We start from the raw sequence: 72,089 nt of genomic DNA on the forward strand, positions 1-72,089 counted from the left end.
ATCACTTGCTCAGGAGAAAGCCAACTGCCTTGTCATGAAGACACCCAAGGAGCACCATGGAGAGGTTCACATGGGAGACACTAAGGCCTCCCACCAACAGCCACATGAATGAGCCATCATAGAAGACAATTCTTTAGCCCCAGTCAAGTTTTCAGTTTATGGCAATGCTTGCAAACATTGCCTTGGCTGCAGCATCATGAAAGACCCTGAATCAGTCCATCCAACTGGAACGTTTCTGAATTATTCATCCACAGAATCTGCAAGAGAATAAATGTTTGTTGCTTTATGTAACAAAATTTGGGGGTAATTTCTTATGGTACAATAGATAACTAATACAGTGTGTTCCACATTACGATCATGACTTTCATCTGGGGAAAAGGTAGACCCGTAAGATACTGAAATCAAAGTGCCTGAGCAATACTTGGCATAATCTTGTATAGTATTTCCCAAGTACTGGAGTAAAATTATGGTTTTGAGATAGATGTAAGTTTTATTACAATCCTGGTTTAATCCAGGAAGTAAATACCATCATTGAGTAATAGTTAATCCAGCTTTTCACTTAAAAATAATTGGCTGTATGCTACTACCAACAGGAGCTTGTGGTTCACAAGAGCTCACAAATGGTGCTATTATGAGTTGACAAAACTTTATCCCAAAACAGGGAGACATGCAAAAAATCAGACAGAAACCGCTCCAACAGCTCAAACTTCACATGGTAATTGGATACATTGAACTTACCTTAAATACCTCTATCAGTATATATCTGAGTCCACAGTCATAGTTTAGAAGTCACTTCTTTAAATCAACCTAAAGAGAATGATTTCACTCAGTGAGCCTTGGTTTTAAGTAGAACAATATTATGTTGCTTCCCTTCATTTTATCTTCCTAAATTATTTTAATTCCAAAGTACCATTTACCCTACAGGATAGTTAAGGAAACTTCATAAGTACTGATCTGAAGCTTTGAAAATTAATGTCTATCTAAGTCACTAACAGGTGTAAACATCTTGTTATACATTATCTGTGATCTGTCCTCTCTTCCCTTGACCTATGAGACTAAGTACTGAAATCTAACCACACATTAAGTTATTAGAATCTATTAACATTTTAGGTCAGATTAACTCATCACGAAAACAGTTATAAGAACATTGGACTAACTCTTGATAAAGAGAGAAAAGAGGCAAAAAACTGACCCTCCTACTGTCACTGGAGAATGCAGCCTGAGGAGTGACTTCTGATGCATGCAGGCAGGGTTGAAGCAGTCTTGGATGAAAGGAAAGTGCTTAGCTTAGGAGGTCAGGTGAGAACCACTCATTTTCTTTCTAATAAAGAGGATACCTAAAGAAAACATTCTAGAGTACTTAAATCCAACTTATAATTCTGTGTATTTCTATCTGAACAACTTTACACTTAATATTCTTATTCACCTAAAACCTATGTTATAATATTATCTTTGATTACTCTAAAAGATAATTAATATACCTGGCTTTTATTCCTATTATTTGGTTTTAGCTTACTTAAATTATTTTGGACTTGGGTTTTAATTTTATAAACAATATTACATTACCCTGATGACTGTTTTCTTTCTTTCCTTTTCAGAGATTTCTTCTAAAGATCCCATAATATTTTATATGATGAACAAGTCACTTTTTCAAAAAATCTAGGTATAGTTTACATACAGTGAAAACAAGGGGTTTTCTGTGTAGAGTTAGATGAAATTTGACAGATCTCATAGGTTAAATAAACTGCTATGACCAATACCCAAACACTATTCCTAACTAGTTGTGCTGTTTTCCACTCTCACCACCAACACGTGTTATAGCTGCTTTGCAAAACAGAAAGCTGTTATTTTTTAAATGTTTAAATTAGTATTTTAAAAAGTGTCATAGCAGTTTGGGAAAACTACTAGAAAGAGAAACTAATAGAAAGATTATAGTTTGGGAAAACTAATGGAAATAGAAACTAATAGAAAGCTGTTACAACTTTTGAGAGACTAGTCACTTTATCAGGAAAATCATTATTTTGTAATTTGAAGCAACTGGAGAGGGGAAATAATACAGGATACAATAATTGGCAAATTGTGTTCTGTACAAAAGATTGGAGAGAACACATTTTACTTAAATGGTTGAAAATCTCTAAATAAGTCAATGTATCTTATTTTCTCTTGAAGAATTATGGAGAATGGCCATAAGTACAATTTGCTTTTGACTCAATTAGTCACATATTTTTAGATATATTTCACAGTTACGAAAAATGTGAAAAGTTAAAGAAAAAGATGGTAAAGATTTGAAGAAAATAGGACTGTAACCCTTAATACTCACTCTGAAAATATGCAGAAAGTCAATTAATCATTCAAATACTCTAGCTATTTGTAGTGTGTATTCTATTTATATATTCAGGAAATTAAGTAAAATGTATTTATTGTTTTCCTACTCTGTACTTTATGAAATATGCAAGGTTTTCACAAGACAGGGAGATACCCTGGCTTTTGTTTCCATTGAGTCAATAGACATTTGATTACCTGTTACCGCTTCTGGGTTTTGAGTTACAAAAGTCTTGCCTACTTTCTTGTTCAGATAATTGTGATGATGTGACTTTAAACAATGTGATGCTTGGGAAATGCTTTATTATTGAAGAAAGATCACATTCTTAAAAATGGGATTTGTTGCAGTTCTTATTAATAGAATCCTCCAGGAATACTTGGCTGCTCTCTAGCTAAGAAAATGCAAGTTTCTGTATATAGATAGTTTTCTCTCTTTTTTTAATTAAAAAAAACATAGAATTGAAAAAAAGGTTTATAGGGAAACAGCCTTATGCGAACACTTTAATTATTGAACACTGAAAGGTAAAGGTTAAAGTATTACATCTATTTTTCATTTGCCCTTGCAATATTAGACACTGACTAATGTGTTAAAACAAGACAAAAGGGAAACTAAAGATAAATATAGAAAGTGACAGAGGCTTTGCAACTGCAGGAGTTTGCAAGATATGGGCATTCATGAGCTGTGTTGATCAAGCAGAAGAAATGAGTAAAACCAGGAAGAAATGAGAATGATGGATATTAAAGAAGATTAAACAAATTGGGCCACTCACTGGGTTTTAGCAAAAAGTGTCAAGAAAAAGGATTGAAGAGCAACTATATTCATCCTATAAGCAGGTAAATCAGAAATGTGTGGGATTAAAGTGGCCTGCTAATAAAGTGGGGGCAAGCATCAGGCAGACCTGGGAAGAGATCACTCAGTCACTGTGCTCCTTCAACACTAATTTCTAGAAGCCATGGGAGCACACCAAACGCAGGCATATCAGAACTCCCAAAGTAGTGGTTGCTTGAAACTGGAAAACTAAAAATAAATGGATGGTAAGGAGGGGAGAATGTAAGACTGATTACTAGTACATAAGCATTTTATCATAGGCACAAGGGAAGACAGACCAGATAGACCTTTGCAGTGACAGAGATAAAGAGGCAGAAGTTTGAAACATAGAAGTTTAACCACCGAGCTTATTTATGGCCTTGTATGTTCAAAGACACCACAATTTTGAGAAAGCAGCATTATATTTTATGGGTGTCATTTCTGAAGTGTCTACACACGGTGAAAGCAAAATAAACTGAAGTGCATATTGAGAGGAAAAAATTTAAATAGTAATAGCATGAGGCAGAGTTAATTTCAAGTGTGTTTCCTCAAAGGAAAGTTCATGGCCTGGGATCAGAAAAACGAGTAAAAGCTGTGGTGAGTGAGCCTGTATAGAAGCATGTATTATCCTTGGACCTTTATCCCATACCAAGAAAGTCTCCATTCTATGAAGCTAAATATTACTATATCTAATCAATAAAATTAATATGACCCCTACTGAGATAAAAATATTTATTTATGGCATGGGTTCTCTGAGTGTGCAATGAGGATAGATTGGGACACTGAGGAATCATGACATTTTCAAGTCCAGAACTCTTTGGGAGAGCCCAAGACTGACCATGAGTGGACAATAATGGGACAGGTAGGCTTTCTGCTTTGGAACATGCCCCTGTCTTGCCAAAAACCTCCATCTTGCTCATAAGTAAAATTATACTGGGCAATGTTCTCCATTAATCTACATTCAGAACACAATCTACAGAAATTGTTTATATTGGAGAAAAAACATTTAAATATTCATCAGTGTAGAGAACACCCAGAAACTCAAAATCCAAGTCTTTTAAATTCTTCTTTGCACATGGTTAGATGAGGAAGAGAAGCAAATTTTCAGTGGAAACAAGTCTAGCCAGGTAGCTGAGTCAGGCTGTGTAGTGAGGGTCCTAGATAGGGAGAGGATGACTTGAAGGCCGTGTGTGACTTGTGAGGGCAGCTGGAGATGTCACTAAGTCACAGGGAGCTCTGTCTGAGTCCCCCAGCTGAGAATCAGAACCTTTCATCGGCAGGTTGTTTGGCCCATTTAGACTTCTATTTGCATGGCAGTTACACATAATGAATTTTTCTTGTTGACTGACTGAGGAGAATGAAGTGCAATTGAGAGCATGGGATAATATCTTGCCATTGCCCAGCCTCTGGGCTTGGAGACAATGACCTGATATGGAGAGATATGGTGGTAGATGGTTCTGAAACTCTTTGAGAGTTTCTCAGCTTTCAAATACACTCAGAGAGTTCACAGCTGGGAGCAAAAGGAGTAACATGGCAGCACAGTGTCTAGTAACCAGGTCTAGCCTCGGGAACCTGCCACCCTGGAGACAGAGGGCCAATTTAGAAGCATACTTACAGTTCCCTTGAGTTTTTGAGAAATATTTGGGAAGAGGAAAAGAGAGACATATTTGTTTCTACAGTTATGTAGATTGGGATATACCAGAGCAGAGACATTTGTCAATCAATGGCCTATTTCCAAAATAAATTGTTGATGGTTTTGGTATGGTTTGTAATATCCATAGAATGGATGTGAGAGTCAGTGGTCTGGGTTTTAGACTAACTCTTGGTGCAACTCTGGGCAAGGCATTTTAGTTCTCTGGGCATCGTATTTCTTATCTACCTCTCATCCAGTTGGAATAGAGAAACTCTAAAGTCCACTTCATTTTTACATTCACTTAGCTTTCAATGTCTCCAAATTTAGCATATACTGTATATGCAAGCCAACTCAGCTAATGGAACATTTTCCTAGAGAATGGTCCCTTCTATAAATAACTCTTTATTCATGTCATATATCACTTTGACCCATATTCAGCCACACATGTATCTTTAAAAATATGTTGAAGTAAGCTACTAGTGCAGGCCACATTTGCTTTAAGGTCTCAAGATACAGAATCACTTTAGATCCCATTTGACACTGTTGCTAAGAGAAGAGACAGCAGGCATTACACTCCCACCCCTCCCCTACTACTTTGTTTTTCAAATTTTTATTATGTTATTATCTTTATTTCATAAAGAAAATACATACTATATAATACAATATAATATATATTATAAAATAATATAAAAATATAATGATTCATTTTTATTTTATTGTTTGGGGACTAGGCAGCATTCTCCCTCTCCTTGCTAGTATTTTAGTGTCACCTAGACCCCTGGAAAATCCAAAACCAGCTGACAGTCACTTCCAAAATTTCAAAACATTAACTGAATTATCATGGATGAGATATCCACACAATACAAAGTAAGATTTCATTTGACATAGATATTTACATTAAATATACTCAGAATAATTGTTTTCACTGGAGCATTGATAGATCAGCCAAAGGCAATTTAATGAGACTATTGTCTGTCCTTGTAAGGGATATTCCCTCTCGGCAGCGAAGGTGGGACTGGAGCACACTGTATCACTCAGTCTTGTCAGAGGAGATGTTCTATCAGTGATTAAAGAGCTGCATGTCCTCTTTAGTCACAAAAACATTTTATGGGGAAACCTTGTTTCTGTCTTAATGGATTCAGGCAGTGTAATGAGAGCTACCAAAGTGGACATGAAGAAACCCGTTGAGAGACAGAACATGTCACTTCTCACTAACTCACTAATGGCAGTCCCTCCCTGGCTGAGCAAGCCCTTCTGGGCAGAGCGGAAGAGTCATTTAAAATGCACCTGTGTTTCTTCCTTCCTTCAAATACAGCAAAAGGTGCTCCCCAAAAGATATTTTTCCTTTGTTAGAAACACTAAATATGGCATATGTATCTTGGTTTCATCAGCGGGGTCTGATGATATAAGACAAGACCGAAAAATAATACTCCCTTAAATGTGCAGTGCATACTCTACTTTTTCAAAGCCTATTTCTAGTTCTGAGTTGCTCAAACCTTACAACACACTTGGGAGTCCATGGGCCAAAAATAAGTCTCTTGCTTGTTTCTGTTACAGATTAGGCCTCCACGGCTTAAGGGACTTACCTGACACCTGTAAGACACCTGATGAAAGAATGAATAAAGTAGAGTCAGAGCTGGAAGTTCTCCAACTCTTCATTTACTTCTGTGTGTGTATGTGTGTATGAGTGTACACACAGACATACACATATATACATATATGCCAATAACAAGTTCGTACCTGCCATGACCAAGCTGCGACGCATGCAGGGAAAATAATTGTACTATTCATGGAGAGTTAGGAAAAGGAGGACTAAGTTACTGAGAGTGCAGTTTTATTCTATGTCTTTTGCCAATTTGAAGAAGCAACTAATTCATAAACTATATGGTAAGCACGTTTAACTGTTCTAGGATTTTTCTCATGCTTCATGAAAACAGATCATAACTGGGAAACCAACTGTAAAATTAAAAGAACTAGATGTTGCAATAAAGACCATCATTTCAGGAAAATAAATTTGTTTCTTGGAAGCTGTTCTTGAATGTGTGCTTGAGGTGCCCACAAGAAAACTAATTCAACCGAGAAACAAATTGATCTTGCTTCACTGGTTTATATGAACAGAGTAAAATACACACCAACAGGTTATATCACTTAATAACTCCTTGTTCCCTGCAATGAATCAATGGCAAGATCACCTTGAATTATTGTATTTGAAATCATATGTACAAAGTCGCCTAGGACCACAGTTCATGCACCAAGTTATGGGTTTCATTGAGGACATCTTCAGAGTTAACAGAATCAAAGTGATCAATGTTTGTGTAGTACTTTATCCATTATATTTGGGAATTTTGTTTCTGGAAGGTTTTTTGTTAAGATATTTGCAACCGTGTGGAGATGAAATAAAATTGTACAATTTGATATTGCAGTTGGTGTCTGGAAATGCATCATTTTACTCAGTAAAGGCATTTTATTGGATCTTACAGTGAAAAAGGGACATGCATATGCAAAATCAATTCTCTTAAGCTTTGAATATTTTCTGATATGCTTTCAAAAGTTACATGCAACTTTTGTAATTAAATAACAGGAGTAGAAATTTGCAGGTTAATTTTCCATTCTTCCAACTTCTAAAAGCTACCATTTAATGCAGTTTCATCATGTAATTTGGGGCCATGATAGGAGGCAGTGGCATAAAGCCTGAAAATCTTCCTGCCAATGGTTTCTCTAAAGTTCTTCCCCTTTTATGCTCCAGGGTCTGTAACAGATGTCCTTTGACCATGCCAAGTGGTCAAACAGATCCCTATCCAGAAAAGAGAATGATTTTTCAATTCTCAGTGGAGTGGAGGGAGGGTCACAGATTATCCCTATGCATTTTAAAAGCAAAAAGTTTAATGAGTACACTAACTAGAAAAATCCGGTCCAAGAGTGATGTTTAAACATCAAGGGGTGACAATTCATAAGCTCTTTAAAGCAACCATTTTATAATGCAAAAAAAGCTAAAAAAAAATAAAATAAAAATAATAAAAATAAAAAATAAACCTTAAATACTATGATGGTTAATACTGAGAGTCAACTTGATTGCATTGAAAGATGCAAAGTAGGCCGGGCGTGGTGGCTCAGGCCTGTAATCCCAGAACTTTGGGAGGCCGAGGCAGGCGGATCTCAAGGTCAGGAGATCGAAACCATCCTGGTTAACAAGGTGAAACCCCGTCTCTACTAAAAATACAAAAATTAGCCAAGTGTGGTGGCGGGCGCCTGTAGTCCCAGGTACTCCAGAGGCTGAGGCAGGAGAATGGCGTGAACCCAGGAGGCGGAGCTTGCAGTGAGCCGAGATTGCACCACTGTACTCCAGCCTGGGCAACGGAGAGAGACTCCGTCTCAAAAAAAAAAAAAGAGGCAAAGTACTGATCCTGGGTGTATCAGTGAGGGTGTTGCCAAAGGAGATTAACATTTGAGTCAGTGGGCTTGGAAAGGCAGACCCATCCTTAATCTGGTGGGCACCACCTAATCAGCTGCCAGTGAGGCTAGAATATAAAGCAGGCAGAAAAATGTGAAAAGACTAGACTGGCCTAGCCTCCTAGCCTACATCTTTCTCCTGTGCTGGATGCTTCCTGCCCTGGAACATCAGGCTCTAAGTTCTTCTCTTTTGGTACTCATACTGGCTCTCCTTGGTCCTCAGCTCACAGATGACCTATGATGGGACCTTGTGATTGTGTGAGTTAATACTTAATAAACTCCCCTTTATATAAAAAAAAATATAAATCCTATTACTTCTGTCCCTCTAGAGAACACTGAGTAATATGAATAGTCATTAAAATAAATCTCTGAATGAAAGTTAGCCAAAAAATTTTATGTGTTTATGTACCCAGTAATGGGATTCCTGGGTCAAATGGTATTTCTGGTTCTAGATCCTTGAGGAATCACCATACTGTCTTCCCCAATGGTGGAACTATTTACATTCCCACCAACAGTGCAAAAGCGTTCCTATTTCTCCACAGCCTCACTAGCATGGACACAGAGAGCGGAACAACACACACCAAGGCCAGTTGTGGGATGGGGGGTGAGGGCAGGGAACTTAGAGGATGGGTCAATAGGTACAGGAAACCACCATGGCACACATACACCTATATAACAAACATGCCTGTTCTGCACATGTATCCTGTTTCTTTTTTTTAGAAGAAATAAAGAAAAAATATCTATATCATGTTATTTTATAAAAAACATTTTATAATTTATTATAATATTTAGTAATTTATTTTATACTATCTTTTCCTTGGAAAAAATATTTTTAATTCATATTTGTTAGAAATTCAATTTTACAAATTCAAATTGAAATGTGTATGTTTGGTTTGACAATATTTCTTTAGTTATAACTGTTTTTTCTAGTTAAACAAATTCCACTAAAAATGATTCCCTTTATGTTATTTTTTAAAAACAAAATTTTAGCCAAAAGTTGGCTATAAGCATAAAATCATAGAATCAGAAGGGACCCAAAAAGTCATTTGTCAGGTTGTTTTTCACTATTTTACTATAAAATAATGAGTATATTCTTTACCCCCTGGAGACACACTACTTTGAAACAGTTTGCATGTTCCACATGTATTATGAAGAATTATATTTTTAATATTCAAAGACTCATATCATAATGTACAGTTAATATTATTGCATTAAGAAAAATTATGGTATGTAATATTTTTGTTAACCTGTGTAATCTTTTTTTTTTTTTTTTTTTTTTTTGAGACGGAGTCTCGCTCTGTCGCCCAGGCTGGAGTGCAGTGGCGCTATCTCGGCTCACTGCAAGCTCCGCCTCCTGGGTTCACGCCATTCTCCTGCCTCAGCCTCCCGAGTAGCTGGGACTACAGGCGCCCGCCACCGTGCCCGACTAATTTTTTTGGTATTTTTGGTAGAGATGGGGTTTCACTGTGTTAGCCAGGATGGTCCCGATCTCCTGACCTTGTGATCCGCCCACCTCGGCCTCCCAAAGTGCTGGGATTACAGGCGTGAGCCACCGCGCCCGGCCCCCAACCTGTGTAATCTTTTTGCAGTATTTTTGTCCATTAAGCCACATGGAATACTGAAAATAGCTAATGAGTTTCCAACAATTTTTATAGAGTACTAATGTAAAACTATTAATCTTTTCCAAATTTACTTATGAATTCCACGATGCTGGATTAACAGATTTGGGAAAGTTCCTAATTTAAGTAATATGTAACTGAATTTGTGAAGGATGTCTCTAACACAACATTGTCATTAATATGGGTCAAAAATCCTTATACTTCTCTAGGGCTTCTTGAGACCTTTCCCTAAACACCATGCCCTAAGCAGAGACGGGGGTGATTGTGGATGACTCCAACTCAAGTTTAATTTTGAAATATGTTTTAGCTGAATGGGACTTTAGTTACATAAAAGGGGTGAGTACAAGTTATTGATTCTATGGTGGTTAGTCTTCTTTTGAGATGTATTTCCTTCTTTTATTGCTTTCTCACATGAGTTCAGTGCAGAAAAGCATATCTGGGGCTGTGTCTTGGTTTGGAGGTGATTTTGAACAGATAAGCTCTAGACTACTGAGGCCCTACTCTCTTTGCCACTGAAAGACTTGAATATACAAAGAGACAATCACCAGATCACATAATAAAAGTAGAACTGTGACCCACAACTTGCGGCAATTAGCATAGGAAACCAACCCAGGAAGCCAATAATTAACTCTATAACAATTGGCCCAACGTGACCAGGACTTGATTAATAACTGACAACTTCCATAATTTGTGTCCCCACTTTCAATTTAGAACCAGCAAAGGAAAATCAAATATATACCCTTAACCAATCACATAGGATGTCCTGCTGCTAGTTTGCTCTCCAACAGCTTTCTCCATGCAAACAGCTTTCAGTCAGAGCATATCTGAACCCTTCCCTTTGTCCACTATAAGGTTTTCCCATTTTTCCGCCTACCCTTATGTTTCTGTCAAAATGCTAGTGATGTGGTGGGGTGGAGGATCCCTTTGCTATCGCAAGCTCTGAATAATAGCCTTTTCTTGTTCTCATTTGGTTGTTCATTTACTTCCACACCTTTGACTTAAAATACAGTAGTTTGATTCCAATTAGGATTAAGTTTCGAATCTGTTTTTATTTAGTTACTTGAATTAGAGACAAAAAAAAATGTTCTCAGGATTCATAATGGCTCAGTTAATTTCACCAGAATTATAACAATCTGTATTTTACACACACACACACGCATGCACACACACGCACACACACGCACACACACACACATTCTAAGCGGGGGTGGGGAAATAAATCCAACTAAAATTCAGGGAAGTTCTACCTCAGTAAAATTTCTAGGGGTCCAGTGATATGAGGCCGGTTGAGATATTCCTCCTAAGGTGAAGGATAAGTTGCTGCATTTGGCCCCTCCTACAACCAAGAAAGAGGCACAATGTCTAGTAGGACTATTCAGATTTTGGAGGTAACACATTCCTTACTTAGGTGTGTTACCTGACCTATTTATTGAGTGACCTGAAAGGCTTCCAGTTTTGAGAGGGTCCTGTAATAGGAGAAGGCTCTGCAACAGATCCAGGCTGCTGTGCAAGTTGCCCTGCCACTTGGGCCATACGATCCAGCAGATCCAATGGTGCTTGAGGCTTCAGTGGCAGATGGGGATGCTGTTTGGAGCCTTTGGCAGGCCCCCATAGGTGAATCACAGCAGAAGCCTCTAGGATTTTGGAGCAAGGCCCTGCCGTCTTCTGAATATAACTACTCTCCTTTTGAGAGAGATTTCTTGGCCTGTGATTGGGCTTTGGTGGAAACTGAATGTTTGACTATGAGTCATCATGTCACCATGCAACCTGAACTGCCTATCATTAACTGGGTGCTTTCGGACCCATCTAGCCATAAAGTGGGTTGTGCACAGCAGTATTCCATCATCAAATGGAAGCGGTATATATGTGATTGGGCTTGAGCAGGTCTTGAAGGCAAAAGTAAGTTACATGAGGAAGTGGCTCAAATGCTGATGGTCTCCACTCCTGCCACCCTGCCTTCTCTCCTTCAGCATACACCAGTGGCCTCACAGGGAGTTCCCTATGTTCAACTGGCAGAGGAAGAGAAGACTAGGGCCTGGCTCACAGAGGGTTCTGCATGATATGCAAGCAGTGGACAGCTGAGAGTGGACAGCTTTAGCACTACAGCCTCTTTCTAAGACATCCCTGAAGGACAGTGGTGAAGGGAAATCTTCCCAGTGGGCAAAACTCCAAGCAGTGCACCTGGTTGCGCACTTTCCATGGAAGGAGAAGCGGCCAGATGTGCATTTATATATTAATTCATGGGCTGTAGTCAATGGTTTGGTTGGTTGGTCAAGAACTTGGAATAAGCATGATTGGAAAATTGGTGACAAAGAAATCTGGGGAAGAGGTATGTGGATAGACCTCTCTGAGTGGTCAAAAACTGTCAATATATTTGTATCCTATGTGAGTGCTCACCAACGGGTGACCTCAGCAGAGAAGGATTTTAATAATCAACTGGACAGGATGACCTGTGCTGTGGACACCACTCAACCTCTTTCCCCAGCCACTCCTGTCATCGCCCAGTGGGCCCATGAACAAAGTGGCCATCATGGCAGAGATGGTGGTTCAGTACCATGGACTTCCACTCACCCAGGCTGACCTGGCTATGGCCACTACTGAGTGCCCAATTTACCAGCAGCAGAGACCAACACTGAGCCCTTGTATGGCACCATTCCTCGGAGTGATCAGCCAGTTACCTGGTGGCAGGTTGATTATATTGGACTTCTTCCATCATGGAAAGGGCAGAGGTTTGTCCACACTGGGAAAGATATTTACTCCAGATATGGGTTTTCCTATCCTGCACGCAATGCTTCTGCCAAGACTACCACCCATGGACTCATGGAATGCCTTATCCACTGTCATGGTAGTCCAGACAGCATTGCCTCTGACCAAGGCACTCACTTATGGCTAAAGAAGTACAGCAGTGGGTTCATGTTCATGAAATTCACTGGTCTTACCATGTTCCCCATCATCCTAAAGCAGCTGGATTGACAGACTGGTCAAATGAACTTTTGAATTCACAATTACACCAACTAGGTGACAATACTTTGCAGGGCTGGGGCAAAGTTCTCCAGACGGTGGTGTGTGCTCTGAACCAGGGTCCTGACCCAGACCCTTCAGGAATGAAGATTTGGGTCACTCCACCAAGAAAATACCATGACCTGCTGAGGTGCTTGATGAAGACAAAAGGAATACAGAATAGGTAGTAGAAGAAAGTAGTCATCAATACCAGCTACAACCACAGGACCAGCTGCAGAAACGAGGACTGTAGTTGTCATGAGTATTTCCTCCTTCTGTTAAAAACATGACTGTGCATATATATACTTGTACTAAGAAATATCTTCATTTTATTTCCTTTCTCCTTTATCATGTGACATAAGATTTATTAACTTCACGTGAACATTTAGGTATTGTTAACTTTATGTAACAGTATTTGAGTTGGGGATTGGTGCGTTCCCAGTTGTATGAAGGATAGTCGTATTATGTTGGGGTAATTATGACCTTATTATTGTCTTTATTTGAAGATTACATATGATCTCAGGAGATGTATATGGGTTCAAGTGGGATTTGTGATGGATAGTTGCCAAAGGAGATTAACACTTGAGTCAGTGGGTTGGGAAAGGCAGAACCACCCTTAATCTGGGTGGGCACCATCAAATCAGCTGCCAGCATGGCTAGAATATAAGCAGGCAGAAAAATGTGAAAAGAAAGACTGGCCTAGCCTCCCAGCCTACATCTTTCTCCCATGTTGGATGCTTCCTGCCCTTGAACATCAGACTCCATGTTCTTCAGTTTTGGAACTTGGACTGGCTCTCCTTGTTCCTCAGCCTGATATATATATGTATATCATATATATATGGTATATGAATGTGTGTGTATATATATGTGTGTATGTGTATATATATATGGTATATGGGTGTGTATATATATGGTATATGGGTATATATATACGCTATATGGGTGTGTGTATATATATATGTATATATATATGTATGTATACATTCCATTGGTTCTTTCCCTCTAGAGAACCCTTACAAATACACTTTGTATGATCTACTCTGAGGTGGTTCTATGTTGAATTGTTATTTTTAGGGGGGGGTCTTGGTTGATGAATATTCCTATTGAAACTAGTTTTTAAAATGCCCATGGGTTATGTTAAAATGAGGACTATTTTAAGCTTTTATTTTATTTGTCCCACTGCATTGTCCATCTGTTAAAATTTATCAAAGCCAAGAACTCATACTGCTGCAATGAATTTGTAAAGTCAAGTCCAAGAAAAATAATCTGGAGAGAATGATAAAACATTCAAACTTGTTATTTTAAAAGTTAATATTCAGCATATAGTCATAGATACACATAAACCTTTAAGTGACTTTTTTTTTTTTTGTGGTGGTGAACAGCAGGAATTTTCAATTAGTTAAAGTAAAAGCACAATCTTGGGGACATTTGGATTCATCTCACAGACATAAAAAGCTGTAAAATAGCACCATTCTCACCTTTGTAACAAGAACAAAGCTGGACAAATGGTACATTAATGACTTTTATTAGGATTATCAGTGAACTGAGGCTACAGGGTAAATAGCAAACATGATAGAGAGAGATAGGCCCCTGAGAGGAGTAGGAAAATCTGGGCATTTTTTTTACCTGGGCCAGATTCCACCTAATAACACACAAGCTTGTAAATGAATTTAAGTAGACATTTGGAAAAGATAGCTAAAAGTAAACCTTGGTCCACTGTGGGAGTATGGAAACTCTCATGGATATATGGGAGTTCACACACTCCTGCAGAGTTTTACTCCAGAAACCTCATCAAGTGCCAATGGAAAAGATTTGAGAGAATTCTGAGAAAACCCTTTCACTGCTAAAACCCATCACCTACATCTCTTAAAGAATAAAATCATTAATCTGGACAGAAAATGGCATAAATACTTGTGACGTAATGGCACTGGTGGAACCCCATAGCAGCTACAACTGAGCTGAGGAATGGAGCCAACTAATGAAAATTCCCACACCTATCTCCTCTACTGTCATGAAGGAAAAATTGCCTAATCCTTCTGGAGGATGCGAAATGCAGCACAATTGTAGTCTGGGGGTACTGTAGGAAATACATTGCAGCTGGGACAAGGAGATGGGGAAACAGAGGAAATAAAAAAACTTTTTCCTTGTAAGTGGAGCAGAATAAATGCTATATTCAACATTACATGTGGAAGAGAGGCAGCAATTTTTTGAAGAACACACCCCAAGAGCAGGTTCACAGTGCCTGCCTAAGATGAAGGCTCAAACAGAATATCAGATAACATACTCACTCCTGTACCCCCACTATCATGCTAACAAGTATAAAGTAAAAATCACAGTGTAAAAAACCTGGGAGAAATGGGAGAAGCAGACTTCCTTTGGAGAGTAGTACAAAGGGAAGATTCCAAACCTGGTGGCAAAAAAAAAAAAAAAAGGAAAGTATCAGTACAGGAATGAGAAGACTCTGGTATCCTGAATGTACCCAGGGCAACAATAAATGTCAAATAAAGCCCCATTCCTGACTATATTATCAAAAACACCCACACTAAAGATCTAACAGAAGGAAAAATATGCTGAATTCCAAGCATTATGAGATATATGAAAAGGCAAGAGAAACACACATTCTAAAGAGATAAAACAAACATTAGAACAAGACTCAGATATGGCAAGACATTGGAACTATCAAGCAGGGCATTTAAAATAACTAAGACTAATAAGAGAATAATAAGTTGTAAGAGAAAAGGCATCAACATGCAAGATCAGATGAACAGTCTCAGCAGAGAGATAGAACCTATAAGAAAACATCAAATATAAATGTTAGAATTTGAAATTTACAATAAGTGAAAAAATTTCTTCCTTGTTATGAGTACATTTGACACATCTGAGGAAAGGATCTGAGACCACAAAGATAGGTCAAAAGAAATTGCTGATTCAAATGCAAAACTATACAAAAGGAGAACAAGAAAAGAACAGGACCTCTAAAAAGTGTGGGATAAGGGGTTGAGTTCTTGATTTGAGTCTCAGCTTGGTCACTCTTGGTGTATAGCAGAGCTGCTGATTTGTGTACATTAATTTTGAATCTTGACATTTGCTGAATTCATTTGTCAGTTCTAGAAGCTTTTTGGATGAGTCTTTAGGATTTTCTAGGTATATTATCGTATCATCAGCAAACAGTGACAGTTTTACTTCCTCTTTATGGATTTCTATGCCCTTTATTTCTTTCTCTTGTCTGATTGCTCTGGCTAGCACTTCCAGTACTGTGTTGAATAGAAGTGGTGCAAGTGGGCATCTTTGTTCCAGTTCTTAGAGGGAATGCTTTCAAGTTTTCCACATTCAGTATAATATTGGCTGTGGGTTTATTGTAGATGGCTTTTATTACCTTAAGTTATGTCCCTTCTTTGTTGATTTTGCTGAGGGTTTGAATCATAAAGTGATGCTGGAGTTCGTCAAATGCTTTTTCTGCATCTATTGAGATGATCATGTGGTTTTTATTTTTAATTCCGTTTATGTGGTGTATCACATTTATTGACTTAACATATGTTAAACCCATCCTGCATCCGTGGTATGAAACCCACTTGATCATAGTGGATTATCATTTTGCTATGCTGTTGGATTCCGTTCACTAGTATTTTGTTGATGATTTTTGCATCTATGTTTATCAGGGATATTGGTCTGTAGTGTTTTTTTTTTTTTTTGTTATGTCCTTCCCTGGTTTTGGTATTAGGGTAATACTGGCTTCATAGAATGTTTTAGGGAGAATTCCTTCTTTCCCTATTTTTTGGAATAGTGTCAATAGAATTGGTACCAATTCTTTGAATATCTGATAGAATTCCTGGACTTTTCTTTGGCAATTTTTTTTATTAGCATTTCAATCTCACTGCTTGCTATTGGTCTGTTCAGAGATTCTATATCTTCCTGGTCTAATCTAGGAGGGTTGCATATGTCCAGGAATTTATTCATCTCCTCTAGGCTTTCTAGTTTATGCCTGTAAAGGTGTTCATAGTAGCCTTGAATAATTTTTTGTATTTCTGTGGTATCAATTGTAAAATCTCCTGTTTCATTTCTAATTCAGCTTATTTGGATCTTCTCTCTTCTTTCCTTGGTTAATCTCACTAATGGTCTATCAATTTTATTTATCTGTTCAAATAATGAGCTTTTTGTTTCATTTATCTTTTGTATTGTTTTCTTTGTTTCAATTTCATTAATTCTGCCCTGATCTTTGCTATTTCTTTTCTTTGCTGGGTTTGGGTTTAAATTGTTCTTCTTTCTCCAGTTCTGTGAGAAGTGACCTTAGATTGTCTATTTGTGCTCTTTCAGATGTTTTTATGTAGGCATTTAACGCTATAAACTTTCCTCTTAGCACCACTTTGGCTGTATTCCAGAGGCTTTGATAGGTTGTGCCATTATTATAAATCCATTCAAATAATTTTTAAATTTCCATCTTGATTTTATTGTTGAACCAATAATCATTCAGAAGCAGGTTATTTAATTTTCATTTATTTGCATGGTTTTGAGTTTTCCTTTAGGAGTTGATTTCCAATTTTATTTCACTGTGGTCAGAGAGAGTACTTCATATAATTTCAATTTTTTTTTAATTTGCTGAGACTTGTTTTGTGGCCCATGATATGATCTATCTTGGAGAATGTTCCCTGTGCTGATGAATAGAATATATAGGCCGCAATTGTTGGACATAATGTTCTGTAAATATCTGTTAAGTCTATTTGTTGTAGGCTATAGTTTAAGTCCATTGTTTGTTTGTTTGCTTCCTGTCTTAATGACCTGTCTAGTGTTGTCTGAGGAGTATTAAAGTCCCCCACTATTACTGTCTTGACATCTATCTCATTTCTTAGATCTGGTACTAATTTGTGAGCTCCAGTGGTAAGGGCATATATATTTAGAATTGTGATATTTTCCTTTTGGACTAGTTCTTTTATCAATATATAATGTCCTTCTTTGTCTGTTTTAACTGTTGTTGCTTTAAAGTTTGTTTTGTCTGATATAAGAATAGCTACTTCTGTTCGCTTTTTGTGTCCATTTGCATAAATTATCTTTTTCTACCCCTTTACCTTAAGTTTATGTGAGACCTTATGTATTAAGTGAGTCTCCTGAAGACAGCAGAAACTTGGTTGGTAAATTCTTACCCATTCTGCTATTCTATATCCTTTAAGTGGAGCATTTAGGCCATTTACATTCAATGTTAGTATTGAGATGTGAGGTACTATTCTATTCATTGTGCAATTTATTGCCAGAATACCTTGTTTTTTTCATGTGTTATTGTTATATAGGTCCTGTGAGATTTATGCTTTAAGGAGATTCTATTTTGGTGTATTTTGAAGATTTGTTTAAAAATTTAGAGCTTATTTTTACCAGTGCTTATAGTGCTGGCTTGGTAGTTAATTCTCTCAGCATTTGTTTATCCAGAAATCTTGTATCTTCCTTCATTTATGAAGCTTAGTTTCACTGGATACAAAATTATTGGCTGATAATTGTTTTCTTTAAAGAGGCTGAAGATAGGGCCCAAATCCCTTCTAGCTCGTAGGGTTTCTGCTGAGAAATCTGCTGTAAATATGATAGATTTTCCTTTGTAGATTACCTGATGCTTTTGCCTCAAGCTCTTAAGATTCTTTTCTTCATCTTGACTTTAGATAACCTGGTGACTACATTCCTAGGTGATGATCTTTTTGTAATGATTTTCTCAGGTGCTCTTTGAGCTTTTTGTATATGGAAGGCCAGGTAAGTTTTCCTTGATTATTTCCTCAAATATGTTTTCCATACTTTTTTAGCTTTCTCTTCTTTCTTGGGAACACCAGTTATTCTTAGGTCTGAATGTTTAACATAGTCGCAAACTTCTTGGGGGCTTTGTTCATTTTTTTTAAATTCTTTCATCTTGGTCTTTGATAAATCACATTAATTTGAAAGCCTTGTCTTTGAGCTCTGAGGTTCTTTCAGATATTTCTTCAATCCTATTTCTGAGACTTTCCAGTGCATTTTGCATTTCTCTAAGTGTGTCCTTGATTTCCAGAAGTTGTGATTTTTTTGATTTCTGCTATTTCACTGAATAATTTTCCTTTCATATTCTGTATCATGTTTTTGATTTCTATAAGTTGGACTTCACCTTTCTCTGGTGCCTCTTTGATTAACTTAATGATCAACCTTCTGAATTCTTGTTCTAGCAATTCATAGATTTCGTCTTGGTTTGGATTCATTGCTAGTGAGCTGATATGACCTTTTGGGGGTGTTAAAGAACCTTGTTTTGTCATATTACCAGATTGTTTTTCTGGTTCTTTCTTATTTGGGTAGACTTTGTCAGAGGGAAGATCTGGGATTCAAGGGCTGCTGTTCAGATTATTTTGTCTGACAAGGTGCTCCTTGATGTGGTGTTCTTCCACTTCCCCTAGGAATGGGGCCTCCTGAGAGCTGAACTGTAGTAATTGTTTTTGCTCTTCTGGGTCTAGCCACACAGCGGAGCTACTGGGCTCTGGGTGGGCACTAGGGAGTGTCTGCAAAGAGTCCTGTGATGTAAGCCATCTTCAGGTCTTGCAGCTGTAGATATAAGCATCTGCTCTGGTGAGGTAGCAGGGGAGTGAAGAGGACTCCATGAGGGTCCTTGGTTGTGTTTTGTTTAGTGCACTGAGTTTTTGTTGGTTGACCTCCAGCCAGAAGGTGGCGCTTTCAAAAGTGCGTCAGCTACAGTCCTATAGGGAGGATGCAAACTTGCCCTAGGGACATCTGGTTAAGTGTTCAGGTGGTGGGAAGGGCCACAGAGCTGGAAAGAGTTTATGAGCTTTGTCTTCCACTACCAGGGCGGATAGAGAAAGACCACCAGGTGAGGGCAGATATACACATGTTTATATAGAGTTCAGCCTCCCCCATGGGCAGGGCTTGCTGTGGCTTTCGTGGGGGATGGAGTGTGGTTCCCAGTCCAATGGAGTTGTATTTCCACGAGCATTATGGATGCCTCTGCTAAGTCATAAAGGTCGCCAAGCAAGTGAAGGAAAGCCAGCAGTTGCAGACCTCACCTTGCTCCCATGAAGCCCTCAGTCCCATGCAGCCCTCAGTCCTCAGGCCAATCTTACTCCCACACTGTCCCCCACAACAGCACCGAGGCTATTTCCAGGAAGCCAGTGACCAGGGCTGAGAACCTGCCCCAGACCATGACCCTCCCCATTGAGAAAGCAAGCAGACTCACAGGTTTTTGACATCTCAGGGAGCTTGTAGTGGTGATCCAGCTCCTTCTAAGGGTCTATGGATTATCTTGGCTTCCCTGGTATGTTCCCACAGTAGTTCTTGGAGCAAAAGTTCACAGTGTGAGCTTCCATATGCTTTTCTGTCCATCCAAGTGGCAGTTGCAAGCTAGTCCCGCCTCCTGTCCACCACCTTAATCAGGAACCCCTGCAATGAACTTCAGCCTGGACATCAGGCATTTCCTTACATCCCCTGAAATCTAGGTGGAAAATCCCAAACCTCAATTCTTGACTGCTGTGTACCCACAGTCTCAACACCACATGGAAGCCACCAAGGCTTGGAAATTTCACCCTCTGAAGCAATTGCCCAGCTGTACCATGGCCCCTTTTAGCAATGCCTGGAGCCGAAGCAGCTGGGACACAGGGTGCCATGTCCCGAGGCTGCACAGAGCAGGGAGACCCTGGGCCTGGCCCAGGAGGCCATTTTCCTTTGTAGGCATCTAGGCCTGAGATGGGAGGGCTGCCATGAAGGTCTCTGACATGCCCTGGAGACATTTTCACCATTGTCTTGGGAATTAACGTTTGGCTCTTCGCTACTTATGCAAATCCCTTCAGCTGGCTTGAATTTCTCCTCAGAAAATGGGTTTTTATTTTCTATTGCATCATCTGGCTGCAAATTTTCCAAACTTTTATGCTTTTCTTCCTCTTGAATGCTTTGCTACTTAGAAATTTCTTCTGCCAGATACCTTAAATCCTCTCTCTCGAGTTCAAAATTCCACAGATCTCATTGGCAGGAGGTGCAAAATGCTGCCAGTCTCTTTGCTAAAACACAACAAGAGTGACCTTTACTCCAGTTCCCAACAAGTTCCTCATCTCCATATGAGACCACCTCAGCCTGGACGTTATTGTCCATATCACCATCAGCATTTTGGTCACAACCATTCAACAAGTCTCTAGAAAGTTCCAAATTTCCCCATGTCTTCCTGTCTTCTGAGTCCCCCAAGCTGTTCCAACCTCTGCCTATTACCCAGTTCCAAAGTTGCTTCCACATACTCAGGTATCTTATAGCAATACCCCACTACCTCAGTACCAATTTATTTTATTGGTCTGTTTTCACCTTGCTGTAAGGAAATGCCCAAGACTGGAATATTTATTAAGGAAAGAGGTTTAATTGAATCACAGTTAAGCATGGCTGGGGAGGCCTCAGGAAACTTAGAATCATGGTGGAAGGTGAAGGGGAAGCAAGGCACATTCTTCTCAATGTGGCAGGAAGGAGAAGTACAAACAGGAAATGTCAGACGCTTATGAAACCTTCAGATCGGCCTGGTGTGGAGGCTCACACCTGTAATCCCAGCAGTTTGGGAGGCAGAGGCAGGTGGATCACCTGAGGTCAGGAGTTCGAGACCAGCCTGACTAACATGGAAAAACCCTGTCTTTACTAAAGATACAAAATTAGCTGGGTGTGGTGGCACATGCCCGTAATCTCAGCTACTCAGGAGGCTGAGGCAGGAGAATTGCTCGAACCCAGGAGGCAGAGGTTGCAGCGAGCTGAGATTGCACCATTGTACTCCAGCCTGGGTAACAAGAGCAAAACTCCATCAAAAAAAAAAAAAAAAAAAAAAACCTTTAGCTTTTGTGAGAACTCACTCACTATCAGAAAGCAGCATGGGGGAAACTGTCCCCATTAGCCAATCACTTCCCACTGGGTCCCATCCACAACACATGCGGATTATGGGAACTGTAATTCAAGATGAGATTTGGGTGGGGACACAGTCAAACCATATCAAACTCCAATATCATTTACATAAAAACTATAAAAAGAGAAGTATTTAGATATAAATTTAAGAAAATACTTGCAGCATCTTTGTGCTAAAATCTAGCACTAATGAAAGATATACTGTGTTCATAGATTTGAAAATTCAATATTAAGATGTTCCCAGTTTGATCTATAGATTCACCACTACTCTAATCAAAATCCCAGAAAGCTTTTATATAGATATTGACAAGCTGATTCTAAAATTTGTATGGAATGCCGAAGTCAGTAAAGTAGCCAAAACTATTGTAAAAAGGAACAAAATTTGGAGAATTCATACTACATTATTTCAGTTCTTACCGTAAAATTGCAAAAATCAATAGTGTAGAAAGGATAGATATAGATTAATGAAACAGGATAGAAAGTCCAGCAATAGATTTACACAAGGAGAGTCAACGGATTTTTGACAAAGATTCAAAAGAAATCCAGTGGAGACAGAATAGTCTTTACAAGAAATGGTGCTAGAAAAATAGGACCTTCATACGCAAAAGAGTGAACCTTGATATTTACCTCATACCTTACCCAAAAATTATCTCAAAATGCAACTACTGACCAAAATATTAAATACGAAACTATAAAAATAGATGAAACATAGGTAAAATACATTTCATCTTGAGTTTGGCAATGAGTTTTTAGATATGTCACCAAAAGTGCTGTTTATAAAGTTAAAAAAAATAAAAAGCACACAATGGATACTCTGGAATTTATCCAAATTTTGGAAGAATAATTCAAGAAAAGCACTATAACAGAATAAAAATCACAAGCTAGAGTCTTGTAGGAATATTTATATATTACATATTGAATAAAGAACTTGTATCCAAAATATAGAAAGGAGTTCTAAAACTCATCAATAAGAAAACAATCTAATAAAAAATGGGAAACTATCTGAATAGACACTTCACTGAAGCAGAAATATGGATGGCCAATAAGCCTGTATAACATTGTACAGAATCATTTGTCATTAGAGAAATCCAAATTAAAACTGGAATAATATACAATTTACTAAAATTTAAAAAAATGATCTTACCAGCTGATAAGACTAACAGCTTAACCCCCAAGTACTGAGAACTGTCCCTTGTCAATGATGAGAAGCTGAAATGTTGTAATCACTTGGAAGAGAGTTTAGAATGTTTTTTGAAAAGTTAACCATATACTTACCATAAGATTCAGCAATCTCACCCCTTAGGCATTTACCTAAATGAATCAAAAACATGTTCATACAAAAACTTATACACAAATGTTAAGAGTAATTTTATTAATAATTACCAAAAACCTGAAACAACCAAGATTTTCTTTAAAAGCTGAATAGTTAACAAACTGTGATACATACATAAATGGAAATAATACACAGCAATAAAAAGGAATGAGCTATTGATTTATGCAACAACATGGATGAAACTTAAACGGATTTTGCAAAGTGAAAAAAGCTTACATATCATACATATTACATGATTAAATTTATATGACATTATGAAAAGAACATAGTTGTAGGTTTAGAAAATAGATATGTATTTGTGAGGAGTTTCGAAACTTGAAAGTGATTAAATACAAAGGGGCTTATACAGGTGAGCTCTTAGTGTAGTATAACCATTCTCTTTAGTCCTAGACTGGTAGATACATAGCTCTATGCATTTATCAAAGTCCACAAAAATGTACATCTCAAGAAAAAGAAACCTTATCATATATCAAACTTTACCATAAAAATAAGTCAACCAGAATCTTGGAGGAATCCCAAGATAGATCTAACTGTATAACAAATGTGTGACTTAATTTCACAAAAGGTGGTATAGAAAAGCAGAGCTGACCTAAATAACATTAGAAACATTCTTTTTGACGTAAGGCTTAGGTCAAAGAAACTGTGGATAAACACCGTACTCTAGTGTACAATTTATTTCTTACAGGGGTACAATTAGTGGTCCTGAGACTCCTTTACATATACACATATATATATATATATATATATATATGTACACACACACATATAAATATAGAAAATCCAGCAATAGATTTACATATATATATATAAAAATATATATATATATGGTTGAATAAAGAAGTGAATAAATTGTAGATAATGGGATCCAGATTTCTTTGTGACAGAGAAAGAAGTAACAAATAAGAGAATGGGAAGGCTAGAATGAATTTTGTGGTGCTGAAGTACAGATGTCAGTATGAACTAGTTTCTATTTTAAAAGATATACAGATATATTCAGCAATAAATATTGATATGTGTATGTAATGAATACATAAACATACATGTTACAAGTACATGTATATATGCATGTAAATACAAATATGTGTATATATATATACAGGCATATATATATATGAACATACATATACATATATGCATATATAAACACATTTATCTGCAGACATACAAATACATAAACAGTTAAATTATAGTAAATTTTATATAATTTATTGATATATGTGGTAACATATATATATATTATTTTATATATTTTATTTTTATAATTTATAAATATGTGTAAATGATATATTTCTATATTTATTTATATAGGATATATGTAAAATGTACTATCGCTCTTAAATGAGTGAGTCTGAAAAAACTGAAACGCAAATAGTCTTGATTTCAAAATACCAGTCTCCAGTAAAAAGAACACCGGGGCTCCTTGGAGAAATGTCCTATTTTAGAGTGTGCTGATGTGCAGAGAAAATGCAGGATGAGTCCAAAGTATCTTGTGATATTTGAAAGTGAGGAACTACTAAAAAAAATAAATAAATTAGAGAATGGATATTGTCAAAAGGACACATGAGCCAACAATGGCCAAAGTTGGAATGATTTGAGCAATAAAATGTGTAGTGACACTGTTAAGTTATAACCCAAAGTATGAAATAAATATTCTGAAGTTCAAATTCAAATTTGCAAATGATACCATAAAATAGGAAATGAGGAAGAAGGAACAAAACATCCTTATAGAATAATTGCAAATAACATATGTAGTTATTCTCCCCTGGAGTAGGGAAATGGCTTAATTCCCCTCTTCCGAAATGTGGACTTGACTTAGAGACTTGTTACAATGAATAGGCATGAAAAGGGAAAAACAATAACTTCATGGGAAGAAACCTGGAAGATACCATCTTAACCTGGTATTTCTGTTGTATTTCAAAAAAACTGTAACCCTAGCCTAATCACAAGAAAGCATCAAACTCAAATTGAGAGATCATTTGCAAAATACTTGGCCAATATTAAAACTGTCAAAGTCATAAAAATAAGAAAAGGTTGAGAAAATATCAGATAGGTGAAGACTAAGGAAACTAGACTACTAAATGAAATTTGGGACCCTGGAGCAGAAAATAGACATTATTGAAAAAAGTGATGAATTCTGAATAAAGTCTTTAGTTAATGTATTGCACCAAGGTTAATTACGTAGTTTGACAAATTTGCTGTGGTTATGTAAGATGCTAACATTAGGTGAAAATGAAGGCAGAGTACACAGAAACTCTATTATGTTTCTAAATTTGCAGCTAATTTAAAAGTATTTCAAAATAAAAAAGTTTTTCAAAATTCATAATCTTGTACTATTACTTTAAAAAGATTTGTAAATACTATTTTGGTATGAGAATATCTATAAATGGCATGCAGCTATTAGATTTTCAAAATTTTTACATGAAATCCAAAAAGAAAACTAGAGACATTTGCATTAACTTAACCAAATAAAGAAATTTTAATAGCAATCGAAGAATAAATGAAAGGAAACAGAGATACTATGATACTATTCACAATAGCAAAAATAAGAAAAAAGAAGTCCTGAAATAAAAATTTAGCAAGAAAAATTTGTAATCTACACATTAAAAGCTATAAAATCCCCTGGAAAAGAAGAAGAGAGACAGAGAAGAGAAAAATTGAGAGACATATCTTTTTTCTTTCTTTTTTTTTTTTTTTTGAGACGGAGTCTCTCTCTGTCGCCCAGGCTGGAGGGCAGTGGCACCATCTCGGCTCACTGCAGCCTCCACCTCCTGGTTTCAAGCAATTCTCCTGCCTCAGCCTCCTGAGTAGCTGGGACTACAGGCGCACACCAACGTGCCCAGCTAATTTTTTGTATTTTAACAGAGATGGGGTTTTACCTTGTTGCCCAGGCTGGTCACTAACTCCTGAGCTCAGGAATCTGCCCAACTCAGCCTCCCAAAGTGCTGGGATTATAGGGGTGAGCCACTGTGCCTGGCTGACATATTTTTTATATGGAAACATTTAATAGTATAATCATGCTAATTCATCAAAAACTAATTTATAAATTTATTAAAAACAAACTAAAAACCCTATTTTAAGTGTTAAAGCTTGGCAAGTCAACTTTAAAATTTATAATAATAAAGAAACAACTGAACATATTTCAGTACATTTAGAAAAACAGAGGATAATAGTGGTGAATGGCACCACTGAATATCAAAACATAAAGATTCCATACTTAAAGAGTATAATATTTGTCAGAAACGGACAATAAGGAAAAAGAATGGACAAAGATTCAAGTTCAGAAATAGAGTCAATAATATTATATATGATAATCATTTTGAAGAAAGGAGATGAAATGCAGCAATGGTGCTAGGAAAATGAGATCCCTGTTAGTACATACAGTTCTATGTGCATTAATTTTTTTATATTTCTATGGATATATTATACTTCAATAAGACCAATTTTCACTTATAAAAATGTCAAATTTAAAAAATTTGATTTTATCTCATACTTATAAAATGGTGCAGTGGGAATTATCATGTAATACTGCAAATTGACAGCATTTTTAGAACATATTCTCGATATTCATTTAATAAAGATCCTGATAGAAGTCACACCCAAATAATGTTTGGAGGGATTATAGATTTAAATTTTTAAATATAGATAAAATTAAATGTTACATACACACATTTATTATTTACAGATACAAATTTTAATATTAAATATGTATATACACATGTACAAACTTTTTTTCTCACATACGTGCAAGTGAACTAAAATGAAAAATCAATACACCAAAGACGAATTTTTGTGATATTGAGATAATAAACCCACTGCACATTATATGTACGTGCTTACAGTTTGGTTGGGTTTTTTTTGCAAATATATGCAGTAAAATATCAAAATAAATATTAATAAAATGATGAACAAAACATGAAGAAGTGTAATTGGTAATATGTAACAGAGGTTTAATGTCTTAAAAACAGTTTTTCATTAATAAAAAAACTCTAGCTGAAAATGGAGAAAAGTATGAATTAATAATTCATGAAAGAATTGTAACGAAAAAGAAAAAATGCATATAACACACTTGTAACTAAAATGCATACTAAATTAACAGTTAGTACTAAAGCTAAGCGTACTTCACCCTGATGTATGTAACACAGAATATATACATTTTAGCTAAAAGACATGTTAGAATATTCATAATATCACTATTATAGCCAAAAATTGTAATTAACACAAAAGTCAATCGACAGGAAAACAGATTAACATATGGAGTATATTCATTTAATAAAATGAGAAGAAAGTGCATGTTGTTATATGCAACAACATAGGTGAGATTCACAAACATCATTCTGAGCATAAGAAGCCACATTCCAAAGAGTACATATTGTATCATTCACTTTTTATAAATCTCAGAAACAGAAATCAAGGTAATTACCCTGGTAAGATACTGACTGAAAGGTACAAAAGAGGAATTTATAGGGTACTGGTGGTATTGTTTATTTTTTGTAGCAGATGACTACATGAGTCTATTCACTTGGTTAAAACTCATCAACCAGTACACTCATGATTTGTGTACCTTTCTGTAGGTATACCATACCTCGATAAAACCAATTACAGAAAAAAAATAACATAGCTCTTCTATTTTTATGGAGAGAAATGTTGGCAGCACTGTGAGAAAAGCCCCATAAAGACTAAGCTCTAAACTAAGGCCTATGAAAGATCTTCAAAAAGGTGATGTTGAGATTTAGTGGGAAACAAAAGTGTTTGTGGGACAAGGAGAAACTGGAAGACCACATTTGTAATGGGTGGAGTGAGGAGAAGCTGAATACGTACCTAGGAGGGCAATTCCCTACATCTACATTCAGTTTTTAGCTACGCAGGACTTCCTGCTCTCAGGAAGTGATTTTCCCACTGCTTCATAATAAGCTTAAGGCTATGGTTCTCAATTTTCAATGTGCATAAGTACAATCTGAGACTCTTGTTACTAATGCAGATTGCTTGGCCTCATCCAGGGTGCATCCAGGCATCTCCAGTGGTTAGGGACTGTGAATCTCCCTTTATAACAAAATCCCTAAGCCATTCTGATGCCCGCGGTCCACTAATAGCACTTTGAGAAACACTGGCTGAGGCTGGGATACATGAATAGCCATGAGCATGGGTATTACAACAAAGTTGGCACCAAAAGTGTGAAGTTAGAAAAGACAACCACATAATTTACTGAAGCACTTTCCAACGTATCTGTAATTCAATAAATGATAACATGTTATTATTAACAGCCATAATTTAATTTTAAATTTGTACAATTACCTAAATTGAAACTTTAACTTGATCAAAAAATGTAATGTTGGGGTTGGAAATAGTCAGCTGTTCTTTTGAGAGAAGAAATGTACCTGTTGGTAGTGGTTACCTGTGTTCAAAGCTAGATTATGTCATGGGCTCAAGGAAATGAAGAGAGCTCTTCTAAGTACCCAACTGAAGAACATTGCAGAAGAAGCATGAGTAATAACATTGCACCCTACTTTTTAGCACACCGTGTTGGACTTTGCTCTGTAGTCTGATTATACTTTTGATTACCCCAGGGCTAAGCATTTCTCAAGTGCTAAGTATAGGGACATTTGGATCTCAAACTTATCCTCTGTAATAGCATTTCTCAGGAATCCTCTAAAGAGAAAGTGACATTGCCAGGATAATATTGAAGAACATTTTATTTAGCTACAATGCTGCTGTCATTTTCTATATGTTTGGTATTTCTCTCCCCTTTTGATTAATAGAGACATTCTCATAAATAAAAGATCTTAGTCTCTTCAAAGTGTCTGTCTTGCTCTCTTATTTCCCCTGTGAAGTCATAATCCCCCATTTGTGACATCACAGTCTTTCCACTGCAATCAACAGTGATGTTTCAAGCTGGGGATTAAATGCTTCAGAAGAGGAAGACTTTACAAGAGCAGAGGGACTCTCAAGGAATAAAGATCCAATTAGCATGTAAATGCCTGTTTTAATTAAAAAAAAAAAAAAGAAAAAAAAAGCAAGGAATGAGTAGATAGTCCCACTGATTGGAGTAGTTTACTTTGAAATAATGAATCTGGTTTTCCTTTTCACTCCCCTCTTCTACTCTCAGTTCCCTTTCTCCACCCTCACCCCCTTTCAGTGAATGAATATTTAAATGTTAAAAAAAAAAAAACAACAACACTAAAGGTGGAGAAAGGCTGTAAACTATAAATGAGTATTGTTCCTCTATGCATGGTTTCTAGATCTAGGAACTTAACCAGGATTGAGACAAAATTAAAGAGTGGCTGCTACAAGAAAGAATGATCTCAAATCTACATAATTTGGTCTTGTCCTCCCTCTCCCAATATTACTTTACATCAACCTCCATCTCTATCACTAACTTTGACTATGTTTGGCTAGCCAACCTTCAGATTTTAAAAATCTCAGTGCTCTTTTCGAGTTCAGAAATTCACTAAATGCTATTCCTACATCCAGGAACACCCTTCGTCCACACTCTGCAAACCTTGCCCTACTCATCATTCAAGTTGAAGCATCAACGCTACTTTCCCTGAGAGGCCTTAATTGACCCTTTGCCACTTTCATTTACATTAGACCTTGATATTTGATTTTATGGCATCTTGACACTTTTCCATTAAGTATTACAATTCCATTAGATGTTTATGCGTTTGATTTTTCTGGGAAATGTTTGCCTCCTCCACTAAGTTATACAGTTTATACATGCAAGCAACACAACTGCTCTAGTCACCACTGCATTTCAGCACTTAGGACAATGCCTGCCAGGCACACGTAATTGTATTAAATTCATAAACAAGGTTTATGAATTTATAAAGGCCATATATATATATATGGCCATCTTTGTTAGAGTATGTAGCAGAATCCCTGCTTTGAATGAAAAAAAATTGCTTCCAAATTCACATCAAACTTGAAATTTTTATAACTCCTAAAGTAATTCCTGACCATTCTCATCAGATACTACTGCTCTCTGGAGCTGTGTGATTACCTTATAAAGTAGAAGATGAACATTGACACATAATCCAGTCAAGAGAGGGGGTATTACACTGGGGATTCATCATTTACAACTATTTATTAGGAACATATATGTATAAGCAGGTTGAACAAATAATTTATCATCCAATGGGGGCTCTTTTATGAATGAAAGGTTTTGCTATTTATAATCATGCTAGGACCATGGGCATACATCAGAACTGTCTTAGGCAAATCAAGACATAACGTCATCTTTTATGTCAGATACTGTGGTAGATCTTAGAGAATATACAGATAAAATAATAAATGTTACATATCCTGAAATTTCATATAGTATAGTATGTTGGGGAGGTAGTATATAGAAACTCATAACTATAAAGTAATAAAATTTTTTATTAAAAGAGTTATAGATTAAATGCTATAGATGTTCAGAGTAAATATCTACAAAGAGATCAATGATTATTTGCAAAGAATGCAAAAATATGTTAACTGTGCACTAATATACCAGTTCTTCAAACGACCTCACTATAACATGATACAAAAACATCACACTATTTTATACCAATGCCCTAACCTGATATAACTTAGGGTTGTAAGATCTACTTACAGCGTGAAGAAAGAGAAGGGAGGTAAGTACTATCTATATTTCTCATCTGTGAATTCTTTCCTGTCCAATGAAACACTCTCTGAGGAAGCCTGTATCCTTCTTCCCCTGTTGCTCTTATGCACAATCAATAATTTGTAGGCTTCCTGTACGTTGTCAGCTACATTGTGTTGATGAACGAATTGTTTAACTGGGGCTACACACACGAGATTGCTTAGTCATGCTCTATAGATACAGAGTGGGGCCACTAAGAGTCTATATATTTTCTCCTTATTTTTTGTAAAATTTTATATCATGGAATTTTAATTGTGAGCCTGGGGTTGATACTACAGGAATACTGGTCCATTAATAGAAACACCTGTGGGATTAAACAATGTAAAACTGGCCCAAATTGGGTGGGAAATTTGTCTGCTAACCTTTATACAAAGATCATTATTTTGTCAGAATTTTAAACTTAAATTCTTAAGTCAAGTTGGACTTAGGAATACTGAAGATGAAAAAATTGCAACTCAGAAAGAAGAAATGATTTGTCTGCCACACACTCAGAAGCAAAGTTATAAAAATATGTTGATATCCTGAATTTCAGTTGAGAATACTTTTTATGCCATCTTTCATTGGTGGGGACCTCCCATAATGACAAGGTACCTGATTTATGACTGCCAATTTAGTGTTTAAAGTTTAGAGAAATTCTAGGTACAGGAAAGATATCTCTGGTACCAATGTCTTCTCAGATGGAAAAAGAAGCCTATATACCCCCTCTATCTTTAAAAGTTTTAAAAAGATCCAGAAATGTCATCGATTTTCAACTCTTATTATCTATGAACCAACATTATAAGAAATCAGAACCACAAGGTAAAGCAATTAAGGCTTAGTTGTTCTAGAAATTTACATTATATTGTATTTTTAGTTTGGCACCAAGAAACTCAGACAATCTTAAGCATTCATGGAATTAAGGAATAGAATTTTCTTTAAACAACGATGAAGGAGCCCTTACCTTAATTAGTGCTTTACTTTCTGGTAAGTACCATTAGGAATAGTGTTTGGGAATTGGTCAGCACTCATCCAGAAGACACATTTTCATCACCTCGAGGTATTATCACCATCGTCATTATAATCATCATGAACAATCACAAATAATATAGAAATTATCAAGATAATGTAGAATGTACTGTGGGTCAAGCGCTGCTCTATGTCGAAATAGATATAACATAAAATTTAATCTCTACAAAAGTCCTGTGAAATAATCACTATTATTTTTCTGCTTTGACATATAAGGAAATTGTGACTTAAGACACAATTTCAGTTGCTGAGGACATAAATCAGTGTGAGTCAGGCTCCTTTGTCATGACTAAGATATATGCATTATTCATTGGATTTGTAGATTGATGACTTAAGCATCAGTAAATTATGGATCTATTAGGTGCCATGATGCTCAGGAGGAGAAGCACCTGTGTTTGCAAGGGTGGTCAAGGAAGGCTGAGGTGATGAGGATGTCCTTCCTGTGCTCATGAAGCAGAGTAGATATTATTGACACATGTGAGGGCATTCCAAGATGGTGGCCATTTGTGGGAAAATAGAAGGGCTAGGATGTTGGTGGTTGGGGTAGGGATGAGTGGACTAGATTTATAGAAATGGAAGATTTATGTGAAGCAAAAGTGAAGATAATAATAGTGGGTAAAGCACACCTTAGTAATTAGGACAGCTGGGTGATCGTTATGAACATGCTACCAACCATGTGTGAATTGGTAACTTTCTGATCTGTAAAATAATAACTACATGAACTCTAAAATTCTTCAAGTTTTAACTAATTCTTTGACTTTATGTTACAAGAAAAACAGGTATTTTAGTCCTCACTTTGTGCATCAAGAAATTGAAGTCCTGGAGAAAGTAAATGACTTTCCAGCATAACACAAGCAGTAAACAGTAGAACTAGGTCTAGTATTCAGGTCTTTTGACATTTAGCTTTCAAAGGGAGAACACAGAAGAAGGGATAATATGGGGACATTATTTATCACTGAACTATTCTAAAGGTAATATGGCTAAACATTAAAAGAATTTTAATAAAAAGTTTAATTACTTTTAATAAATAATTTTTATAAAAGTATTCATTTAAGAGTTTTTTTTAGTAAGTGTATTATATCAATAACTATTTATAGAATGTTTCTCTGCCCCATCCTCAGCTTTTTTTTTTTTTCTCTTTGAGACAGAATTTGGGGCTGTCTACACCACTGGAATAACCCAGGCTCAGAATTTGTTATTATTTATCTTAAATGGCGTCTCCCTTTCCTGCTATTTCTTCCATACTATGTGAAAAAAAAATCATATTTCTCAAAGATGATGTGGCATGGTCTGTGTTTGAAAAAGAAAAGAAAATGAAAGAAAGGGAAAAAACAACACTGATCCTGCAGTTGTTCACAGTGAGGTCCACCTATCAGAGCTGAAAATAACCTATATTTTATTTCCCTTATTTTCAGAAAACCGCCGTGGACACAGGGGTGGCCGAGTGGCCAGCTGTGCCCTGAAATGCCTGAAGCCATTGCAATCAGTGTTCCACTGTCTGAGGCTCCCAAAATGAAACACTTTGAACACTCATTCAAAGGTGTGAAAGCATGAAATTGGCACAATGGCCAGCCACCGCAGCACTTCCCATTTTTTTTGCACTGCCTTCTGCTTCCCTTGTCTGCCCTTTCTGCTCTTTGTCCCTTGATTCTGACAGTTCTTCAAATGTCTGCTTAAAGAGCTGTGGCAGCCTGGGAGAGAGAACTGGAACGTGTTCTGAGGGAAGTCTCTATCTTGAAATAAAGAAAGCTGAGGAAAAACAATTGCATTCAAAAAGCCCTGAAAAAGCTGACTTAGATATGGGCCATGATACAAGAGATGGTATTTCTCAGGTATGGACCCTGAGAAGGAGGGTGCATACATTTAGATATGTTAGTGGTCTGGTCAATTGTTGATTAAAATCTAAAAACTTCAGTCTTAAAACTGCCTTTTTAGAGAACAACTATGTCCTTCTGATCTTACCTTTCATCTTTGTCCTCTCAACTGGATTCAATTAGAGCATTCTGCTTAGGACTTTGGGATGGTCTCACATGACCCTTGCTTATATACTAGAATCTAGCACAGTTTCTGCCAAGTTGACTTCCCAGTATTTTTATCTGATGTATTGTTGAATGAAACGAAGGCACAGCAAGTTCATATTTCACTCAGCAACTGTTTTGGAGAAAGTTGCTTAAAATGAGCCTGTATATTACTGACACATCCCAGATTGTCACAGAAAATTCACTCCTCCCCTTCTGTGACTTTACTCATTTTTCTTTAGAATTCCTTCTGTCTCTAGTTTTTTTCATTTGTAGAGAGATGGTATTTGTATCATCCTATGTGTTTTTGTTATTCCACGAAATTTCTTCTATGTTCATCATCCTTACCCAGCCCTCTTCCACTTCTTGTAGTAGCCAGGGCAGTCTAGATTTTCTGCCTCAGGGACAGAAGGTTACAGCAGAGTAATAAATAACAACAAAAAAGTCAATTCTCAATTTTTTTTAGTTTTAAAATAGATTTTTAAAACTCAAAGTGGAAAGAGAAGGCTTTTGAATCTCAGAACTGAGTCTCAAAACTCAGTCTATGCCAATAGACTGTAAGAAGAAACAATAGATGTAAGAAGAATGTCTGGTGATGAAAGCTGGTATTTCTATTCTGGAATTGGGAAATATTAAATGGACTTCAAGAAAGATGAATGTCAGAGAGGAAATAAGAAATAGATGCTGGTGACCATCCCAAGAAGGGGCAACATTTTTATTAGACTGGAGGTACTAATTATAATGCCAAGTAAATGGAACATAAATGCATATTGTTTGTGATGCAAATGGTGCCTCCTTGGTCAGAGATCACGAGCCACCCCTTGCAATCTTTCCTTTCTCAGTCTTATACCTCTCCTAAGATACAGACTACACACAGACTTGCATGACAGTTGTTTATACACTTTTGCTCTTTGCTTGATTATAAGTCATTTGAGAGAAAAGACTGCCTTTTTCATCTTCATACAACCCATGAATATTTACCATATGAGACTCTTAGCCAATCCCAGACAAATAAGATAAAACGGATTTTTCTTAGTAGACTTATCATTTAGTATGGCCAGAAATTAAGCTGGCATGCTGTTCTATATGTCAACCTTTTTCTTTTGTGTGTAAGCATTTATACACACATCTACAGATATCTGTTTATATGATAGAAGGGTTGGGGCCTGGAGAAAAATATAATATTTATTTAATAATGCATCATTTAGGATGCTTTAAGATTCAGAATGCTGAAAATATGCCTTAAATTAGCTTACACAATAAAGAAAATGAAGTATCTCAATAATAGTTAAGCACTGAGGTCCATTACTAGGCTAATTCAGTGGCTCCATGATGACGTTTGAACGTGGGTTGCTTCTGTCTTTTAGTTCTATCTTTCTCTACATGTTGTCTTTGCCTTTGCCTAATGTCCTTCATTGTTGCCCATGGCAATATCAGTTTAGGTGCCCTATACAGGAACACAACATTCAAAAGAGCAAGTATTACTTCCTCATGTTCTTTGCGAAGTGAGGGAACCTTTCAAAGAAGCTTCCAGGAGACTACCCCTCACTTCTTCATTAGTCAGAGACAGTCCATTGGCAAACTGTAAATTAGTCTCTGGCAAAAAACACTAGGACTCCAACTTGCTTAAATTATTGAGAATTATCCAAGTCACATTGGAGAGGATTGGACACTCCAGAGAAATGTAGTTTTGCCTGCAAGGAAGAAAAAAGCAATGGTAATAATGTCTGATATAATAATAATAATAATAATAATAATAATGGTAACTAACATTTGTTGAGAGGTTTCCCTATTTGAGGCACTGTGCTAAATAGGTAACTATAAAACTGCACTTGATAAACGTGGTAACTCTGCAATGGGTACGCATTCTGAAACTAACACAATTGAATAGACATGTCCAAGGTTACATAGATAATAAATGACAGAGAGGAGAGTAGAGATTTAAAGTGATGACTGTCTGTCTTCAGAGCCATTACTCGTTCTGGTGTTCCACAGTGAAGTCTATGAATGAGCATGTGCTTTTGAAGCCTGTGAGTTTGGATAGAGATGTGTTTTGTTAGTTCAGTGAACTCTTTGCTGGAACCACCATGGCCACTTCTTTTAATATGTAATAGGCTAATCTAAACATAGTACTTGCTGATTGTAAATTTTCTTGTAATAGGAATATAAAAGCTGCTTTCAAATCTCTCTCTCAGCCTTTCCATTAATGATCTGTTTTAGAGTCACTCAAAATCTGAATTTCTTTTCAATCAAACTGACTTAGAGGAGGCTAGAAGCTGGGCATAGTGGATGATTCAATCATTCTAAGGCATGGACTTGTGAAATTTGACCATGACTCATTTCTTCTCCTTAAAGACAAATATTACTAAGAAACAGCAAGGCTGTATCCTCAGACAGTTTTTTGCAAGTTGCCAAAGGCAGCTTCCACTGAATTACCCATCACTGGAGCTTCAAACTGGCGCTCAGATCTCATTTTAAGAGGAGACAATCATTATATGTGAGTGTTATTTTTATAATCGCCAAACTCATATGGCTTCATAAAGCATTTGGGAGAGTTTCAAGCTGAACATCCCTCAACATCCCTCCCTTCAAATCCAAATGCAAAGGTTACTCTACTGTTCCTGCCTAGCCACAGCGTCTCCAGTCACTCAGCAGTTAAGAACAAACCTTCCCTACATGTTGACAACCTCATTGCTTCCATGTTTAAGTCCTCTAGCAACTCCAGGTTTTATGTAAAGATGCAAAGCAGTTCTTGACTTCACACTGACATATTGTTGTACAGCTGTTTAATGTGCAGGGTGATGAGCGGAATTAGTGATTATCTAAACCCCAAAAGCACTGAGGGGTTCCTTACCAGGATTCCTGCTGACGATGAGGATTCTCTTCCAGTTATTGTCAACTACAGTGTCCGGCAAATGGCCGGCCCATAATAGATGTTCTGAATAAACCTTTTCTAATTTGTCTTAATTTACCTTTTACTTAGTTTAGCTGTCTCCACCTCAGTCTAAGAATATATTTTGAGGTAGAAACATACAGCAGTATGAACAGGGAGGGCGTCATGAGTAGATTAGATACATTCAACACTGCTAGAGAAGAAATGGCCTGGAAATGTTTATTTACCAATCATCTTCTATGTGACAAAATTTTACTCATTTTTACTTGCCTAATTCTTTTCTCCTTTATTTTTTGTTCATATCTAATTTATTTTTGGCCTAGTGACAGACATTGCCCCCTATTCAGACGGGGAACTACTAAATATTCTTAAAATGCAAGCATCCCTGCTTAATATCTACTCTGCTTTACTCAACCGAAATGCTGAAAGACGCAAGACTACATCCATCAGCTTCTTAGATGCACTGACAAAATTAAAAATTCAACATATTCATCTGCCTCCATCTACTCTTTTTTGTGATTCTGTGGCCTCAAGCTGCTTACTGCAAATTAGATTTTGCCTTAATATGCTAACATTAAATAAGGGAATTGGGCTCTAAATAATTAAGTTGTGAGAACTAAAAAACTAAAGCAATCTATTAATACAATATGAACATCCCTTGATTATATTTGCAGAGTGAATTTACCTGATTGAAATGGTGAATTAAAAGTGAAAGGTAAATTGAAATTCAGAAGAAAATGTGATAATAAACCACCACCATTCTTTTTTATTTTTATTTTTTTTCCATTTTGCTTTTTCAGATATTAGAGCCTCCACTTGGTCATACTACTCACATAAAGGCACATCTTGATCATAAGGCCACAAGAGGTATCTGTTAATTGATATACTAGCTTTTACAAAAATACCCATACTCATAACCCCCATCCCAGAGGAAATAACTCTATTGCATTTAATAGATATTACTTTGTAATTGTTCTTGTAAATTTGTGGACTGATGTTTTATTGCATGACATTTGAAATCATGTAAAAGGTATTGTGGCTTGCTTTCTTCACTTGCTGATCTTCTTGGTAAAACCAGGCATCTCAGGGTCAATATCTCTTCCCTTTGCAGCTCTTTAATGAAAATTTTCACATGTGTGCAGTGTCTTGTTCATTGTGCCAGTGAGGAGCTTTATGAGACGTTTTCCAGTCCCCAAGAAAATACTATGGAAAAAACAGAGAACCAAATCCTTTTCTCACATAATAGACATGGACTAAAGCAAAACATCAGTCTAAGAATGAAGACCATAGAGAGCATCAGGCCTTGGTGATTAAGGTCAGGAGCTCCATTCCTAGATCCAGGATATTGTAGGGTAAGGTTTAGCTGGAACCTGAGGAATCCTGTGAAAATAAAGAGGTTAGATTTTTGTCCAGTAGGTTGACCTTGCTGTGATGATGATGTTATCTTGAAGTCCGCCCACTGGGGGAGGGGGAGGTCCTGAGGCTCATGTCTCCTGCCCTGGGTGCAGCTGAAACTGCAGCTGAGACTAATAAGCTTAGATTTGAGGTGAGGAGTGGAACTGAGGAAATCAGGGGCCCTAAACAAAGAGAACTAAGGACTGACAGGGAAGCACCCAGTACAGAGGACATCAAAGACCTGCTAGAACAAAGGCCTGCCCTTGGGAGGGCAAGTCAGGCCTCCTTTGGTGAGCATATGAATATACATACACTGAAAATCCCTGACTGTGAGAAGGTTAAGGGAGGAGACAGCAAAGTGAAAAACAACCAAATAAATAAAAGCCAACCAAATAAAGAGTCATAAATACTTTCTGAATTTCTCATAAAGTCCACACTATCTATTCTGTTTCCTTGAAAAATTGAATTATGATTCTTGAAAATCACAGCCTTATTGTATTTTTCCACGGTCTCGCCTTAATAGATGATGAATCGTTAAGCAGCACCTGCCACAGACAAGAACCTTTTGCAGTCACAGTGCATTTTCACCCTGTGGACTGCAATTAAGCCCATATTTTTGCTTCCCAATCTATCTCATTAGCAGAGATTTGAAAAATAACTAACTACAAAAGTTTCACATTTGCATGTAGAGACTTAACAAATTTCCCTTTCCTGACTTGTAGCCTGGAAATTCTGAGTGGAAAAAATAAAATATATGGAGTCAGAAGGCCTGGGTTTGAGTACTATTTCTGTCACTTTGTTTTGTTTTATTTATTTGACTTGAACAAATGGATCTCAGCATCCAAATTTATAAAATGAGGTTAATATTAACCACTTGACAAGAGTTGGAAGGATAAAATAAAATGAAATAAAATACATGAAAGTTATAGTGTCAGATTTACAAACACACACACACACACACACACACACTCAATGCTTACATATACCATTCATTCACCATGTGCACTTTAATGTTTTGGAAAGTTTTCTAATGATGGACACTCACAATGCTTCCTGCATCTCCTTGAAGTGCTCGCCCTTAGATCTCAATATATATTAATTTAATTATTTCAGACTTAACTATTCCCATGATCTAAGGGACACCATATAGTCCTACACTATTAAGATGGAAACCTTTCATAGCAGGTAACCTACTCCCTTTATTTCCTGTGTTTCCTCTCCTACTCGAACAATGACTCCATGTTAATTTCACTAAATCACTACTTCTCACATAGTACGACTCTACTTAAAAACTTCCATGAGTTTCTCATTTTCTACAAAATAAGATCCAAATAAAGATCTCACTTCTTCCAGGAATCCATCTTTGAATATCCTATGCACATGATATTTTATTCTTCTCTGAATTCACATTTGTTCAACTTCTATGATCCTATCATATTTTCTTCTCTACTCTAGCTACTAGTTGCTGTGTGTTTTTCTTGGAGGACTGGGAGAAAAGAAATTGTATCCTTTTCTTGTGCATCTTCCACAGTATCTGCTGCATTACCCTGCAAATAAGAGTCCCTCTTTCATTTTTGTTGGTATTAATATTAATGATAATTCCATGCAACATCAAAACCACACATAGTTTGGTATACCTATCTCAAAGGCAAATTACCCATAGAGTAAACATAGATTATTTTATCACATTCCCACACATAGATACATAAGTTCTTTACATTTATTATAGAATGAGAGACAGACAGACAGGGACAGACAAACACACACACACATGAGAGAGAGAGAGAGAGAGAGGGAGAGAGGGAGAGGACAGGAGAGGAGAGGAGAGAGCGATTGCACTTTAACAAAGGTTCCTGCTATGCTGGCCTTGTCTGTGAGATGAAGGCATGCCATTTTCTCTAATAAAGGTTTTTCTTTTCTAAGCCGATGTCATCATTACCAGCTTAGATTCTTTAAGACTTTCTTATTCACAGGGAAATGAAGGAAACAGGTATCCAGTGATTTCAAACCCACATACATTGATGCCTAAAATCTTCAACCCCCCGAATAAGTGAAATAGTCTGAATATGCAACCTGAAAAGGTCAAATTGGCCAAGAATATAATTGGACCCAACATCACATTGTAATTAAAGCTACAGAAGGTTCGAACATGCCACCTTTCTGTCTCTCAAATACAGAGGGAAACATGGGTTTCACAGACCACAGGAAAAATGCACTGATTAATTACACGGTGATGTGATATTATTCCTGCCAGGATAGTCCCTGTGAAATGTCAGAAGGATTAGAAGTGCCACATCTTCCTCCCAGACTCTAATCTTAAAGGGCCCTAGGATGAAAACACAGCAATTACTTTCATAGACTGTGTCAATTTTACAATAGAAAAAAGAGCGTTCCCAACAGCAAATAATTATAGCACTGCTTAATGATTGATTTAACATAGAAAACCCATCTAATTCCTTTTGTCATTACAATCTACTGTACTAACAATCTAACAATGCCGCCTTCATGGATAGACATTATATTAGCATTAAGAATAATGCTAATAAAACATGCAGTTTAACTTGTTATATTTTGAGTTGGCAATGCTCCCCCATACACAGTTATTAGTGAAGCACACCTTCTGAGTGAGACCGACCAGCTGAGAATTTGCTTTTCAGCATCTGTGCAAATGCAAAAGAGCATTGTAACCCAAAGTAGTCTCCTGCATATTTCATACAGCAGGAGAGAATGTGTTTTCTGTTTTCCTAGGATATAATTCCAAAGACTGAAAAAACATAAGCTCTAGCAAATCGATTCATGATGATTCTAAATGGATCCCTATGTGGATGTCATGCTAATACAAGTCTTGCAAAAGATTACCTATGGAAATCCAGCTAGTCTACAAGTCAATAAGGATACTACATTCTAAAGAAAAACAAAACAATCACAAGGTCTGTGTGGCTTTCTTGGGCTAGTGATATGGTGACAATAAGATCATTGCAAAACACTTAGAATGAAATTAGGAAAAGTGAAAGGAAAAAAATGTGGAAAGTTGTCTTCCTCTACAATATTCCACAGAAAATTATATGATTAAGGAGTTTCCAAACCCTGATCCTGTGAGCACCTCAGAGATTAGCTTCAGGCCAAGTCCAGCTGCCTAAATATCTGATCCAATCAGTGGTTTTGCTGATTTATCCATTTAATAAACTAAAAATATTAACTGCATGCCTATCCATGCTAGATGATGGGTGAAGACAAACATAAGAACAACACTTCCTGTTCTATGGTATAGCTACGGTGGATGGGTCCAGGCTCAGTGGACATTAATACACATATAATTGTGTTGGCTCTGCTAGAACCAGCTGGAGAATTTGTCAAGATGTGGAGTTCCAGATCTCATCTTTCTCGGATGCCTCACTGGAAGCTCTGTGTCTCGATTAGCAGAAAGATCACTGTGCATCTGGGATGCTTAGGTTGCCAGATGATCTACAGTAAATCTAGTATCATCCACTTACTACCTGTATCACATTTGTCAAGTGGACTAATCTCTCTACACCTCATTTACTCATGTGGAAAATGGAAGTAACAGTTGAGCCCCCAACCTCCACCCCACTTAAGTGAATACATTCATGGAATGACCTCAGACCAATACCTAGCACACTCAGTATTTGTTAGCTATGATTCTTATCCTCTTTGGAGGATCTAATTGTGCACCGAGTGCTTCAGTGTACACTAATCTCTTTATTCCAACTCTCTTTAGTAAGAATCTTCTGATGTTCAGTGGATAAATTATATATATTTTCTGCGAGAATAAAATGAATAAATGTATCATTCTATGCATTAATTCCATCAGACTCATCATTTATTGAAATTATATGATTCAGAATTCTGTTTTTCATTTTGGTCTCCAGTGAAAATAGTTGGCAATAGTCTGTTCCTGATAGTCTGCTATTTGCTGGATATATCAAAATTTTAAATCTATTGAATATGAAACACAAATATGATCCTACCATATAATTACCACTGACAAACCATGACTGAGTTTGCAACCAGATCTCTCATTGCTGCTCACGGATTACAACTTCATATTTAATGTTGTTAAAAAAAATAGTATACAGTATCTTTGGATGTGTGACTTGAGGTAGAAAGGTACTCCTCTTCTGTCTTTTAGGAAACTCTTTGGTAGCTTGAGGCAGGATTGATGGTTGACTCGGAGAATCAAGTCTTTCTCAGGCTTCCTACTGATGAGTTATCTTTTCTCTCTCCCGCTGTTCCCTTCCCACTTTTTCCTCCTTCCCTCTTCCTTTTCTCTCCCTCCCTTTTTCTTTTGCACATAGATCTTTCTTTCAAGTCCACACAATCTCACCCAGAGAAAATTCTATTTCTTCCCATAGAAGAGGAAAAAGCTTGTGCCTAGTTATTTTCTGGGATTTTATAAACTTGGGATTTTATTGTTTGACAAACTTCATAAAATTTTGTCAAACAATAATGGAGAGGTTTGCAAAGTGGTGAAATTAGTTTCTACAACTTTGAGATTTCTACTCATAAAAGTAGGGTAGGTGTTATCACTTAAAATCAGTTTCTATATTAGAAAAATCAATGGTTGATTTTCATTTACTGAAGATACAAACACTGGGTTTTCTCAGAATACATAACATTTGATTAAAATGTATTCCCCTATTAGCATGCTTTTGATATTGACCCTCTCAATAAAGCAAGAAAAGAAAGATTAAAAAAAAACCTTCGTCGTATAGAGAATTTGGCTCTTAGCATCTTTAACCAGCTTTCTTTTCCCTCTAGGAGTAGTGATGCCACTTTTGATTATATTATTTGGAAATCAAAATCCTCCCATTTTCTTGGAGAGGGCTAGGAGTATGGATTTCCAGTTCATCCTGTCATTCTTTCTTCATTGAAAATTATTTATAATTTCACATACATATTTCAATAAATCCCTACTTCAATCCGGTAGCAGAGTTGAGACATGGCTAATTATTGTCATTAAATGGACTCTTCCTCCAATCCCCATCTCTCACTATATTACTTGGATTGTTTTAAAAAGTGGTCGATTAGGTTCTAGGCCATATTGAGCTTGGATAATGATCAAGGGATTTTTCTAGTTGATAACCTTCTCTCCCAGTACTCACACATATTGTGTCAACCCACGGAGACATGCTAACCAAGTAATGAAGGGAGATTACAGGATTAAAGCATGGGTTTTCAGAATAAACAGTGCACTGTGCCTGCTTCTGGGGTAAAATAAGGCTGCTGCTCAGATAGACTGACTTTCCAGAGTATAGCAGTTACTTATACAGTAGAAATAATTAAAAATATATAAAATGAAGACTTTCAGTTTAAACTTTGAAATTTGTTTTTTTTTCAATCATTGATACTTACAATATATGTGTTTTTAACACACTTACGATTTTTGTTTTTTGCTCCAAGGGTCTTAGGCTAGGAGTTTGGCCATCTGTGCATGGTCCCAATCTAAGTAACAAAAGGTGAACCTCTTTTTGTTTTGTTTGTCTCTTTCCTCCTAATTTAAAGAAGGTAATAACAGTGCTATCCATTTTCCCCAGGCTTATTTAGATGACAAGATGAGATAATGCAATGAAATAGGTACTATATGTATCAGTATCAATATCAATAATCATTATCAATTGTATCATCAATATTTTGCCTTAGATTGCTGAGGTAAAGGCAAAGGAGTAAGACATAGACTTCAAAAAAGTTCTGATAAACAGTGGCTTTCAATGGGAAAAACATCAAATTTAAGGAGATCTTCTGCAATATGGCTGTGACTGTCTATAAACATACCTCTTACCCATCTGAATAATAAATTATTCGGCCAGGCTCTTCTCCAAGTCCAACTCACTCATTCATTCCCACATGTGTGACCTGCTTTCATAATTCTGGAGTGTCCTCCCCATCCCCTTTCCACTTAACCACCTGATACCCATATTTCAAGACGAGTATATACCTTCCTTTATTCCTAAAGACTGAAACTGTCAGTTTTTTGTACTGTCACCACAAAATAAAGAACCCACTGCCTGGAGCATGGGAATTCAACATGTGCTTCTTAAATAAATGATGAAATACCTAGTCTACCACAAGACTAAGTATTTATTCCATGGGACAATGTTATCCCCCTCCAGGGTACAATATTGGAACAATAGCACTTACTTTTTATACTATAAACTCAACAATTAAACTCATAAATTTAGTAATTTTATTATGTTCAAGTCCTCTTTCCCTAACTAATTTATGAACATTTTGAAGATAAAACTGAGAGAGAACCATTTCTCCCATGTTCATAGCAGACAGTATGTGTTCTCTCTTCTGGGTATTCAAATTTATTGTAAATATCATGTTAGTCAATACATACTTTGTATGCATGGAAATATGAAAATGCAGATGTTGATATGAGACATACAAAGCATTTGCATTGAAAAACTTCCTAAAAGTGTTCAAGGATGGAATTTCATACATTATTAGATTTTTATTCCCTGCCTAAATTTTCAGTTGGCATAAATTAAGGATTAAATATTTCCGGAGTTATTGAGGAATAGTTCTGTGTGTGTGTTTATTCGTATGACTTACAGACAAGTCCCTTAGACATAATTATAAACTTCAACTGCACATTTATTCAATTTATTTTTGTGACAGTCAATGTCTATGGAATATTTGATTCTCTCCATGTTATGATCCATGGATCATTCTGTTAGACATATAAAATGGCTACACCTTTCAAGAGAGGTAAGGCTGTAGTTATAGGTATTTGCAGATTTTATTGTCTCAAAAACTTCTAATTGTAACATATTTTAGCCATATTTCTCAAATATAAGACTCTAGCACAGACAGGCTAAGTGCAGAAATATGAAATCATGCTGAATCATTTCTCAGCATGGTTACAAAGTTTGGCTTTGTTTTCTTCCAGAAGTTGCTACTACTTCCTGTTGAACACATAGAACAAGCATGTCCAACCCATGATCCACGGGCTGCATGTAGCTTAGGACAGCTTTGAATGTGGCCCAATACAAATTCATAAACTTTCTTAAAAACACTATGAGGCTTTTTTGCAATTTTTTTCTTTAGCTCCTCAGCTATCATTAGTGTATTTTATGTGTGGCCTAAGACAATTCTTCTTCTTCCAATGTATCCTGGGGAAGCCAAAACATTGGACCCCTCTGACATAGACCTGAATATTTGGCACTTGACAGCACGATGGGATGTTTAATATATGTTATGCTTCAGGAAGTACATAAAGTAGTAAGTTTTCTCTTGGCCTCTACTCTTATGGGTATTTCAATTTATTGTAAATATCAGAAACACTTTGGAATCCCATGTAAATACTTAAATTCAATCCTACCTTTCTCTTTATGTCAGTGTGTGGGCAGCTATTTTGAAAATGAATTATACTTAAAAGTTGCTAATATCAACACAGAATTTTAGTGGTGAGAAACATGAAGTCATTTAAACAAGAAAGACAATACTGTAGGAATGGAAGGAGAGAAAAGTTTCAGTTAGGATCATGCACAATTGTAGAGAAAGAATTATTTTCTAAGAAGCCTAATTTTCAAGGTGGGCCTCCTGGCAGGTCTCAGGCTGAATCCAGCCCACAGATATGCTTCAGTGACAATATGCTTTTTGTTTTATTTTTTAAATTGGATGTGCATACTTTAATGAGAAACTTATCCTCTTCAGTTTATCACAGGCCACACCATTTATGCTGTTTATTTTTTGAGAGACACATTTATATCACTTAGCTGACCCCTGTGGGGAAACGTCTCTTCCCCAAGAATCTATTCAGGAATGGAAGTGTACTGTGAAATCTGAAGGGAGTTCAGGGCAATGCAAAAAATCCAAGTCTAGGACAAAGATTCTCCAAGTTCCTGTCCCTGGTTGTCACTAATAGAGCCAATTAGGGTTAAACTCCTTGAGCTTTATTTTCTTCTCCTGATACACAGTATGTACTTGATACAGATTTAGGATTGGGTTACTATTTCATCTGGCAAAATGAAGGTCTGGGACCTGCCTGGGTTATATGACTCACTCTTCATTTGCAAAAACACATGTGCTTCCTAAGTAGGTCCAGTGATATTACCACTTAGATGACAAGAATTTTTCATAAATTAATAGGACAAACTATTAAGAGTTCTACTTGAGGTCATTGCTATAGGGCTAACTTAAACTGCACCTATATACTTCAATTAGAGACAGTCATTTAATTTGGGGTAACCAAGTTTCTTTTTAAATTGAATTGCTCTAACTAGTGGAAATAGATTAAATGTACCCATTACTTTAATCAAAGTCCAGGTAAAAACAATTTTTTTTCTTATTTTGAATATCTCAGTGCATTTTAAATAAAGGAAATGTTGCATTAGTTAACATGAAAGTTGCAACTGGAAAAGGTGCTGTGAAGCAATCCAGTCTATTCATCTTCACAGCAATCTATTTCAAAAGTGCTTATCTCTGCTGCTATTATTACAATCGCAGAACATGACAGCACACTGCAGATCAGAGATAAAACCCAAGGCTTCAGAGGCAGCTGGAAATAACACGGCTTATAGTGTCGTGGTCTCTATCCACCTTCCCCTCGCCAGCTCTAGAAACCATTGGGAGCAGACAGCCAGCTCTAGAAACCATTGGGAGCAGAGAAAATGATGTATGCTTTGGGTTTCTGTTACTACTCTTTCTGTACTTCCTCTTAGTGCGCCCTTTCAGCACTGGTTCCCTTCTTCCCAGTGATCCAAGACATGCATACTTCCTTTGCCTCAGAATCCACATACTTCCAGTTCCTTAATATCAGCATTATAAGCATCAAAGGTTTTGTTTTGAATGCTACATGCTTTAGTAATTGTTCATGCCAGATATTTTCCATTTGGCTTTCTTACCTACTACTCTCTAACTTTCACCTTTGCTCTCTGTCAAGTGCTTCTCTGCCTGCTGGTTTCCATTTGGCTTTGACCGATGGAAGGCACCAGCATAAGATCAGAGGATAGGAGAAAGGTGACGTTGAGATCTTTCTCCCACTCTTTTCCTGCAAGGCTACCACTTGGCAGTAGTTACGGCTACGGTCTGAATGTTCTCCCAAATTCAGGTGTTGAAACTTAATCCCTATTGTGGTGGTATTAAGGGGATTAAGAGGTGGGCTTTGGGGAAGTGATTAGGTCATGGGAAATCTGCTATTATGAATGGAAGAATGCCTTATGAAAGGGACGAAGGAAATTAGCTTAGGCCCTTTTTTGCTCTTCTACCTTCTGCTACGTAGGAATACCATATTTGCCCCTTCTGCCACGTGAGGACACCTAGACGGCATCATCTATGAGGAACAGAAACCAGAAACCAAATGCTGATGGCTTAACCTTGGACTCCCTGTCATCCAGAACTGTGACAAATAAATTTCTTTTATTTACTAATTACCCAGTCTGTGGCATTTTGTTTTAGCACAAACAGACTAGGATAGTTACATTCTTGTTCTGAAGGCCACAACTTCTATTCTGCAGTCTGTCTGTCTCTCGCTTTCTTTCTCTATCCATTTCTAACTCTCTCTCTTGACCAGACTGATAACTGCTCTCCCTACCCAGATCTCCAGGTCTAAGGGTAATGTGGCTTCCCCTGCTGTTAGTCCTGTGATGGTCAACACTTTGCTGGTTATCCTTAACCCATTACACCTTTGTTAATTATCTCTTCATTAAACCAATTCGACTTTGACTACCCTTTAAAAGGTGGCATATCCTTCCTGCTGGAATGCTGACTGATACATTTCCCATCTCTTAATTTCCATTTCTTAATTCATATCTCTGAACTTGAATAGGAAGAAAAGTCTTGCTTGCAGGACTCATTTAATACCACAAGTTTTTGTGCCTATTTTATTCAGATCTCTGCTCCAATGTCACCCACCTGGAAGAGGCTTCCCTGACTACCGTATATATAGTAACATCCCTCATCAGTACTTGTCTGTCCACCCTGCAGTGATTTCTTTACAGCACTTACCACCAGAGTTCAGCAACCATTTTTCCCAATACAGTCTATGCCATATGAAGGTAAGTTTCCTGTCTGCTGAGTGTTCATGGTAGTTCATCCTTAGTGTCTAAGACTGTTTCCAGAATATAGTAGATTTCATTAAGAACTTTTGTTGTTTTCTCTTTTCCAAAATAATATTTATCCCCTTGTAAATTGAATTTTGAAGAGCAGCTCCACTTGGGCGATGCTTGCTCTGAGAATCATAAACCAGCTGAGGCTGCACTGTGCTCAGTAGCTCCTGGCTATGCTGGGTAAAGGCCAGGGTTCCAAAACCCTGAGCTCCATGACTTTCACATGCATAAGACCAGACCTGGTGCTGCCATTTCTTATAAACGTTAAAACTTTAGACTCCACAGTCCTGTACAAAATTTGGGTTTTCTATTATTTTACTTTAAAATTGATTTTCTTCAAGACGAATATGAGTATAAAGTAGGAAAGAAAAAAATGTATTTCAAATACACTTTAGAGCGTACAGTGGGAAGTGGAAGTGTTTCACACATTGTCACATTTACTGTGATTGACTTACTCTCCTCCTCTCCCCAGATGTGCTTACACTTTCTTTGATTGTATGGCCAGAGCTACCTATGGCTTCATACTCTCCTCCACTGAACCTGACTCCTCTCCGACCTCGTCTCCCCTGGCCCCATCTCTCATCTCCTGCTTTTCTACTCTTCCTGTGCCCGTCATGAACTGTGTGAGGCTAATGGTTGGTCTCTTTTCATTTCCTTCTGCCTTTTTCTTTTATTTTCTATACGGTCAGAGAAAGGACAGTAAAGTCTGCAATCTGAGAACAACATCCTCAAGGTAAGGCAGGGATGCGTCTGGATAATAGCCCTGTGAGTGACCAGAGGCAGTGTCTGTGTATTTATAAGAGCCCCATGTATTTTTAACCAGCAGGCATCAAGGTCTATAACCACATTTTTCTAGGGGCTGTCCTTAGCCCCGTGCTGGCCACACTAAAAAGCTCATAAATAACTTGGATCACAGGAAATTGGAAAATGATGACTACACAAATACAAGGAGAATTTTTATGTTTTCCAAACATCAGACAGCATTGACAGTTAGTTTCTCCTTGGCCATAAGTCACCATTCCTCAGACAGCTATTAGAACTTGGTGATGGGGTAAGAGAAGTCAGATTTGAGGAAGGGCAAGACTCATAGCCTGGACCGAAGTTGTGCAATTTCCTTTTGCCTCTCCTATACCACATTTCTAACACTCTTATATGCCAGCAATGTACTTTTCTCCTTGTATTTGTCTAGCCGGTGATCAGGTGAATTCACAGTATGATGTAAATGACTAATGCACTGAGTAAGCACACAAAGGATTCGTACTCCAAACCTCAGCATCACACAATATACCCATGTAACAAACCTGCACACGTTTACCCTGGATCCTAAATATAAGTTGAAATTATAAAAAATAAATAAAAGCGATCTTAGTAAAACAGACACATCTCTAATTCATATTTAAGGCAAGTAGGAGAAACACAATATATACTTTTATTAAAAGGGGAGTTTTCTTGTGTGAGAGAGCATTTGACAACATGAAGGGAGGTACCTATTTTCTTTCATATGAAACTTGATTTGTGCTGCTGGGTGAAACAACACCCCGATGATTGTGAAAGAAATCATGAATGGTCCTAATAGATGAAAGTTTTGATTGGTGATTAATGAAAGGAGAAATATTTTTATTTTTAAAAATCGGTCATTTTGAAAACAGATCAATAGATACATGCTCTTGAGCATCTGAACTGGACCATGATTTCTTTCCCCCACCTCATGTCCCATCTCCCATGCTTATTCTGTCATTACAGAGTACAGAGTGCAAACACTTTGACCAATGGCTAGAAATAATAAAACAATTTTATCACCTTGGTACAAATATTTTTAAAATAACATTAAGGCAGACCTTTAAATAGAGATTCTTTTTCTTATAGGTTTATAGGAATTGTATGTGTGTTAAAAATATTAAACTGTTTCTCATCTGTATCTTTCCTAATCTGTTGTTTGAGTTTTGCTGTCATGTATGGTATATTTTCATACAAAAACTACTTAGTTTTTTATATTCTATTATGTTTTTCTTCCTCCTTGTAGTTCCAGGGATCCCCTTCTACATCAACAATGGCTTTAATTGATCTCAATATTACTTTTATAATGACTCTCTTTCATTAATATTTTCGATTATTCCAATTTTTAAGTATTTCTACGAGGCTTTTCTTTGCCGTTTTGTAGTGTTTACCTCTTTTGGTAGCCCTTACCAGACCAAATGTGTGCTGAGAATGAATGAATTGATAAACAAATCAGTGTATAAACAAATGACAGCATGGTAGACATCAACATAGATGTTTGATGTGTAAACTAAAATTAGGACACTGGAATTTATTTGTGACTATTTTAAACATACTTAGTTCAAAGCTTGATAGTTGCCTTTATTAAGAACACTATACTTTCTCTGTTTCAAAAGAAAATCTAAAAGCAAGGATTAACCTCAGTCAAAATGATTTTTTTTAAATTTTTAAACAAAGTGGGTTCAGTGATGTGTGACTAAGTCTGAGCGATATTTTCAGGATTAAAAATATTCATCAATAATGGGAAATGGACTTTCTTGCACAAAAATGAATTAATGCCCCTTCCTGAGATGCAGAGCCTGCCTTCAGTAACATGCCTCAGTGCATTTGTTTATAGGCCAATGCTGCTCAAAGCTATGCCTTCCAAGTCCCCACATTCTCAAATCACATTGAAAACTGGAAACTATCTTTAGTTTAGAGATGAAATTAAAAAAATAAATTAACCTTAGACATGGATCCACTAGTAAACTTAAACATGGACAGACAGATTATAATTCGATGATCACACACCAAAAAAAGCCCTGAATTTGTAGCCATATAGGCTTTTTAAAGGTGTTTGGAATTCCATCACTGAAATCCAATACTTCTGGGTTCAAGAATTGAAATCCTTTAAAATTCCCTTGGGAAGTGTTACATATTAAACCATAATCATTTAATAAAAATAATGATGGCAGCTAACATTTATTGAGGGCTTAAGATGTGTCAGAAACTCTTCTAAGCATTCATGTTATCTTCTTTAATCCTTACAATAACCCAATGAGGTAGGTATTACTCTCATCCTATTTCACAGATAAGGTAATAGGGATACTTCCCAACGTCACAGATGGTGTGGGATGGAGAGAGAACTCCACCCTGACATTTTACTTACTTATGTTGTAAAGAACTATGTTGGTATAACCAATAGGTCACAGAAAATATAGTGGGCAAATATAGTTGCACTCTTACTCTGTTCTTGCCAATTAATATGGGTCAATTGTAGATGCGAGGGCTGAAGAGAGGGCATGCCAGTAGAACCTGGCTAAAAGACTGTGGGCATTTCCAGGGCCAGAAACGGGACAAGGTGAGTGGGGGAGGATACCAAACATTTTTCAGTCTGCACAATTTTATTTCCACACAGCCTTACTGGTTCTATCAGAATTTTTGGACTGTGCAACTTATCTCCTGCAGTCTGCTGCACACATGATTCCCCCACTCCTTAAACACAGGAGGATTTCTTCTGGAGCACTCCACACTTTCCTTCCCTCTGTGTTTCCTCCGTTACTTGGGTTGTGGAGCCCCATATCAGATTCTTTATTGCCTAGAGAGTGGGTTAGGGCTACTCTGTAGGCAACTCACAGCACAGTCAAAGAGATGGCATTTATTGTCTATTAAAATATAAGCAATATTAGACCTCAGTATCCACTATAAGGCTGGAATGCAGCTAAGTGGATATAGCTCTTTCGGCCTCAGAAGATATAGAAAAATAGCTAAAAAAGACATCTGGAGGATAAAAAAATGATGAAGGTAATTTTCATAGCATTTTCTCCTTTTGTCTCTCTTCCTTTTCCTCTTTGTGGATAAAGGGGATCATGAGGTTTCTTTTCATCTATATTGTTATGTTGGAAGGATTGAGGATATGAATCTACCAGGCTGAGGCTGGCTTCTCTTCCCCATCTCTGTTGAACCTGTGCTGATATGCAAGACCCACAGATTTGTCCCAGATCCCAGCTGGTATTCTTTAACAGTATACAGTTCCTGGTCAGGCAAGCCAGGACTTGACACCAAGATTCACATGTTAAATGTCAATTTTTTTCATATATGTGTGGTGGGGGCTGGTGTGGGGCAGCAGAAATGCTTAGATTTTCCATGGGCTTGACCAATTTCTAGTAGGAGATGTGGACAGTACTAGGTGGACATCCCAAGAAATTTCCTGATGGAGCAAAAGGAATAGTTCATAACAGATTGCCAGAGGCAGAGAAAAAGGAGGAGGTGGTATTGTATGGAAGGAAGCCAGTGGCCTCAGTGGAGTATAGAAGCTGAGCATGAGGAAACTTCGGGTATTCAAACTCTCTCATCGAGGGACCAATCCAACACAGAAATATGATTGAGACTGCATCATGTAACCTAGGCTCCTGTCTCATCCTCTATTACTTAGTAGAGTTTATGGAAGAGGTGCCCCAATTTTTTTTCCAGGTATGGAGTAATTTAGAAAGATGAGGCAAAGAGTAGGCTTATGACCTCACCTGTGTGGTCTCTGAAACTAAAACACAACCACATTAGCTGGCAGTTAAGAAAGTAGCCTATAGGCAATTGCATTCTATTGTTTTCACAAAGAAACAGAAGCCTGAGATGGCTCATTAAAATAGCTCAGAGCTTTAGGGGCCCTAAACACCTCCCATAAAATGACAATTGGATGGTTTAAGGGTAAATGAATCTGCAATGTACAGATTATATCACCCTTAATGAAGATGTGAGTTTACAGAAGTTCACTGGGCAGTGATGTTTTGCGTTGTCCCCAAGCCCTGAACACTGAAAGATGAATCACAATATTTAGAAATAAAAACCTATCTGGGTGTCTGTGGCAGCCATGCAAAGTACTTCTTTTGTTTAGTAGGATTTGGATGGGAAGACTGGAGTCTGTTTATTATATTTTGCTATTTGCCACATCTATCCAATGACCCAAATGCTCCATTTCATGCAGTTTAATCTTGGACCAAATGCAGTTAACTATCTGAGAATGACTTCTTCTGATTTTTCCACAGTTTCCAATTGAAGCTGTAATAGCTCCTTATTCCAACTCCCTGAGCAGGTACTGTGAGAAATCACTGTGCTTCACTGTGGGAGAGGCAACCGAGGGACGGGCCGAAGCAGTGATTTTGGAAGCTTCTATCAGCGAAAAGAGATGATAAAAATAAGCAGTTATGGGAAGTGGCATAAAGTGCATTTAAAAGAAACAGCGGTCATTGCAATTCAATAGCCAAACCCACAGAAAAAAAAGGAGAATAACAAAAAGCTTATCCTCGGTGTTCAGAGAGTTTGTTTATGGGTTTATGGTTTTGTAGATGGCAGCTCCCTTAGAGCATTCCAACTCACAGCAAAGCCAGAATTCAGGAATATGTGTGTGCTGGGGGTTACAGTAAAGGGACTGGCTTTCATTTTAGGAAAATGAAATTACCTATCCTAATATAAAGGAAGGTTTTTATGATTCCTATTTTGAGTGGATCTAATACCACATCAGGACATACATGAAATGCAACTAACTAAATACATAAAAACAGAGGGTCAGCAGGTTTTTTTTTTTTTTAGAGGACTTTATGGTCTTAAAAACAATTGCAAAACCACAGGAACTCAAGAAGTATAAACTTAGGACCAAGTTGCAGTATGAGCAAAGTGATAGATAATACCAACAGTTTGAGATGGTTCCCTATAGAAAATTCAAGAAAAGTGGCACCGTTGGTTACTGCCTCTCCCACGAGGGATTATTCATTATTAGTGTCCACTCACACAGGGATACACAGGATGGGGTGGGGAACTGGACCTCCTGTCATAATACTTGATCAAGCAATTACTTGATACCCAGTGTCAGCCATGGAAGCTATTTTTCCCAAGGCTTCCAAAACTCCCCTTTTTGTCATTTGCGTCACAAAGGCAGTGAGGTCCTACATTAAAAGATCTATTTGCCTCTTCTCTTCTTTCCTCTCATGTGTCAGCCATGTGGCCCTCAGTGGTCAGCTTGAACTCTTACTGATTAGGATTTCACCCCAGAAGGACTCTATTGTTCATTTACAGATGCGACTGTCTTCCCACTCCGACTCTTGGTGATTTTAGAACGCAGAAGGTGTAGGTACCTTCATGGATTCTTTCTCTTGTGCATACTGGCAGGGTTGTGTATGGTTACTGCAGGAGTAGATGAGTCCTAAGACATGATTTCAGCTGTATACATAGTTTATTTTTCTTTTTACCTCTAACTATTTTATTACCATGGACGCTCCCAGTAGTTCTGATGCTGCTAAAATGTTTGTGGAGAGAAAAAGGTGTTTGTGGATAAATTTTTAAAATAATAGGTCTCTTTGGTAATTCTATGCATTTTGGCTCAGGTGCTTTAAAGCATTATTTTTGAGAAAAGGTCACAGACTGCCAGAGAAGTGGACCTTCAGATTCCAGCAAGGCCTTTCTGGTCTGGGACCTCCTGTACAAGCTCTTCTATGGAAGCTGCTGCATGCATGAGGCCATGCATTCAGATATACGGGACTCTTGTTTTGAACCCCAATGAAGTTGGCGAATTATTTTTATCCTCAGTGCAGAAAGTATTACAGTGCGTAGGCCTGTGGGCCTCTTTCTTCAGAACATCCAGGAATCAGTTGTAATTCTGTTAAGGAGCAACTTCCTAGAGGTAAAATGGGGTTTGTCACTGCTTAACATCTCTGACTGCAAGAGATGAGGCTCTCTAATGTCTTCTGGTGGTAGATCCTTCCATGATTGTGGGCCCTGGTCTTCTTGTGGAACTAACTGCATATGTGGAGAGAAGCTGGAAGTGTGTCAAGTTCATCTGTTTTACAGGAGTGAGAACAGCAGATCCAAGTTAGGGTCTGAGCCTGGGGTGAAGGTTTTCAAATAAGCATCAAAAACTCTGCCAAGGTTTTGCCAGCTGTCCCTCAGCCTACATTGTTCATTCTGCCACATGAAGTATGGCTACTGCCTATCCAGGTCCCCACAAGCTGGGCGACAGAGACAAAAGCCTTGGGAAACTTAGGGCTGGGATGTATCCAAATCCCTTTCTACTGTCTCCGGACACCAGGGCTCAGATATTCTTTATCACCTCCTCAGGCCATTTTCTTCTCCAGTTCTTTGGCTGGCTGAGTTGTTGTGAGGTCTGTACAGCTCGACTGTGTTTTGGCCTCTAGGGCTCTCTGTATTGCTGTGCATTCCCCTCAGCCCCAAGCCATACATTGGAACCCAACAAGCAGATAACAACCAGAGAGGAAAAGTTCCACTTGGTGGTTCTTACTATGATACAAACTCCCAAACGCCATTACCTCTGAGGTGCAGGGGCTCACTCTAACCTTTAATTGGGTTGAGGGTTCAAAATCCCTCATATAATTTCCTATTTACAAATATTTTTACAAATCTCAGAGGCAATAGAAATATGTGTTCGATTTTTAGTTGATCCTCAAGTCTCTGTTTTTACTTGTATTATTACATAACCCAAATGTGTTTGGAAAGGCTGGGTCGCTAAATAGGAATGGTCCCTGCAGAGATGACATTCCATAATACTGCATTTCTGAATCCAGGTAACCGGAGGTGGGTGAGTTATCTGGGTCATACTTAGAGCTTTTTCAAACTGTACTTGTTGCCCTGATTCTGTCATTTTCCCATGTTTGTGGTAGATTTGTGAGACATTGAGAAGGTCAGGTGATAAGCTGAGAGTAGGGAAAAGAGAGAGAGAGATAAGGATGATACTCAGGTATCTGACTGGGGAGCTGTATAGAAGACAACATCACTAACTAAAATGTACAAAACTGGTAGAGAGGCCAGCTCCAAGGTATTCTCATAAAGGATTTGGCTTGTCCACCCGAAGAATGTCCAGGTATATCTGCCTGCTGGGCAGTCTGTTTACTTCTTCGTGTTTGAGCTGGTATACTCTGTGAGAACAAGTTTCCAATCAACTGGAAACCACTGAAATTTCCATTTCCAGAATAAGTATGTACACTTCTGGTTCCATTTCTGCACCTAACTGCTACTATACAACTCCAAGCAATACTGGCTCTCTGGGACAATGACCTTTTCGAAACACACTTCAAATGATGATTCAATCTGCAAATGATAAAGTGATGAGAATGATGAACAGGTCAAGGCCATGGGCAGAGCTTAGTGTCAGGCCATGGGAGATCTCTCTTCAGGTTAATGCTGGTGTGTTGATCCCATCCTTCAGCCAGCTACAAGCTAGTACATATTTATACAAAATAATCTAAGAAGTGTAGCCAAATGCTGAGTTGAAATATAGGCACTGTGTGTTTAGGGCATCCCCCTTTTGACAAACACATCAAGTATCTGTACAAGCAGCCCTATCATAGGACAATATTGGGGGCTGGAAGAAGAATCTCATGGTGAAGGCAATGGAGAGGTGTGGATGGGTCTGATGCTGAAATTGAGTGTGATGTTCATTTACCTGCTGCATTGAAAGCAGGAGAAGCAAGGAGTTCTACGAAATGCCGTTGGAGAAGCCAAACACAAGCATGTTGGGACAGAGAACTGACTGGTAGGGAACAGGAAAGTTCATGCCAGGTCCACCAGAAGGTCACTGGAAAGTGGAAGTCGGAGCTCCCCAGACTCCTAATCAGTGTCAGTCAAACCATGCTGGGATTGAAACTTTACTACATGACAAACACTGTGCGTACTGCTGTAGGGAGACGCTTATTTTCAGCGCAGACTCAGCCCAGAGGAGGAGCGGGTGGGACAGTTTTACCTAACTCATGCGTGAGCGCCCACTAAAATATTATTAGAGCCTCTCTAGCAGGGAAGGCGTTAACAGAAAGATCCACCAAAGGATGAGGCACTTTCAACAATGGAGCGGTGCCCAGTTAAGCTTCACTTAAGAGCGGGTATCTGGTCTGGAGAAATAGCAGAGGAAACATTGTGTTTTCTTAAACTTATTAACTAATTAAATCCTAATAAACTTCTAAGTCCTTTCCCCACTGACAAATATTTCAAAAATGATTACGGAAGTAGAGTTTACAAAAAGTAAATGAATGGCAGCCAGACCCCCATGGTTCTGGTCTCACATCTCCTGGATGGGACCTTGAGTAAGTTACCAAACTTCTTTGTATTCTGGCTTCCTGAGTTGCCAATAGATACATTCGTTCCCCACTATGCCTATGTAAAACGGATGCTAGCAGGATCCAAGAGACCATTTCATTGGCTGTGTCACACAAAGTGGAAAGTACATATGGTTACAAAATACTAGATCAGACCACTTAGCTGCCTGGAATTTCTGAATTCCCAATGAATGTACTGCCCAGTTTTAGATTCATAGGCTCTGAATGTGACTATTTTCTCACCAATTATCCAGCAAAAAATTCTGTCTCTCAATGGACCTCTAAAAGCATTTTAGTAAGTCCCCTCTTGCTGTTGTCTACTGTCTGCAGGAGGCCATCCATGTAGTAGACATTCAAAAAACATTCACTGATGTTACCACAGCCCCATGGTATCTTGAATTGATAGAAGTCCCTGGATTTTGTGGCAATTTTAAACTACTCTGCCACTCATCAGAGAACTGAAAAGTGAGTATGTTTGTGTGTCCAGAATTGGTGGATTCTCGGTCTCACTGACTTCAAGAATGAAACGGCAGACCCTCGCCGTGAGTGTTACAGTTCTTAAAGGCGGCGTGTCCAGAATTTGTTCCTTCAGATGTTCGGATGTGTTAGGAGTTTCTTCCTTCTGGCGGGTTCGTGGTCCCGCTGGCTCAAGAGTGAAGCTGCAAACCTTCGCAGTGAGTGTTACAGCTCTTAAGGCGGCACATCTGGAGTTGTTCATTCCTCCAGGTGGGTTCGTGGTCTCGCTGGCTTCAGGAGTGAAGCTGCAGACCTTCATGGTGAGTGTTACAGCTCATAAAAACAGTGTGGACCCAAAGAGTGAGCAGTACCAAGATTTATTGCAAGGAGCAAAAGAACAAAGCTTCCACAGGCTCAAAGGTGACCGGAGCAGATTGCCACTGCTGGCTCTGGCAGCCTGCTTTTATTCTCTTATCTGGCCCCACCCACATCCTGCTGATTGGTCCATTTTACAGAGAGCCGATTGGTCTGTTTTACAGAGAGCTGATTGGTCCGTTTTGACAGGGTGCCGATTGGTGCATTTACAATCCCTGAGCTAGACACAAAAGTTCTCCAGGTCCCCACCAGATTAGCTAGATACAGAGTGTCGATTGGTGTATTTACAAACCCTGAGCTAGATACAGAGTGCTGATTGGTGCATTTACAAACCTTGAGCTAGATACACAGTGCCGATTGGTGCATTCACAATCCCTTAGCTAGACATAAAGATTCTCCAAGTCCCCACCAGATTAACTAGATACAGAGTGCCGATTGGTGCATTCACAAAGCCTGAGCTAGACTCAGGGTGCTGATTGGTGTATTTACAATCCTTGAGCTAGATACAGAGTGCTGATTGGTGTATTTACAAACCCTTAGCTAGACATAAAAAGTCTCCAAATCCCCACCAGACTCAGGAGACCAGCTGGCTTCACCCAGTGGATCCTGCATCTGCCGCAGGTGGAGCTGCCTGCCAGTCCCGCGCAGTGCGCCTGCCCTCCTCAGCCCTTGGGCGGTTGATGGGACCGGCACTGTGGAGCAGGGGCAGCGCTTATCGGGGAGGCTTGGGCTGCGCAGGAGCCCACGCAGGTGGGGGTGAGGGGAGGCTCAGGCATGGAGGGCTGCAGGTCCGGAGCCCTGCCCTGCAGGGAGGCAGCTAAGGCCCCCTGAGAAATCGAGCACAGCAGCTGCTGGCCTAGGTGCTAAGCCGTCACTGTCCAGGGCTTGCGGGCTGGCAGGCTGCTCCCAGTGCAGGCCGGCTGAGCCAACGCCCACCCAGAACTCGCGCTGGCTGGCAAGCACGTGCGCAGCCCGTGTTCCCAGCTGCGCCTCTCCCTCCACACTTCCCCACAAGCTGAGGGAGCCGGCTGCAGCCTTGGCCAGCCCAGAAAGGGGCTCCCACAGTGCAGTGGTGGGCTGAAGGGCTCTTCAAGCGCGGCCAGAGTGGGCACCCAAGGCCAAGGAGGCCCCGAGAGTGAGCGAGGGCTGCAAGGGCTGCCAGCACGCTGTTGCCTTTCATTTGGGTATGTGCATGTGTGCGTGCATGCGTGCGTATGTGTGTGTGAGAGAGAGAGAGAGATTAATCATTCAGTATAGTAGAAGACCCTTTGTTCTTTGCTTTTCTTCTAATTCAGTGTCTGCCATTGTTGGAAATCCTTTGTCAAAAATGGGATGAGAATGTAAAAGGGACAGCTACAGAATTATTTACACTAAGGAAAAAATAGCTGAAACTTACATTGTGCTGACAAAATCTCAGAATTGACCCAATATGTAAAACAAATAGGTGAAACAAAACAAACTTTAAAAAACAGCAAACAAACAAATCAGACTCTAGCATTTCTCGCATTAGAAGCTGTTATTTGAAGAAGCACTGGGCTTTATGAGGCTCCATGAGGCTGCTAAGGACATAGAGTGAGGTGGGTCTCAACAGAGGTGTATTGTGTGAATGTGAAAAGCACACTGTATTTTGAAGACTTTGAGCAGAAAACATAATGTCATATATTTTATTGGTATTTTTATATAAATTACATGTTGGAATTAAAATAGTATATATAGAGAGAGTTAAATAATTTTACCAGTTTATTTTTACTTTTTAAATGTGGTTTCTAGAAAATTTTAAATTACGTGTGTCTCACATCATATTTTCATTGAACAGAGCTGGTCTAAAATATCCCAAATGTGACCTTTAATGCTTCAATAGTACAAATGCTCTTAATAGGCAAGTCTTCTTAAGAGTAAGGTACAGAATTCAGGGATGTTATACCAAATCACCAGCTGCTTTAAAACCAGTGTAAGCTGGGTGCGGTGACTCACGCCTGTAATCCCAGCACTTTGGGAGGCTGAGGGGGGTGGATCACGGGGTCAAGAGATCGAAACCATCCTGGCCAATATGGTGAAACTCTGTCTCTACTAAAAATACAACATTAGCTGGATGTGCTGGCTGAGGCCTGTAGTCCCAGCTACTCAGGAGGCTGAGACAGGAGAATCCCTTGAACCCGGGAGGCTGAGGTTGCAGTGAACCAAGATTGCCCACTGCACTTTGGCCTAATGACAGACCGAGACTCCATCTCAAAAAAAAACATTGTAGATGGTTTTGGGGATTTGAAAATAAGGGTAGTTTAGCAGTAAACAAAAACTCTATGTAAAAAGTAAAGTAGAGAGTCTTCTTCAAAGACTTTCCTCCCCGTCTAATTAGGAATAAATAGTAACTTCTTTTAGAAGAAAAATGTATTCAAAGACCTGTGCTAACATTCTTAAATATCTGCTAGCCATAATAAAGAAAGCAATGTACTTTATGTTCTTAGCTCCCACAATTTAGCCTAAATATTTGCCTTGGCATGCTTATACTAGTCCAAGCAAGCATTAACTCATAGCCTGTTCCTCTTCCTTATTTGAAAGTGTTTTTACCTTTCTCAGTATTCCACAAGTTACCTCCTCCTTCCTTTGTTCTCCTCTGCCTTTACCTCTTTTAAAAGTTCTAAGTTGCTAGCCAATCAGGACAAATACAGAATGTGAAGTTGCGTTCCAGCCAACAGAAACCGGACACAGCAGTAGAAATTAAATTTATGTTCAAGTGCTATTTCTTTACAACACCAAAGAACAAGCATTTCTATCATCTATAAAACCATCAAAAAGGTTATTTTCTAAAAAAAACCTACTTTGTTGTGAGACACGGTATGATGTTGAACATTTGTATATATTGAGCAAAATTTTAAATTTTATAAAAATTAGTGTGCCTGCCCCGTAGAATTGAACTACATTTTTACGCTAAAACTTAAAATTACATTCTAAATTGCATCATCTTTTTAAATAAAATAGAACTGGTAAGATGAACAGTTATTTTAATTACATTCTTCTCCAGTGAAATCCAGGAATATGTATATGGTTATAGCTCTAGCATTTCTATTGGTCTGACTTGTGAAAAATAATGTTTGTGCCTTTTGCAGTAATATCTTTACCAAAACAATAATGATCAATCCCTGGTGAATATAACAATGGCTCCAGGCCATCGCTGGGGAATGGCAAGAACCTCATTTTTATCATTATGTTTAAGCACAATATAAGATATTTTGTTTGTTTGTTGGCTTTTCATAAAAATAACTCTAGTAAGTCCAGTGAAAAATTGAGGCAGATTTATCAAATGTATATTTCAGACTGAAGGTCAGGGTCCTGTGGCTCCTGTTTTCCGTGCAGCCATAAGCAAACTTTCCTGTCTCCTAATTCAACAAATATTTATTACACACCTCTCTGCCTGCCTTGTACTAGACAGGAAAGATACCAAAAGGACACAAAATGAACTTTAATTTTCAGTAACAATGAAATTCCTTTTCTAGACAACTTTAAGAAACATTAAAGAACACATTTAATTTTACTGCTTCACATGTGAAAGAAGAGACCCACAGTGTAAAATGACTTGTTCAGAGTCACTGAAGTTGATGTGAGAAAACCACCAGAAACTAGGTGTTTTGATTCCCAGCCTAACTCATTTGTATTACAACATACCGCTTTATTTTAGACAGCCACTTCTACAAAGACCAAATTCCTTTTTTCATATTCCTTCCTTTTCTGAGGCATATCACTTACTTTTTTTCCAAGAAATGCCTCTTTGTAGTGAAGTCAATAATTGTATTTGGAGGACTTCTCTAAACAGAACAAACTCAAGCAGAGAGCAGCCCTGGGCCCTCTCCATAGATCACAGCTTATGGCAGCTCCCCCGGGGAGCACAGAAGCGCTTGGACCAGCTTTAAGTTTAAGTGCATGTCACCATGATATACGGTGTCTTTGGTGTCCGTATATCATGAAGTGGAAGGAGTGTCGCCCATGGATGGAGAGCATCCATTCTTCCCTCCTGACACTGTGCTTTTTCTCCAAACAAGACATATCTGTGCGATTACAGTCTTATCCAGGCTGGCTGACTCCCTCCAGAGCTCATCTGCAGAGAGGGGCAAAATCAGTCAGCATTTTGTGGAGTGAAGGTTTGGGGGAGCATGCTTTGTGAAACAATGAAAAAGAAGTAGAGGTGAGACTATATAAGGTCCTCCTATAGGTATTGTTTTCAGCCTCTTGTTAGCATCTTGAAGAACCTAATTCCTATGCAATAAGAGCAAGTTCTCAAAGGTCATCGTTTTCTGGGTTCAAATATCTGATCAAATATTTCCTAGCTACATGATTCAGGCACGTGACTGAACATTTCATTTTTTTTTAGTTTTCTTACTGCAAAAGTGGGTATTATATGAAAAATATTACCTACTTCATGGAATTATTGTGAACAATAAATGAATAAATACAAATGAAACCCTCAGCATACAGCCTGGGACTTACATTGTCTTCACTGTATGGTAATTGTCATTATCGTATTTTTTTTTTTTTTTGCCTAAGATATTCAAGGTAGTCATAAAATTGAAGAGTCGTTCTTTTAATAACTAAAGAGCTTCTCAAGCAAGAGATATCTCAGGTTTCACATTTTCACACTAGCTAGAGAAGAGAAAGTAAAGCTCAGAAAGAGACAATCCAGGAAGAAGTTAATCCATTTAGTCCTTTTTCTCCATCCATGCATTCATCCGCCCATCTGTCCATCAGTCTATCCATCTATCCATTCATCCATCCATCTATCCACTGTCTTAGTGCCTTGGAGTTTGGTGGTTTAATTAAATGTGCTTGAGGACTTCCTGTTCCCTTTACCTAATAATACATCTACTTTTTCCTGATGGTCAAAGCTTGGGGGAGAATGTGAGGCTAGATAATCTACAGAGGCAGAGTTTGTTGATGGGTACCCTGGGTGGGCATCTGGGTGACCTAAACTTGTGTTTCACCTGACTTATATTAGTTACACACACACACACACACACACACATATATAACATATATAATATATATTACATGTATTATATAAAGATATATATTCATATACTATTATATACTAGAGCATGTATGGGCCTTGATTTCACCCTGAACATAGCCATGAATGAGGTTATCAATGGAAGGGGGTTGGTAGTTAAGGCAGTAGGACATCTCTCCTCCAGCCCTGCCATAGTTCAGAAAGAGGACTTTGAGCACTAGGACCTTGAGCACTACCCTAAGTTCAAGTTGCTGCACAGATCCCAAGGAGTTTGACCCTGTCTTCTCTTTACTATTTCCTTTTTATATAAAGCCTTTGAGAATATGGTTGTTGCCTAGAAACAATCATGTAAGACTACTTAGAGGAAGGGAGTGTTTCCAAACTGAGCAAAGCCCTTGAGCCCCTGCTCTGGTTAAACACAATGAGGGACTTCTAAAAAATGAGCTATCCTCCTGTCTCAGCAGTGGAACAGATGCCTCTTAGCTGAGGCTGATTCTCCCTTCCTTACATGGAGTTCTTAACCACCTTATTTAGGATTTTTGTATCATGTGGAGTCGAGCAATACTTTTCATGTATGTTGATCTTTTCTGCCGAGCAAGACTTAAATTCCAAATTTGGAATTCCATTATTGCCAACTCTCTATTTAATCCAATGACTAGCACAGGCTGAGCATACAATAGAGAATCTCAATAATAGGTGAATAGATTGTCATAATTAGAAGTTCTGGGCTGGGAACGGTGGCTCACGCCTGTAATCCCAGCACTTTGGGAGGCCGAGGTGGGCGGATCACGAGATCAGGAGTTCAAAACCATCCTGGCCAACATGGTGAAAACCCGTCTCTACTAAAAATACAAAAATTAGCTGGGCGTGGTGGTGGGTGCCTGTAAGCCCAGCTACTTGAGAGGCTGAGGGAGGAGAATCGCTTGAACCTGGAAGGCAGAAGTTGCAATGAGCAGAGATCATGCCATTGCACTCCAGCCTGGGCAACAAAAGTGAAACTCCATCCTCCCAACCAAAAAAAAAAGTTCTGAAAAATATATTTATTTTAGGTTCAACTTATGTAGTTATCATTCCCATTACTACAATAATCACCAGAACGGCCATTGCTCCTACCAGGTGGAAATGGTATTCCCTGGGCTAATCTGGCATCTTTCTTTGCTGTTACTGCCTGGTGAATTCACCCACCTGTGAACAATCTGAATAACAAACACAGCACATAAGCCTAAGCTACCACATATAGTAAAACATCAACTGTTTCCCTCAGATAGACTCAAGGGAGCGAACCAACAATTACCGATGCTGTAAAGTCACCCAAACAATCCTTCAACTACTTTATTTCTTTTGTAAAAGGGGAAAAATAAAAAGATGGCTCTTCTCAACATGCTGATGCTGAAAAGAGCACTGACATTTGTTTCTGAATGATGTTTGACTCTGAGTGCTCAATAATTAGAAATATTTAATGCAGGCAAACATCAGCAAGTTAAAATTGTTTTCTGTTTGAATCTTGTCATTTGCCAGAAAGGAAATGATATGTTAGACATGTTGCACTCTTTCTCAGTATGATAGCAACTAAAGTGGCTTAAAATTGGATTCATTTATAAAGCTGGACACTATTAATATCATTCCCTGCATGATGGTAATTCATTTTACTCTGCTTTGTCTCAGAAGCAGTAGGGGCTCCATTCCTTATATTCAGTTTGCCGTCCTAATTAAGTATTCATTATAGAATACATATTTTTTCATTTAAGACTGGATTTCAAATATTTATGTGCTGTATTACACTTGTTTACTATTAGGTCATTGTAGTGAGGTACTCACAACTAGTAGTTATAAGTCTTCAATCTATAAAATTAAGGATCTGAAGGAACTTGGCTACAGCAAAGACCTGTTTCCCTCAGGGTTCTTAGCTCACTAGCATTGCACGGAATAAGCTGAAAACTAAATGTAACTACACTGGTTCCCTGCCATTGTGAATAAAAAAAAGATGCTCCACGGATTCAGTGTAACGTTGACATGACAAATGTAGAAGCTTCACATAAGTTTCTATAGGACCATGATCCTGAAAACTTTTACTATTGGCAGATAAAGGACTGGACACCAAATAAGAAAAAGAGGACAGAAAGTTTTAATTGAATAAAATTAAATGAAACAAAAAGGATCTAGAACATCTGGAGAAACTGTCAGATGATTAAATCTGTTAAATTGTGGATGTGTGTTATAAGAAAACTGTTTTGGCAAGAATCACGTTTGCAACTCCAATAGGTGAATCGTTTGAATTTTACTTGATAAGCAATGGAATACGTATATAAGAGTACAAATTTTGCATTACATTATGCTTTTTACTTGAGAGCTCAAAGGACCCTAGAGAAAGTACTTTATTCAAAATTACATTGTGATCAACACTAGGCAGGAAATGACCACTTTCAAAAGTAAGGATCACATAAACAAAAACCACAACAGCCAAAAAATGATGAAATTGGAATCACTCAAAGGCTCTGTCATCCTCCTAAATATTCACATGTAAATGGTCAAAATGAAGACCAGAGTGGGAACTGGAGTTCATAACACTTCTTAATTAATAGATATTTTTTGAGTATTGATTATGTACAAAGTCCTTTGTAGTTGTAAATGAACAAAGAGGAAAGAGAGGTGGGAAAAAAAGAAGCTATTCTTAATTGTAAGTTACTCACCAGCATTTTGGAGTACAAACTATGAACATAAACTTAATTAGTTAACAATAGAAGACATCTGTACATGATGTCACAAGGCGAGGTAGGTTCTATTGTAAAAACAATGGCTGATATCATTTCACAGGAGCGAGAAATTGTAGTTATATAGCAGTAAACTGAGAGTACTGCTTGGAGAAAGGAGCTCTTCATCTGGGCCTTGAAGGATTGTTTAAAATGGGAGCAAATACATATAGGCAGGGGAAGTAGGTATGAAGCAAGGAAGGGAAGTCAGGTAATGCGGGGCTTGTTGGAGCACCAAATCCAGATTTACATAGCAATTGCAAAGGGAGTAAAAGGGAAAATGGATTTGTTGGATTGTAGAAAGTGTGACTAGCATGCTAAGAATTTATGCATAAGAGTTTATCCTCTAGGAAATAAAAAGAAACTGAGAGCTTTGCAACTAGAATTGAAGTGTTGTATTTAAAAGACAGCCTGCTGCAGAAGTCATTAATTAATTAAGAAAGAGACTGGAGGAGTTTTGGTAGGTTAAGCCATCAAAAGTTCCAAATTAGTGCTCAAAGGAAAAGAACGAGGCAATGTTTATTTATTTACTTCTTTATTAATTACTGATTGGTTGACATAATATTTCCTATTAAAATATATCCTAGTGCCAATAAATGATGCCAAAATGTGGATATTTCCATTGAATCTCATACTTTTCTTATTTATAAACTACTAAGCTTACTGATTGAAAAAAAACTGTATATATGTATGTATATATATATATTTCCACTGTGTATATATATATATTTCACAGTATAAAAGGATTCCCTATTTGCCCACTGTCTAATATTTAGGAGACATCTACATTAAAAGAAAAACTATAACATCAGAGCTAGGTTTAGGTAGAATTTTCTTTTTCTAACTTTACAAAATAATTTATGTAACAGCAAGGTTTCTAGGGCTGAAGTTTTCTATATATGGGACATCTTGTAAGACTGTTAGCAATCCTTTTCACCCTTTAGAATTGAGGATTAGTATATTCAAAGGTTTGCAATCTCTTCCTTTGGGCCTTTTAATTATTTTTTCTTGTTAAGTTTCAAGATTTTATATCTCCTTCTTGCTTTAAAACATTTTAAAATTTGAAATGAGTATATATGGGCCATTATAAAGGTATCTCATCTAAACAACTGCTTCTTGAACTTCATATGTGATGTCCGGTAATTCTTTCAGAAAACAGCCCTCTCTCTTGGTCATATGAGAATTGCTTCTGTTTAATTCATGGAAGATTCCACAACACTGCCAAGAAAGTCCCTCTGGCATTATCCTGCCCCATTTTTCACCTTCGGAGGTCTTTACACGCATCAGCTAAATTCATTCTCTAGGGCCTCTGTGAAGATGGTGACTTTACAAATTCCTCTGTTGACAAATTTCTACCTAGGGAAACATTATGGATGTTGATGGGAAAAATGCATCTTGCCAGGATTACAGCCCACTCTGAATGTGAAGCCTAAGAGTTTGGAAACTGAGCAGTGCCTTTTAGGGCTAGAGATTGACTTAAGATTCAACTGCAAGTTGGAAGCTAATGTTTGCAGAAGGGATGCACAATTAATAAATGGAAAAATTGTGCTTCACTTTTATTTCCAAAGTGAATAGGATGTTTGTCAAAGCAAGAAACTTTGCTTTGATTATAAGCTACAGATAATGAAAATGTGTTTATGTTTCACAAGATTCTAGTGGATTGTATTTCCCATCAGGGAACCAGGTTCAGCAAATATTTTCACTTGCTAACTCCTCAAATCAGGCAGAAGGTTTTCATTGACTAGAAATACAATAAGCTTGGAGAATAGAGGGTTGACTAGAAACTAATAGACTTTATAATTGTTCTTCTCTAGAATTTATAAGGACCAGCACTGGTTTGCTGTCAAATACACATATCACCTACTTTTAGGTATTAGAACTCACAAATACAGTCTCTGCTTTCTTTAATCTCGTTGACAAATCATAGACAATTCCCTAAACTTATCATCTCTTCATGTTGAAAATGAGGGGCCCATATTAAAATGGTTTTGATAAAAAAGTAATTTCAAATAAGAAATACAAATCTAGAATAAGGAGAGTTTAGAAACAGAGGACTGCATAGACATGGTTTACAGATCAGAGGTACTGAGCAGGGATTCTGGCTAGGAATCTTGGCCCAGAGAAGTTAAAGGCTTGTTACTCAGCCCCTTAGAGCATATCTTTCTACAGAGTCAAGAAGAAATTGACTACCAGGATGAGTAAGATGTCTGTTGATCAAGGGATTGAGATGAATTTTCCAGAGTTAGAGTCCAGAATGAGCTAAAATATCCCACTCATTCAAACTAAAGAGAGAGAAGGTCTGCCTGGAACAAAACTGAATAAAAAAGAGGGTTGTCTCTTCCAGCAGTGGCAAGATGTGTTGCAGACAAATTTGAGCACAATGGTCACAATCTTACTCTACAACCTGTTAATGAATATTTTTCACATTGTGAGGACTGTAATTAAAACAAAGAGAACAGAAGTATTTTTTTTTTCAGATATTTCAATTGCTGAATATTTCCTTAAAGCTTTCCTGAAAATGATTCATGACACAGGAAGGTAAAACCTAGAGATCAAAACTCCAACTGGTACTCAGACTCAACCAAGAAAGAGTGGAAGGGGTGATAATGAATAGTAAACAGTATGATCAATATGCACTGAGCTTTACTTTGAGGAATCTTCCTCTTCTGGTGCCGTCACGGTTGCTTATTTTTCCTCTTGGGCCTGTTGAACAGAAGTGCTGCAGATTTCACCCCTTCTTCTGACACATCAGCTCACCTTTGCACTTTGATCAGGGAGACTTGTCTGGTACTTGATTTAAGCATGCTGAAAAAAATTGCTTAACTGAAGAGACACAAACTAACAAGCTGTTTTGTCCATTTGTTTCTCAGCAACAATGCTTAGTCAGGGCCTGGAAATCACACCTCATAACAAATACATACACACCTCATTTCCTTCATGATTGCAGTCAGTGATTTTGAGTGAGTGGTGTCTCTAGTGATGTGCTGGAGCAAGAAGGAACAATCTCTGCTAATCCATGATTCTCCCTTGACACTTCGTGGGTTCCAAGGCTGTTTGTTTACAAGCCCTCAGTATTATTATGCAGTATTCTCATAAACTATGGCATGGAAGATTGAAAAACTGGGTTTTCAATCATGTTTACTTCTCACTTCAAGGATATTTCTTCCTAAATCTTTGTGTCTTTCGTTTTTTACATTTTTCTCCCAACACTGATTTCCTTTCCATTTCTACATATTTTCTTGACTCTTCTCTTTTCTAGATTCCCATATTTTATGGTTGAATACAATCAAGTCTTGGATTTCAATCCTAAGACTATTTTAAGATCCTTTCACATTCCCTAAAAGTATTATGACTTTGATCCAGAAGGAAATGTAGGGCATGGTTCATGGCAGGTACCCGGTGAATACTTATTGCCAAAGTTAATCATCCTAGAGCTCATCTTGGCTCTAAAGAAGGAAACAATGATACCTTTCAGGAGACTACTGAGAGCATTAATCTAGATGCTTCTCCAAAATTTGCTGTTGATGAACAAATTTCTGCTCCATTCTTCAGGTCAGGAAGGGGTCCAAAATATTTGTCACACACACACACACACACAAAACTAAGAAGAATGGAAAAGGACAATTTAGTAGGATCTAAGTATATCTGTTGTCTGTTCTTGCTAGGCATAGGCACATACCACACCCTCACAATCTGTGTTATTGTTGCTTTGATATGCTTGTTTGGAATCTGCCTCTATCTTTACATCCTCTGTTGCTCATCCTTTATTCCACTCTCCTATCATCTTTTACCATACTGTTCCCTCACCGCAGTCACAGCCATGCTCCCATGTTCCTGCTCATATATTTCTCTGAATTGATTATTCAGATTTTTTGATGAATGTGACTGTTATCTCCATTATAGCATATTCTCTCTATGCACCACTAGAATGTAAATTTCTTCTGGAAAGTTGATCCTCCCCACCGTATCTTTAGAATCTCCCATAGGGCGAAACAGTGTAGAACCCAGTGTAAGGTGTGGATAATGCTACTGATGTCAGGTGGAGGAGTAATGAATTTCATTCTGTTGCAGGGACTGACTGGATGCTCAGCAATCCTTTTCCTTCTTCCTGGAAAAAATGTAAAACTCTATTTCATGGTATCACGTGTACTTACTTTAGCACCTTGTGACTAGTTCTAGCAAATGGCAGAAGGAATGGACATCACTTCCTGTTGTGGTCATAAAACATGCTCCTTGATCTTCCCACTCTATTTGGTTTCTCTTTCCTCCATCAGTACTACTGGAAGCATGGGTCTTTGAGATGGTAGAGCCTCATGCTGGTTCTCTGAGTCAGTATCTGGGGGTAGTGGGACCACTCAGGAAGGCCCTCCAAATTGCATCTACCTGTGAAGCAAATGAGAAGTGAGCTTTTAGTGTGTTAAGTTTGAGTTGGTTTGTTATTGTCCTAAAGCCTAGCCCTGCCACACTAATACAGATCATAAACTGTATAATTAATTGAGAAAAATCCCTGAACAAGAGACATGTCTATGTACACCTCAACAGATAGGTGTGTGGCTGTGTGTATGTGTGTGTCCATTTGTGTAAGTGTGTGTGTTGTACACCACTGACCAACTCTCTGTCTCCTTCCTACAGCCTCAGTACCTTCATCTCTAAGACAATGGTGTATATTAGAAGTTCCATTAGCTTGAAATTATCCAAAACAGTCTTGCATTTCTTTAGGTCTCAACATTTCTGAAGTCTTTTGAACCCAAGAACAAAGCTTGGGGCTTGGGTAGACTCTGATTTTAAGTTCATCCAAACCATCTCTTTGTTGCCTTTGCCCCCTTTAAGAAAATTCCAGATGAAAGCATAAATCTGACACATGAACTGATTTGCTGCACAGCAAGATAATTCTTTTAAGTAGTTTCTATTATAGGAAAATTAATTTCAAGGCACTTCATACAGTTCTAGTAAAATCCTTCCGCTCCACGGGGGTCCATGAGCAACATTAACTGTGCAGCATTTGCTGGGTATGCCTTGTTATGACTTGGTGCAGTGAAGGATGTTTTTAAATTTTTTTTTAAGATGGGCATTTTGAAAATGCATTTTTTTAATCTCTGCATGAACATTTAAAGAAAACTGGAATTTGAGATATTTTTATAATGAACAAAATATTTTTCTCCTGCCTCCTATAAGGGGACAGAACTTGTTTCTCCTGGTAAAACTTTGCAGTTTATTTATTTTTATTTAGATATTTGTGTGTATGTGTGTGTGGCCCACTATTGATTCATTTGAAGACTTTATTGAAAACAAATATAAAATACCCTTTGCCAATAAGGATAGTTTAACATTTGAATGATTAACAACAAATGAGAGGCCAGGCATGTGGCTCATGCCTGTAATCCCAGAACTTTGGGAGGCCGAGGTGGGTGGACCACCTGAGGTCAAGAGTTCAAGACCAGCCTGGCCAACATGGTGAAACCCTGTCTCTACTAAAATTACAAAAATGTTAGCTAGGTGTGGTGGCAGGCGCCTGTATTCCAGCTACTCATGAGACTAAGGCAAAAGAGTCACTTGAACCAGGTCGGCGGAGGTTGCAGTGAGCCAAGATGGCACCACTTCACTCCAGCCTGGGCAACAGAGTGAGTGAGACTCTGTCTGAAAGAAAAAAAAAAAAAAAAGAAAAAAATAATAATAATTAAAAAAAACAACCACAGGGAGAGACCATCAACCAGCTTTCACTTATTCAGCTTCTTTCATACTGTCACAGGTGTTCTCAAGAGAACTACCTAAATTGTACACAAGTTTCCATCTCAGAGCCTGTTTCCTGGAGAACCGAACTTAATACCTGTGGTAGGCAAAAGCTTTTTTTGGACTGTCTCCATTTTATCTACTCTCTGCTCCAGCAAACTTCTTAACTCACTCTCCTCCAATAGCATTGGCTCCTCCTCCTTCTCTCTTCCTTGCTCTACTCAAAATATTCCCTCTGCTAAAAAAAACTTTTCTCTGACCCTTCCTCTAGCTCAGAGAAACTCTGTATCCAGATTTCAAGAATTAATTTCTACTCCACATTTTATATCCCCTCTCCAGATTAACTTCTTATTATCTCAACTTTCTTTTCTCTGAATCATGGTAGAACTGGTATTGGAATTATTTCATTTTATTTTAAGCTGCTTTGTAGTATTAGACTTGGGGCAGAGATCCTGATTTTTTCTTATGTTTCCCCTCCACAACAAATTTTATGGTGCCAAGATCACAGTGATCTTTCAGGTGGTTTTGCTGGTCTGTTTTCACAGGGCTTATTAAACTCCAGTGATCTTTCAGGTGGTTTTGCTGGTCTGTTTTCATAGGGCTTATTAAACTCTGCTATCACTCGTGAATGTTGTGTTGTGTTCTC

Source organism: Pongo pygmaeus, chromosome 17 (genome assembly GCF_028885625.2).
Source record: "Pongo pygmaeus isolate AG05252 chromosome 17, NHGRI_mPonPyg2-v2.0_pri, whole genome shotgun sequence".
Taxonomy (NCBI): Eukaryota; Metazoa; Chordata; class Mammalia; order Primates; family Hominidae; genus Pongo; species Pongo pygmaeus.